This window comes from Balaenoptera physalus (assembly GCF_965194825.1).
Source record: "Balaenoptera physalus genome assembly, chromosome: 6".
In the NCBI taxonomy this organism is placed as follows: domain Eukaryota; kingdom Metazoa; phylum Chordata; class Mammalia; order Artiodactyla; family Balaenopteridae; genus Balaenoptera; species Balaenoptera physalus.
Window position 1 is genome coordinate 11,812,208 of NC_138885.1, and position 72,089 is coordinate 11,884,296.

Below are 72,089 nucleotides of genomic sequence, written 5' to 3' on the forward strand. Positions count from 1 at the left end.
AATTTTGTAAAAATTTTGGCCAGATGGTTTCTTGCTACCTTGTTTGAAAAAAAAAAATTTGGATTATTTTTTGAAGTGCCATTGAAGCTATTTTCCTAGATGAAACAAAACAGTAGCAAAGTCTAAATCAAGGTCAAGGCTGTGGTGTTTGGATAGGAGCTGACTCATACATCTCTTTTTAAAGACTTCAACTTCCCTTTTAATTTTTTCTCTTCCTTTCCATAAAAACTTCCAAAATTGTATGTTTCAATCCCTGGAGTAAAGTTAGAATATTTTGGTTTTCTTTTAAAACTATTCCAACCTTCAGTGGCAATTGCCACTCAGTAAACAGTGTGTGTTTTTTCACTTTAGACAGTTGCCACTTCTTTCATATACAGGATGCTATTGTTCTATTTTCTGATTCATCCATCTCCATGTCATCAATCTTGGCAAAGGAAGGCTATATCTACATGTACAACCCATTTGACTGTTTTGACTGACCTGAGGGGCTATTACCTGCTTGCTGATAACTTGTTAAATAACTAGCTGTCAAAATGATCACGCTGGCTGGGTGTTAAAGCACATCAAGAGTGGCTGAGAGAGACTGTATTTTACTGCTGGATAAGGACTCCGGCAACAATGGAACCATGGGTTCTATGGAGGTTTGTCCTTCCCTGGAGGTCCTGGCTTAAGCACCACTTATTTCGTGGTTCAATTTCCTCATTAATTAAATGAGCATAACAGTGTTTGTGATTGGTCTTGGTTTTGGAAAAAAAAATTTAGGAAATATTTGTGTATGCATGTTCATAGCAGCATTATTCACAATAGCCAAAATGCAGAAGCATTGCAAATGTCAACGGACAGATGAATGGACAAACAAAATGTTGCACATGCATAAGCAATGGAAAAGTCTCGGTTTTGGAAAATTGCTTTGCCCACACACTCACTTATTCGCTCTTTTAATGAACACTTTTCCATCCACTTCCCACGTTGCAGATTCTGTGCCTGCTTCAAGGCACTCACCATTCAGTGGCAAGAGAGACTGGCTCCTTCTTCTCTGCCCCCATCATAGGCTATACATGCTCTGCTCATCCCCCAAATGCCTGGAGGTCTCAGGATGTCTCTTCAGTCCTATCTTGTTAAGTTTCCTTCCTCAGCCATTTCCATATATCAAATTACCACCTCAATACTATGACTCTAAAATTTTTCTCCACCCCTAGGCTCTTTTATGGATCCAGCTGTGTCGAGAACATCACTGCCTGTATATTTCTCAGGCACCTAAAATCTAACAGGTCAGGCCTCTTCTTGTCTTTCCCTTTGAACCTGTGCTTCATCTGTCGGTTCCTGCTTCAGTGAGTAGCTCCTCCACCCAGGCCACTGCCTATGCCTCATCTTATGTCAATAGCCTTAACACTTTTCTCAGCCTCAGAAAGCACTTACAATGAATCCCTATGAAAATTTTTATTATAGTCCCTTTTTATGCCTCAAATCCACTTGCTTGTTTCCTTCTCACTATCGTCTTCTTTGTTTAGAATACATAATTGCTCAATCTCAGGCAACCTAAAATTTATCTTTGAACATAAGCAATTTCAAATATAAAGAGGTTTCTTTTTAAAAAACATGTTTCCATATTCACTTTATCTGTGTTTTCTTTAATATGTATGTATTTATTTCTTTATTTGGTTGTGCTGGGTCTTAGTTGCAGCAGGTGGGCTCCTTAGTTGTGGCATTCATGTGGGATCTAGTTCCCTGACCAGAGATCGAACCTGGGCGCCCTGCATTGGGAGCACAGAGTCTTAACCACTGTGCCACAAGGGAAGTCCCGTAAAGAGGTCCTTACAGCCTGTTTCCCTCCAATCCATTATCTCCTCTGCAGAGAGTAAGATTTCTCATGTGTTTAAAATAATAATACTTATATTATATTTATAAGAATAATATTTGATATTCATGAATACCTTAAGTCTCTCACAAGCAAATCTCAAGTCAAAAGATAAATAAATCCAAATTGCAAAATTTCTAGAAAAAGAATGATAATGAGAACACTACATTTCAGAACCAAAATGAAGTAAAAGAAATGCTCAGATGAAATATTATTTTAAATACTCATATAAATAGACAAGAAATAATGAAAGTGAATGAATTAAGCATCTCATTGAAATTTAGGGAAAAAAGGTGAAAAATAACAGTGAAAGTAAACTGAAGAAAATAAGAAATAATTGAAGATAAAATACAAATTAATCATTTAGGGAAAAGCTGATAAGAAAACTGCTAATAAATAAGTAACTTACTTTTGTAGCAATACAAAATTAATAAAGAATAACTTTCCTGATAAAAAGATAAAACACAAAATAAGACATAATCACTGAGACAGGAAGAGCAGAATAAAAAACATAGGAGACTTTTCTTTTTTGTAAACTCAGAGCAAATAAATAGAAACTGGATAAAATGGATGACATTTTAATAAACTATCATTTATCTAAATGTCTTCATGAGAGAAGAAGCTAAATAGATTGATTGCATCAAAATAAGTAAATCAAATACATACAGCAAGTGGAAAGCTTTGACAACAGTATATTGCTAAAAGAATGTCAAAAACATATGGTTTCAGAGCAGAATTACACCAAACAAACATATCAGTCTAATAATATTTAAACTATTCCAGATTTAGGGGTAAAAGGGTCATCACTAAATTATTTTACTGAAGACAATATAATATTGATTCAAAATATAAAGATGATAACACAAAAAGAAAACCTACAGAATAATTTATTTTATGAAACTCCATTTCAATAATTCAAGGATGGTTCACTATCAAGAAATATGTTAATATAATTGATAACATAGTTTCATTTAATTATAGAACTTATATAAACCTCTCCATAGAAACAGAACTTTGACAGCTTTCGACTATATTCTTGAGAAATAACCCACAACTGTAATATGACAGAAATTGAGGATTACCTATTTAAACATGCTGTGTACACACACACACACAAACACACACACACACACATCTCAAATCCAGCTTAATGAAAGGACAAACCCTGGTTACTTTATCACTTTTTAAAGTCAGGAACAAGACACAGATGCCCACTCTCTCCTAACTCCTAAAATTATTATTTAACTTTTAACTGGAGGCATTATCAGACAAACAAAAGATATTAGAGAATTAAAAGTGGTATGGAGAAGGTTAAAATAGACCCACCCACACCCCCTACACACACTCTCTGTAGAGTATGTGATTGTAAAACAGGAAAACCATGAAGAGTCAACAAGGAAAAAAAACTACTAAACACAGTAAATTAACTCAATGGATAGCAGGTTATAGAGTTAATATTCAGCAGTCAGTAGCCTTCATATATATACATAACTAATAATATATAATAGAAGAAAACACTTCACCTTTACTAGCAGAAAAAAAAAGCCTAAGAATAATTATAACAAGAAATGTGCAAAAAACTGCTACCCACAGAAACTTTAAAAACAACAACAACAAAACTTCTAAGGACACAAAAGTAGACCTGATGAATAGAAATGTATAATATGTTCTTAATAGAGTGACTCAGTCCCATAAAGATGTCAATTCTAGATAATTTATAAATTAACACTGTCAGTGAAAATGCCAAGATTTATTTCCAGAATTATATGTTAATTCTAAATCCTATGTAAAACTTGAACAAGTAAGTATGGCTTTAATAGCACTGGAAGTAAAAAGGCAACAAGGAAATATAGTTTAAGAGATATTAATATACTATAAGGATTCAGCAATTTTAAAATGTAGTACTGGCAAATGAATAGAAAATCAAAGCAAGGAAACAAGATAGAAAGTTCAGAAATAGACCCAAATATTTATGAAAATTTTATATATAACATATGAGGTATCTCAAGCCAAAATAGAATACTAGATGTAAACAAACAATTTTATGTAAGGTCTTGAAAACACATGTAAAGATAAATGAGGAACTGGGAAAACATTGTTATCTTATTCAGAGCAACATTTTTGCAATAGCAAAAATTGGAAATCATGCAAGTGATCAATCCAGACTAGATTCAACTGTATCCACAGAGTAGACTCCTAAGCAGTTGGAAATTAATGAACCTGTACAGGCAGATGTCCAGAATATATTGTTAATTGAACAAAAGAAGGGTAAGAGGTGTGTGCATATTTTGCTACCTTTTGAGTAAGCAAGAAATCCTGGAAGGCTACACTACACTTTTTACTGCTGAGCTTTGCACACGCCAATCCTCTGTCTAGGTGAGTTTTTCCTCCTTTGTCTCCAGATCATTCCTACTCACTCTTCAGGTCTCCCTTACTATGTATCTGTGGAAAATGTTATAGTCTCTGTGGCCCGGTAATTTGTTGGAACTCTTCCCCTGTGCTCATCTCAACTCAAGCTTCGTTTATCTTTATCAAAAAATACTATATTTGTCTATTTGTTTACTCCTTAAATTCATCAAATAAATGACTATAGTTTGGTCTCTCTTTTATTTCTTTCATCCACCAAATTGCATCAACAAAAGACTGAATAAATTCAATAAAAGAATTGCCACACTATTAGTGACACAATATAAATTCAGTGTGATCATAGGAAAAGCTACATCTTAGCTTTCTTGCAGGAGGGCAGCGAAGGTATCCTCAAAGCGTTTAGTTTGTGGTGTCTTCTCCCCTTACCACCTACCCCATCCTTCCCTACAGAATAACTCTCCACATGCTTTTTCTTTTCATCTTCTTTAAAGAGACCTAGTCTTATTAAAGAGATATTAGTTGAGTGTACATTTGGGAAAAGTATTTTAAGTCCATCAAGATTTGTATGTAAGATGAGTCCATGCCTCTTCCTAAGAAATGAAATACAGTATATTTGTTCAAGGTGAGAAAGTGAAGGTCATTGATCAGGCCCACGCCACATTCCAGGGACTTTGCCAGGTCTTTGGCCTAAGTTGTCTCTCCAGATAAGAAGGCAGTGTGCCATAATGAAAAGAGAAAGGGTTTTCTAGTCACAGTGATAAGCTGGTGGACATAAGTCACAGTGATAAGCTGGTGGACATGTGAAGAAAAAATATTTTTCTTTTACTCTTTAAGCTGACACATCACCATTATGGTTTATTTCAGAGCAAATATTTTTTCTTGCTCCTTCACTTGACTAACCTACAACTTGTGAGTGTCTCCAGCTACTGCAAAATCTCAGTAGCCATGAGATGAGAAAAATGGTGTTATTTATTGGGAACAAAAATAATTTAATCGTTGATATTATCTGATTTTCTTCCCCTGGGTGTCCTGGGGGACTAAACTAGTCCCCAAAGCATCATTCAGAAATGTGTAAAAGTGGATCCTCAGGAAAATGATCTTAACAGTGCTTCCAGGTTGGTGGCAGTGACACAAGTAGTCATATTAGTGTGTGATGTCTAATTGCACAAAAACAGATAAATAAAAACCCTCCCTTTTTACACCACATGGTACAACTCTGTATACCCGTGGTTAATGTTCTGACACAAAGTTTGTTCTAGCACTACCTCACCATATTTTCAGGTTTTTAAAATTGTTTTTAAAAAGTCTTTTATCCAGTTTTTTATGGTAATTTTTGGCAGGAGGTTTGCTCTTAGTGACACAGCCCAACATTTGCAGACAAGAAGATGTCTGTGCTAGCATCCTTGGAACACAATGCTACTCTTGCATTATCAGATTCAGTTCTTCCTTAATTCCAGGAAAAAAAGAAGTTATCATTTTTTATCTTTTAATACAGCTTTGTTCCATTTCTTGAAATCTTTAATTCAGGGACAATAATTGTGAATATGGGCAAGCCTTTGTCCTCCGTATCACTTATGGTCTCTTTCAATGTTTTGATCTAATTTTGCTTGCAATAAAAATTGACATCTATCATTGTTGTTATTATTGTTGTTTGTTTGATTGTGTGAACTCGTTCATGTTTATGATGACTAGAGTCCTTTTACAATTCATCTGAGACTTGTTTTTCTTCTCCAACGAGCTAAAACTTGAGAAATCTGAAGACTGTAGCTATTGACTGAAGATGGCAGAAGAAAGAGATAAGGGGCTATATTAGGACCAGCATTCACTTCCACAAAGAGCAGTGAAAAGGATGAACTTGATTTGAGGCATGTGGGAAAGATCCAGCTGGATGCAACTCTAAAGGGACTTTTCCTGACAAGGTCCCCTGGTGGGGGGGTGGTTGAGGAAGTGGGGGACGGGGCTGCCTCAGAATGGGCTGGGCAAAGGTGCGTTGTAGAATTACTGTGTAACCCTCTGAGAAAAGTCATCACCACATCACAAGACTCACAACAGAAATTTTCCAGCATGGGATCACTGAGGAAGTCACAGAAGGACCTGGTGAGAGTGAAGCCACCTCCAGATAACCACATACCCAAGAGTCCCAGCCACCATCCTGGCAGAACACGTCACAAAGACTATGTTCTTCCCTTCAGCCTCTTCTCACATCTCTGAGGACTCAGACAGGAACTACACACAAGGTGACAGTGACAGGATGTAAAAGAATTAGAATTTAAATCCAGGTCATCTCAAATCTCAGCCCATGAAGAACCCCTTAATAATGTCACATAAACCTCTGTACATCCAATCTCTCCTCTGATGTGTGGCCATGGTCTTCATCTATGGCTCCTTCCTAAGAAGATGGGGAAATGATGAAAAACAGGGAGACCTCAAATTTCAAGAAAGTGTGGGAAGCCTTGCCCATTGCATACTGGACTTAGTTGCCCATCTGTCCCCACAATGAGAAGGTAAGCCTCGGAAGGACAGGACCAGGATCCTATTATCTTTGAATTTCAGATCCTACCAGATGGTTTGACATATGAGAGGCACTAACTTCATGTTGAAATAAATTTCTTTAAAGTCAGTTTTCTGCCTAAACTGAGGCAGGACTGTATGATCTGTCTCTCTTTCAGAAGGGCTGAATGGACTCAGCATTTTGAAATAAAGAAAATAGCATATTTGAATGATCTAAAACCCCTATACTTCCACCACTAATTTACCAAAAAGGCAAAAAGGAAGAGATCCATGGCACATGAGTAGCCAGCAATAGTTTCCCTGGCCTGTGTCTAAGACATTTGGTGTCTTTGAAGGAAGCATCAAATTTTATCTTGTGTTAAATCTTGCTCCGAATGGAAGAGAAATTCCAGTTTTAAAAATGAGTTGGGTTGGAGTTCAATCCCCAAAGAGTGAAGGAAAAATAAGATAAAAATTCTTTGAAGCACTCTCCATGAGACAATTTTTCTTCTCAGACTTCTAAACTCATTTCTCATAGCACAACTTCAAAGAGTGAAACAGGGATTTGTCTAGTTTTCCCTTCTCCTTGAATTATCTGGGAATTATCCTCTGCAATCTCTTCTCTGGGCCTTGAACTCATCGGGGTTCCAAAGGTGCTACAAGTCATTCACACTGTTATCTCCTGGCAAGTATAAAACAACTCAGGTGTCCAGGAGCTGTTATCAATTCTGACTGCTGAGGCTGCACCGCTATGGGAAAAGGGAGCCTACTCTTTGCCAGAGATGAATAAATGGTCCAACTCAAAGATACCACTTGCATAGCTTCCAGAGACAACTAGTAATAGGGGAATGATTTGCCAAATCGGAAAGGTAATTCCTGCCCCCAATTCTCTCTACCTCTAGCCTTTCAGGTGGTAGATCAGTACTTAGGGGAAGCACCCAGGCTGGGTGATGAGCAGAGCTGAGTTTGGTTGTTCTCTGCCATTTACTAGCTGTGTAACCTTGGGCAAAGTCCTTAAACCTTGAATGTGTGTTTCTTTAACTGGAAAATAGAAGAAATTTATACCCCTATTTCAAATAGGTTGTTGTGAAAATTAAATCAGTCACTGTTTAGGAGAATCTACCTCAGAGAAGTAATCCATCAGGCTAGAGCATCTCCCTTTGACAATGTACCTAAGCCTTCATGAATGATAATTCGTTTAGGTCAACATCAGTGGAGCTTTTAGACTCTTCATTTACAATTCAAATTCTTCTAGGTGGAAAAACACTTGAGGTCAGGAAGCATCCATATGTTTGAATTATATCTCAAATTTCACAAATCTGTGTGTGGGGAAACCTTGTAGTACCTGGTGAATTAAGAGGGTTTGTATTCTCATTCACAGTATACCATTCAAAAGGGGAATGTGAGTCAAAGACATCTGATTTCATTATAAAAAATATTTTTTTCCTTTATCAATGGGTGAAGGGGGTCAAAACTTCCAGTTATAAAACAAATAATTCATAGGGATGTAGAGTATGGTGACTATAGTTAATAACACTGTATTGTGTATTTGAAAGGTGCTAAGAGAGTAGGTCTTAAAAGTTCACATCAAAAGAAAAAAAAACTCTGTTAACCATGTCTGGTGACAGATGTTAACTGGATTTATTGTGGTGAACATTTCAAAATACATACCAATATCGAAAGATTATGTTGTACACCTGAAACTAATATAATAGTATATGTCAATTATATCTCAAAAAATCCCCTATAGTGCACTTTAATGAAATCCAGGCTCTTACCCTGGACTTTAAGACACTACCTGGCTCCAGGTGATATCAGCCAGCATCCTAGTCTGTCACATTTTACAACATGAGAACTGCTGTGCCCTATTTCTAGAATGCTCTGTCCCCAAATCTTCATATAATTGCCTCATTCTCAGCATTTAATACTCACTTCAAATACCTACTTTTTGATGACAGCTTCTCAAAACATCCAATATAAACTAATCTTGTCACTCTAACAGAGTTTATTTTCATTACAGCACTTTTGACTGCCTGACATTTTCTTGCTATTTTATTTATTTGTTTAGTCTATTGATTTTTTCTACTCTTATAAAAATGGGCACACTACAAGTAACAATATGTAAGTTTTCCAAAAAGTTAGATATTTTATCATTGTCTCCAAATTTGCACAAACTAATAAAAGCTTTAAATCTATAAAAATACATTTGCTAAACTTACATTTTAGGAATGTTGAATTTTTGAAGTATGGCTATACTCAAATGATAATAAAACTAACAGGCTACAGATTTTAAAACATCAAAATCAGCTCTCCCTAATTTTCTTCACAGGTATGATACAAAAACAATAGGGAGAAAGAAAGGCAATAGCAGAACATTACTTTTTCTTGAAACTGGAAGCCACAAGGTATGTAACGTACTGGAGAACAAAACGAAAAGTGCTGTCATGGCTTCCCAGGTGGTACAAAGTCTGGGGATATGCTGAAGAACAACACTTAGAAGCTCATTTTGAAAAATGGGAATGAAAGCTTTCATAGAGCTAGTTTGGCACCAGGAATAAGTGCAGGAGGTCGGAACATAGGAGGCAGTGTAGAACCAAATGATACTTATAAGAGGTAGCCTTTGGGTAAAGGGTGCAGTGGGCAGTGAGAAACTGAATTATGAATTCAGTGAATTCTCTGCAATGAATTATGCAGAGACCTCCAGCTGCTCTGCTCAGCTAACTAACTGCTCACTTACACAGACAACTTAAACCTATTAGCCTGGACCCTGGTATTGGATTTTCACATGTACCTCACCTCTTGCAAATGTGGTTCAGAATATCTCATCTGGTTCAAGATGAATGATAATAATAAAAATAAGTACTGGATTTAGAAAAAGACATTACAATTTACACACATATGTATAGACATTTGCCAGAAAAGGAAAAAAAAAATGCTGCCATGAAGTGGATGAAAACTGTTGCCATGACTATAAAATAAAAGGAAAAAAAAAAAACTTTAATTAAGTACTCTCCTAGAAAAAATAAGGACTCAAAGCTTACAAAAACATTGAAGGAGGAAAATTGTGAAACAAAAGAAGGACATGAGTAACAGAACTAAAAAAACAAAACAAAACAAAGCTAAATTAAACTAAAAAAGTGAAATGAAAAAGTAAAACCAATACACAAAGTTAATTTTGGATGTAGTATATAGGGGGGATGTATTTTACAATATTACAGAAAAATGAAGGCTTCTATATAAAGCACATGATTAAGAAAAATAAGCAAAGGGTTAAAAGAGTTTAAAAGTAACTGAAATTATAATACATTATGGAATTGAAATAATAATAATACCTATAGAAGACAAATTCTTACTATAGATGTTTCTGAAGAAAACTAGTTGTTTCTGAAGAGGACAAAAGAAACAGAAAAAAATGAAGGTATCATTTAATATTTTTCCCAGATATAAAAGAAAACTTTATTTTAAATATTAAAGAATGCATTGAGTTCTGGGAAAAATTGACACAGAATGATTAACCCTGAAACATATCCTACCAAACTGTAAATTAAATAAGGAATGTTTTAAGCTAGCATTTCTAACAATGGTAGAAAACAGTAGAGCCGTTTCTAATTTTTATATGAACAAAAATGTCCCAAGAATTTTATACGAGTTATAAAGGGATTTAAGAATGAAGGCAATTGACACACATCATTTAGAATTCCCAAGAACAGAATAAAGATTTCCAATGGGGCCTTTTAAAGGGAAATACGTTGGAATGAACTTGAGCCAGACAAAAGATGGATGGAGAAATGATATTGAAGGGTTAGTGTTGAGCATTGATTCCATTCACTATAGAACAAAGACTAAAACAAATGTGGAATTATGACTTTAATATAAAATTTGAATGCTAAAAACTCTAGTGTCATTGAAATTATATAACTAACAGAAGTTGATGAGGGAGAGAAGGTATGAAGTTGTGTAAGTATGAAATTTTCTCACGTTTTATACACGGGTCAAAAAACTTACTTGAAGGACAAAAAATAATTGAGAATATTTAAAGGCATAAACCTTAACACACACACACAAACACTGTAATCATCTAAAATTTGGAGATGAAGAAAGTGAGTGGCAGAAACAAAGTGGACACATTTTTTTTATTTATGGAAAGAAAATATAGAAAATGTTTAATGAAAGAGATATAAATACAATGCATATAAGATCATCGTTATTAAGTCAGCAACTAGCTACAAAACATAAAGATATAAAGAAGAAACCACAGTGAGATGGATAGTAGGGTCAGATATACGGTATAGCCAGGGCCCGCACCACTGAGTAGGAGGATAATCACAATTGTACAGGTTCCCCCCAAGGAGGGAGGGGTCTGAGCCAGCCCAGGGATCCTGTCCCAGGATCATTCTTGTTCTAAGAAGACATGGTTTCCACTAGCACCACTGTTATTTCTCCAGATTCTTCAGTTGCAAGTAAATACAATTTCACAAGAAAGAAATAATACATTTGAAAAAAATGAAACAAAACAACAGCAAAATCAGAGTTTTAACCTTATATGTGGAACATCTATGAGATTCAATTGAAAAAACTCACTTAAATGTTCAAATGATCAAAAAAACTCAGAACCATTGTTTGTAAATTTAATATATAGAAATAAATATTTTCTTACTAACTGGTTGGAAGAAATAATGGAAGAAAAAACCACACTTACATCAGGCTTAACAGTAAGAAGAAGTGATGGGGAACTAGACCTAACTTACTAGACACCAGCTCTATGTTGAAGTTAGGTCTATATTGAAAATGATAATGAGTGGCATAAACACAAAAATACAAAGACTTCAACAAATAGGAAGTCTTACCTTATTTAAAGAAAAATAACCATTTAAATGATCTTTGCTAAGATATAAATTTAATGCTAATTTGATAAAATTACCAACATGTTTTTGGTAAAAAGTAAAACTTTGTTTTCAAGATTCTTATAAAATCCTTACAAGAATGGCTTGAAAATTCTGAAAAATAAGAGTAATGAGGGTTGATAGTAAACATAATATACACCTTCAAAGGGGTAAACAGTATGATTCTTCTATGAAGAGATAGATAAATGAGAAATAGTTGGAAAGTTGACAAGAAAGCTAAAATATTGCTATGAGCATCCAGGTAGCAAAGTGCAATTCAGTTATCCCCTCTGCACCTTACTTTCCTTGCTCGGAGGATAAAGAGAATACTAGTAACCCCCAAGTAACCGTGAACAAGCACTGCATACGGGAAAGGTAAATGTGATCCTGAGCGAGTACCTATTACTGTAAAACAAGACACTGCCCTTTCTGTTATAGAAGTGGCCCAGTGTCATCCACCTGCTATCAGATTGCTGACTAATTAGCTGGGGAATAGTGCCATATCAGAGGTATAGTGTTGGTTTCTGCTGCTGGCGGATTGGGCATCCAGTGGTGGCCATAGGTAGGTTGGCCTTGATGAGTGGAACTCTGTATCTGAGCCCTTGTAAAACCTCTATCCCTGCAACCATGATCACTTTACCCATGTGCCCACTGGGTAATGACAAGGGTAGCTGGGGGAATAGAATGACTGGTATCCACAGAATGAGTCAGCCTATTCACTTGATATTAAAATTCCCCTCTGCTAAGGTCACCCTTGGGTAAGCATTCACGTGGGACACAAATATCTTCCCGCTTTTCCTCATTCAGAGAGGGTTATCCATATGCCTCTGACCCAGATCTCGTCACTAATTTTCTAGTCATGTGACTTCCAAGTCCCTGACCATCCAGCCATTGGCCACCACCCAAGAATTGGTGTATAATTGTATGTCTGGCCTTCCAAGATGAATGAACGTCAAGGTGCATCAGGCCCCCTGCCTGAATTTCTGCCCACTAAGAGGATTTCCCTTTATCACTGTCCTTCTAGGATGTCCCAGAGAGATGTTGCAGGGCCGCAGCTGTCCACTTCTGGGTGGTGTCTGCATATTACACGGAGCCATCTGTAAACAATGCCCACATGTTTTCTTCCTCTGTCAACTGATCTTAGGGAACTCCCCATGGGGCCATGAGTGCAGGCTGGGAGAGAGAAGTGAGGACCATAGGCGTTTGAGTCTCTTCTTCATGTAACTTACTTGTACCTTCCTGCTCTGCTTGGGCCCGATTACACACATACCTCTTCATCTGATGACAACGTGCTACTGTGCATGCCCAGCGTTATGGCTTGGTGGGTCAGATAACATCCAGTTCATGGCGAGCAGCTCAGGTCGCATGGGAACTTGGTGGACCATCGTTATCGCTTGATTCAGTAGTCTTCTCATCATTCAGTCTCTACTAAGGTTCAGTAGCAGTCCAAGATCCATTTCAGAAAACAGCTGTCAGTTTGAAAACACTGTTTCAAAACACGGAGAGCTGTTTTTTGTTCTCTCAAAAGAAGTGGAGTTATCCACAGAAGAGGATAAGTCTTTGCTCCAAAATCCTAGGGGCCTTTGCTGTGGATCAGCTTTAAGGAACCGTTAAAGTTTTTCAACAGCATCCCTATCTGCTACTACACTTCAAGCCCCATTGGATCTGCTGTAACATATGGCCACTTGGCAGAGCAGCTTGTACAGTAATTTGGACCAGTGGCAGAACTTCCTCTTGTTCTGGTATCGAATCAAAACTAGCAGCTTTACAGGTACTTGGTAAATGAGCCAGGGTAACACACTCACATGAAGAATATGTTGCCTCAAAAATCCGTAGATGCCCACAGGGTGTGGTGTCACTTTTCATTTGTAGGGGAAGTCAGATTCAACAATGTATCCCTCACCTTAGAAGGGCTATCAACTTTCTCAAGCCCCTGGGCCTTTAGAAATTTCACTGGGTAGAAGGTCCTTGAATTTTTGTCAGGTTTATTTCCCATCTTCTGAGATGCAAATCCATTACCAATAAGTCCAGAACAGTTGCTACTTTTTTCTCACTATGTCCAACCAGCACATCAACAACGTAATGGACCCATGTGATATCTTGTGGAAGGGAAAGGCAATCAAGATCCCTGACAACTAAACTATAACATAAGGCTAAAAAGTTGATGTACCGCTGAAGTCAGACAGTAAAGGTGTATTGCTGGCCTTGCCAGCTGAAAGAAAACCACTTCTGATAGTCTTTTCTAACAGGTGTGGAGAAAAAGACATTTGCCAGATGGATAGCTAGATACCAGGTACCAAGAGACATGTTAATTTGCCCTAGCAATGAAACCACATCTGGCACAGTAACTGCAGTTGGAGTCACCACCTTGTTTAGCTTATGATAATCCACTCTCATTCTCCAAGATCCGTCTATTTTCTGCACAGTCCAAATAGACAAGCTGAATGGGTATATCATAGGAATCACTACCCCTGTATCCTTCAAGTCCTTGATGGTGGCGCTAATCTCATAAATGAGATGTTGCTTTTGGTGTATGATTTCTCCTAGGGAGAGGCAGTTCTAATGCCTTTACTTGGTCTTTCCTAACATATAGCTTTCACTCCACTGGTCAGGGAACCAATGTAGGGATTCTGCCAATTGTTCAGTGTGTCTATTCAAAGTACACATTCCAGAACTGGAGAAATAAGTGCACGATGGGTTCATGGACTCACTGGACCCACTGTAAGATGGACCTGAGCTAAAACTTCATCGATCATCTGACGTCCACATGTCCCTACTCTGACTGCAGTGTGGGCTACAGTGATGTGTTGGATCCCCTGAAATTAGTTGAAGCTTAGAGTCATTATTCAGTAGTCTCTGAAAGGTCTGATTATATCTTTATCCCCAGTACAGAGTCGCCATGATAAAAGACCATGGCTCCCTTTGGGTAAGACTGAGAGAATGATGAAGAGTATAAATTTTTGACAGGGTACAGAGTCCTTCCTCAAGTGGACTCCACCTTCCCTTTATACAAGGGCCTCTGGGTCTGCAAACTGGGTCAAGTTTGGGAATTGACTTGAGGGGCCATGACTCTCTATTTTTATGGTTCAAATTAGAGTTTTGTTCACTTGACCCAGAATTATTTCACTTTATGCAGATAAGGTAAGAATTTGTAGGTTTCTCATCTGTTTCACTTCTAGGAACACCACGATCACCTAGCTAACACCACAGGTCTTTGTGAGCCTGATTACTTTGATCGCTGCTTTGACTCTGCTGTCTGTTGGGATAACTATGTCCATTACGCCTTTGGCAGTGGATGCCACCATGTGGCCCTGCTACCCCGCGATCCAGTGATTTTCATTGCATTAAGTTTTCCATTGCATTTAGTGGCAGCAATTCCCACTGCAATTTTGGGTCTACAGAAAAGAGTGATCCCAGAGCTCTTAAAGGATGCTGGGGCTTCCCTCACAAATTTAGTCCTCACAATATTGGTAACAGATATGTCCTCTGGACCCTCCCAGGTGGGTGAGCAAGTCTTACGTGACAAATTCACTCTGACATTCCAATCTCCCTAAACCTTTGAATTCCTTCCTCTCGCACTATACCAAGGCAGGTCTAGCATTTCAAGTTTATTTAACCTGTGTCACCTTTGATCCATGTTTTAACATCCAACCAAACTGTTAGAGCCCTTTCTAACAACCTGAGCTGCAACATTAAATTGAGAATGTCTGCTTAGGGGGCCCATATTCATAAATTCAGCAGAGACAACTTTATGTTCCTTCTATCATTATCCTCATGGGTCATAATTTCTACCTCATCTTTTGAAGCCTGCTGGGGCTTATTATAGCTCTTGCTGAGTCTAGTTATAGGTCTAGAAGCAAAGAGAGGTGGTGAGGGTGATTCCTGAGGAGAATCAGTGGTGTCTTGAAAGGTACTATTTCAGCGGAGGCCATTGCTGTTTCCTCAGACAAAGCAGGGTCAATCTCCTCAGATGGGGTGGATCAGCTACTTCTACTGGCAAAGAAGACTCATCAGAATCTGGGGGTTCAATGTCCCCAGTTTCATCTGAATCTTCCCATACATTCCCATTCCAACATCCAGGATTTCATTCTTTCTCAATCATTGATCGCACTTTAACAGTAGACATGCAGTGAGGTTGGGAATTCAATTTGTGTTGTAATTCAGCCACTCACAGGATGAGTTTCTGGTTTTGGTTTTTCAGCAATCTCAGCTCTGCAACTATAGTAGATAAGGGTCTCTTTCAGCATAGACAGAAGTTTTCAGATCATTTATACAGCACTTCAACTGGAAATTAGAATTCTTGAGCTCATCCTTTTTTCCCTTACTTTTTCCAGTGATATAGGAGCAACTAGACAATTTCATTATACTCATTATTTTGACAAAAATTTTCAAAGGTATCATGTACAGTACATGGCCACACAGAACCTTGCCTTTTATAAGTGTTTGATTATGAATATTATGGTGATACCTTGCTTACCTCTATGGTCACATCACATCATGGACGATCACTGCCCTCTTTACTACTGGAAATAGAGTCATTAGTGACTTTAAATTTAATCAGATTAGAAAAACAATTCCAGAAAAACTAAAATCAATTTAGAAAACTCATTCTTAAGATTATGTTCCTCTAGAACCACTCTCTGAAACAAAATCTGTAGTAGTCACTGTTTCCCAGAGAAACAGAATAGGATGTGGGTATATAACACACATATATCGATATGTATATAAATATAGACATCATATAGATATAGATAGATATTATATGTACATGTGTATCTATATCTATATCTACCTATGTATCTATCTATCTATACCTATATCTATCTATCCATTAATATCTATCTATCTATACTGAGAGACAGAGAGAGATTTTGTGTAAGGAATTGGCTCACTGATGTGGAGGTTGGCAAATCCAAAATCTGCAGGGTAGACTGGTCAGCTGGAGACCTTGGGAAAGGCTACAGTTTGAGTTCAAAGCCATCTGCTATAAGAATTCCCTCTTCTTCAGGGGAGGTCAGTCTTTTTGTAAGACCTTCACTGATTGAATGAGGTCAACCCACATGATGAAGGGCAATTGGCTTCTCTTAAAGTCTGTGATTTAAATGTTAATCTCTCCAAAAATATATAGTCACAGAAAAATCTAAAATAGTATTTGACCAAATATCTGGGTACCATAACTCGGCCAAGCTGGCTCGTAAAATTAACCATCTTACAGGCATGACAATAAAAAGCTGAGTCATTTTAAGTAAGTGAGTTCTCACTGAACATGAAAAAGTAGTACTTATGTAAGTGTTGCTTTGAGATTTAAATGAGATAATAAATATAAGGTACAGTTCCAGGCTTATAGTTCATATTTAATAAATTGGCAATTAGCCATATGTATACATAATTTTCATGTGTATATTTCAAGCTAATTTTATTCAAATGGTAAATAAAATTTTATGTCCTGCTTTTTTATGTATTTTTATGTTGTAAGATTTTTAAATATATTACTATACATTAGTTATTATATATTATATATAATATTATATATTATACATTATATAGTTAATAGCTACAATTTTATGAATATATTATATTCCATCTAGTGGATTTACCAAAATAAACTGTCATAAATTTTGAATGATCCCTGCCCTGCTTTTTATTTTTATTATTTTTTATACAACATTTACATCCTCCCAAACATATCTTAGTCTAATGTTTTTATTTTGAATGCAGATTTTCACTTTAAATATAAAGCCTGAATTCAAGATACGCCTTGGATTTCAACTCAATTTCATGTCTTTCCAATATAACAGGCAAGACATTTATTTCCTTGGGGAATGGTATGGATTTATGCATGCCTCCTCTACAAGAAAATGGTTAAGTGACCTTTTCCAATAATCGTTGCTTTGAGGAAAAAAGAAAAGGTTTTACAGGTGCCTTGAGAGAATTTCAGAATTACATCTAGCACTTCGTAGGCTTCAAATAAAACCTCTGAGTGCAGAGACTTCTCTTTGGGGATCCGGCACATGTTAGTGGTCAGAGAGGGGTTAGTACATGAATGTGTGATGTATTATACGATGAATACATTGCAGTGTAGTTTGGTAAAGTGAATGGTAACTTGTTAAAAGGGAACTTGGTAGAAGTCTCACCGATTTCATATTTGCCTATTCTCAAACGTCGCTTAACCTACATCTTATGGACTTTGGCGATCATCTCTTCAAAGAGGAAGGTGACAAATTAAAATCCCTTAGGGACTGGTTTTAAAATGGACATGTCAGTTTCCACACCACCACCCTTGATATTCTGTCATAACTTGAGGCTTAGAGAATGGACAGATGTAGGTATAATATACTGGAAAAAAAAAAAAAAAGCATCCCTAGGTGATTTTGATTACTGTGTGCCCAATTCTGCTTCCAAGTGAGATCACAGATCCTGCCAAATCCTGATATTGTGATATTGTACAGTAAGAACAATTAGTTCCTGCTCTATGATTTGAGTTAGAAACAGAGCTGAAAAGGAAATGCAGGTCACCTGACTCCTATTCTGATGCTCTTTTCACTCCACTCTTTTTAAAGAAATTGTATTCAATTCATCCTTTGAAATTGGAAATATACTGTATTAGTCAGTATTAAAATGTTAAGAAGGACTAGTTTTCCATATTTCCAAAGATAGGCTAACACTCTATAAAATTAGAAAGAGGATGAAAGAGAAGGGAAAGATCTGAAGTGAGGGTATTTTTAGATACTCAGACTTACCACACACTATGGGAAAACAATGAGCTTTGGAAATACTTATCTTGGAGATCAAACCCCAACATAACCACTTACCAGTTGTAGGAACTTGAATAAACTACTTTAACTTCCTCTCTCTTTGTTTCCTTACTGGGGTTATTGGGGATAACAACACCTATCTCACAGTGTTGTCAAGAGAGTTAAATAATATAATCTATAGAAAGGATTTCTCATTAAGCAGTGGTGGAAAGTAGTAGTTACAATAGTAGTGTTGTAACCAGTAATTCCTATTTTCCCTCCTTCTTTTCTTTACCATAGTAGTAGAATGGAGGAAACCTAACATTTTTTCAGTGGACGAGCTAATGTCATAAAAAATATTTATCTTAAAGATGACAGAAGGAACTGTCATGCACTTCATATTTCATCCAGAGTATTCCCTATGTTTTTTTCAAATTGTTGGAGAAAATCCTCCTGCAGAGAGAGAGAGAGGGAGAGAGACAGCGCGCTTTCAGAGCTCAAGTTTATCCTGCTTGACTCCAGGACACTGTAGAGTAAACATATCATTATATTGTGTGAACTTGGAAAAGTAATTTATTCTCTTTTCACTTCCCTCCCCAACTGTAAAGTGAGGTGGTGAGACTCAATCACACAAAGGTTCCTTTTTTCTCTACCATTATCTGGGTCCTCAAGATTATGGTGACCCCAAGGAAGTGTTCTTGCCATAAGTACAGTTGGTCTGATTATTTTTACTCTTATGAAGCCTGTCTATTGGCAAGCAATAGCTAATGTGCAGCAAAAACCATAGGAAGAAGGTGGAAAGGGAAGGTGCTCACAGGCAATAGCGATCACACCCTACAGCTTAGGTCGTAAGCACAGCCAGATTACCCTGTGCTCTTCTGCATGTGTGGAGCCTGCAAATTATGCACATCAGCAGGCGCTTGATGAAAGTTCAGGTGTATTTGGACTCACGTTGAATTCTCTATGAAACTGTACATTTTGACCACGGTAGCACTGCTGTAGGAAAGAAAGGATGAAAGGCTAACTCTTCCTCCTCCTCCACCCATCCCCTTCCTTAAAAGTGTATCAATCCATGGAGGCAGGAACAGGCTCTTCCTTGCCTCCTTCAACCCAGGGAGCAACCAAAGAATACTCATCACAGATATTTGTTTAGATCTCTGCTGTACAATAACAGAGGCACCAGCCACATGGAGCTATTGAATATTTACGTTTAAATTGGATATTGATAGTAAATGGGAATGACTTGCGGCAAAGTATGTCCTAAAAGTCTTGGCACCTTATGCTGCTTCCCTTACAGCATACCAGAAGGATGGTCATGTAGAACTTCTGATAGAGCCTGTGTAAGGGGCAAATCAGAGGAGTGGGTGCAAAGAGCTTGATGGGGGACCCAGAACACTACTGAACTGTCCCCAAGAAAAGGGGTATAATTATTTCCCCAAAATTTATTTGACCATGACTCTCTTTGTGCTTTTTTTTTGGTGTGTGTGTGTGTATATATGCACACATACATATATATTATATATATATTTATTGAAGTATATTTGATTTACAATGTGTTAGTTTCAGGTATACAGCAAAGTGATTCACTTTTATATATATATATATATATATATATATATATATATATATATATATATATATATATATATATATATATAAATTATTTTCCATTATAGGTTATTATAAGATATTGAGTATAGTTCCCTGTGCTTTATGTTAGGTCCTTGCTGGTTATCTATTTTGTATATAGTAGTGTGTATATATTGGGGGAGGGATAAATTAGGGGTTTGGGATTACTATAGCTCTCTTTGAAACAGAATTATCTCTCATGACTTACAGAATACATTTTTTTTCTTTTTTTGGGAAAATGTTGCTCTACAAAATGTACAATTTTGTGTCTCTAGATCTCCTTGTCCTCACTGGATTTAAATCTGGATTGCATCTACAATAGATAAAAAAGAGCTATTAAAAAGACCTCTTTCTACAGAGAGAAGAAACTGAGATGGACCTTCTCAACTTCTTGGGGGTCAGAAGGGAAAACAAGGGAGTTCTAGTCAGGGCACAAACCAACCAAGTCATTAAGTTTTGCCCCAGTAAACAACTGTTATATTACTTTTAACGTACAACCTTTTTTTTTTTTTTTTTTCACTCTTTGTAAGCCTGATGAAATTCTACAGATGAAGAAAGAATGTTAGATTCTCCAGAAAATGTTCTTTCTGTCATGTCAGCCCTTCTTTTGCCCCAGGTTGACCTTTCCCTTGTGATTGGTGAGGATTGACACCTGAAAGGAATCACTACTCACCTCAAGGCTGGTCAAGTTAATGTTTGGCTTTAAGCGTCACAGTTTTATGTTCTATTGGATGAACCTTCAAAAAGAGAAAGAGAGGAAAAGGTAGCTATAGTGGCATGCAGCGATGTACCACCTTAACTTAGGACAATTAATAGAACACCAGTATTCACTCCAAGAAACACGGTTTGTTTACTGCTGTCATTTCTCTTTTGAAAGACTTGGGGGCCTGCTCGTACACACCATGGACATTTTTAGCTTGTTTTCCTGAAGCATTTTCTAACACAAAATTCCAGTGTTCCACTACAACAGCTGTGGCTCTACAAAGATTTATTGTACCAAATATTAACTGTTAGTGTGGCATACAATTGTGGCATTAGTTTCTTACGGCTGCTGTAACAAATGACTACAAATTTAGTGGCTTAAAATAACACAGATTCATTCTCTTATGATTCTGAAGTTGGGAATCTTAACATCAAGCTGTTGGCAGGATTGCATTCCATCTGGCAGCTCTAGGGAAAATTGATTTTTCTTATCCTTTTCCAGCTTCTATGGGTGGCCCACCTTTCTTACCTTGTGGACCCTTCTCCATCTTCAAAGCCAGCAGCATGGCATCCTCAAATTTCTCCATCACTCTTTTATCTGTTTCTGTCACCACATCTTTTTTCAGACTCTGACTCCCTCTTATAAGAACCCTTGTGATTACATTGGTCTCACCCAAACAAACCAGGAGTTTAATCTCCATCTCAAGATCATTAACTTCATCCCACCTGCAAAGTCTCTTTTGACATGTAAGGGAATATAATTGCAGGTTCCTAATATTAGGATGTGGACATCTTTGGAGGGACCATTATTTAGCCTATCACAGCCATCTTAACTCTGAATCACAGGTTTGTTTGTTTCTTTGTTCCTATTGGTCTTCCTGAGGGAATTCTTACTAGATTAGTAGCTAATTAACATTTCTTTGATTGGGTCCATAAAGCAATACTCAATTAAGTGTCTTAAACTTGTTTCAGCCACGGAACAAGAAGCTTGTTTTAAAGAATATGTTTTAAAAATGTACTGGGCCTAGAGATTGTCATACTGTATGAAGTAAGTCAGAGGAAGAGAAATATCGTATGATATCGCTTATATGTGGAATCTAAAAAGAAAATGATACAAGTGAATTTATTTACAAAACAGAAACCAACTCACAGACTGAGAGAATGAACTTATGGTTATGGGGGGGACAGTGGGGAAAGGGACAGATTGGGAGTTTGGGAATAACATGTCCACACTGCTATATTTAAAATGGATAACCAACAGGGACCTACTCTATAGGACAGGGAACTCTGCTCAATATTATGTAACAACCATAAATGGGAAAATAATTTGAAAAAGAATAGATACATGTATATGTAGAACTGAATCAGTTTGCTGTGCACCTGAAACTATCACAACATTGTTAATTAAAAAGTTTAAAAAAATTTAAAAAATATGATGAATTGAGAATTAAGACTTAACTGCATAACGTTAAAGGAAGCAATGGCAAATGGCAACACACTTTTAAAGGTCCACAAGTTATTCTCCATTGATTTTAAGACCTGGCTATGCCTCAATTTGAACCATTTGTTAAAAATCTTCTTTGGGATTCTGAACACATAAGAGGTGAAAACAAAGTTGTCCTGCCCTTTGAATTGCAAAACAGAGCATGTTTTCATACATATAATAATTGTTTGAGCTTGTAGGAGGGAAATTCCTCAAGCCCTATTAGAGAATTGGAGTTCTACAGAGTGATGGAGAGGGCAAACAAGAAGAAGTTCCCGGAACAGAGGATGGATTTCACAGCTTCGTCTAAGGCCACCCCTGAAGGATATTTGATGCCAGAGACCAAAGTAATTTAATGGTTAAGAGAAAGATGACCTGGAAATAGGCAAGCTTTCTTCATACTCAGAGAGAAATACTTAGCCACTTCCAGTGTCTGAGGCTTGTTCTACAAAACAATAAATGAAATACACAAACAGAAAAGTCAGCTACACCCCCCCCAGCGCGCCCTCTCACCACTCACGTAAGAGATGGAGGTATGTTTAAACCTCGTTATCTATATCCTAATAGGAACTCTCCAGGCATTGACTCTGTAGGCTTGTAGCTCAGAAACTGGCATGAGACTACAATGAAAAACACAGAAGACCTGGGTACTAAGACAGCTCTGCCACCAAAATACTATACGATGTTGGGTGTCATAGTTCACTCCTTGAAGGACAAATGATGTAGTGGAAATAACATGGGACTCGATATTTTCAGAGTCCATTTAGATTCTAGAAAATGCTACCACTTCTGAGAAACTCACTACGTCTCTCTCAGTGTTTCTTCCTTTAAAGAACAGGGTTGACATGAGAAGTGAATTAAGTGGTGCTTGCAAATCCCTGATAAGAAGGAAGTTGTTGAGCATTAGTTTCGGTCTCAACTGCTTGTGAGAATTTTTAGGAATCTTACAGTCATTTCTTCCCTCCTGCCATCACCTCTTAATGAATAGTGTGTCATTAAAGTGTGTGCCTGTTAATAAGATAATACCTACAGAAAGTGTCAGGTTTAACAGGAACTTAATGGAGAGGAGCTAAATCTTCAGCTAATCTGCTTTAATCATGGGCAACGTGGCTTATTCGTTCCTTGGTCTTTCAGTTGTTGATATAATTCCATAGAGCCTGCACCTACCACAGCTCCATAATTTCCTCTTTTAAGTGAGGCAAGGCACCCAAGGGCACATTGAAGATGAGTGAGTTATGGGGGAGCCCCTTGGTTCACACCCACAGCATCTCCCATCCTGGTGTAGGCCGCCAGTAATTACTTGGTTGTGCACTGATTGACCTCAGTGTTCAAACATGCCTTATATCTCGCTGCCCTAGTGGGAAGCTTATATTGTCTGCTCTCTCTCCTGAATTTTATGTGATTTCTGTGTGTTTCTCCAGTCACACCTGTTGTGGCTTATGACTTATCCATCCAGTGTCCTTTCAAATATAATCATGCATAATGGCTGAGACTAAATATAAAATAAATGTATATTTAGTGGTTCTTTGTATGCGCAGTTAAACTGCCCTCATTAAGTCACATTATTCAGGGTCAGATTCTATTTTATGATAGGGACAAGGGAACAGTTTAAGCAAGGAAATTACCAAGGACTCTTGTCCAAAGACAAGAAAACCATTGGCTGCACCTGTGTTTGGAATAAGAGCCAAACTGCTCCAGTAACTCTTTCTTGCCCAGATACACAGGAACCCACTAAACAATTTCTCAGTAACAGGATTGCCAAAGACATAAATTATGAATAATTTCATTGGCTACACGCTGTCACAGCCTCTTTGTCCATATAGCCCTTTACAAGTTTATTCAAAATTCTATCATTTCTGCTACCATCCCAATAGGTACCACCATCACTTTTCCCATGGATTGTTGAGTAACTTGCATCCTGACCTTTGTGGCTGCAACCATCCACTCTTAGCCTAGTGGTCACGTCACTTATCCAAACCCTCCCATGATTTCCAGTTCAAGTTGCCAACAATACCCCAGTCAGTCCAGCCCCTCACCTTGGGGCAAAAGACCCTCCCTTACCATTTTCTTCCCACTCATTCCTCTCTGAATTCCTTGGTTCCCTCTCAGATCCTCACACACGTAGGGTTTATTCCCCAGTGATCTGCTGACTCACTCTCTCACTTGCTTTACATCTTTCCCAGGTATCACCTGCTCATCAAGACCTTTCCTATCAACCTGATTGGGAATTAAACTCTTACTCACAGCATTTCTTTTCCAATGCTCTGCTCTATTATTTTTATCAGAGAATTTAACATGATTTAAGATATTTTATTCCTATACATAATGTATTTTTAATTTTTGACTTTCTCTATTCAAAGGAAAGTCCATGAAGGCAGAGGTATTTGCTAATGTGTTGCTGTTCTATCCTGAGCACCATGCCTGGGCCACAATAGACATTCACTATATATGTGTTGAAAGAATTAAACTATATGAGTTATCTTTAAATGTTAAAAAGATTTTTGCAAACATTTCTTCAAAGGTATCTTAAATTAAATCTGAAGATATCATTATTGAATCAAACTTGGATCTGCTCACCTGGGCATAATAAAGCCAGTCTACTGACACTGGGTTGTGGTGATGAAAGTGAGGCCTTTACTACAGGTGTCAAGCAAGGAGTATGGGCAGCTAATGCTCAAAAGACCTGAACTCCCTGATGGTTTTCAGTGAAAGGTTTTAAAAGACAGAGTGAAGGATGGGGGTTGTGGGGTATGTGATCAGCTCGTGAACATTCTTCTGATTGGCTGGTGGTGAGGTAATTGGGAGTCAACATCATCAACCTTCTGGTTCCAACCGGTCTGGGGTCTACATGCTTGTGGGCAGCATGCAGTTACCTTCTCCCACTCAGTGGGGGTTTCAGTATCTGCAAAACAGCTCAAAGTATATGGCTCAGAATAGTATCTATATTCCTTGAGGAGGAACTAAAGGTCCTTGACTTTTGTTTTCTGGCTAAGCTATTTTTATTTTGTCTTGCTTGACTGTTTTCCTTTGCTTCTGCATTTTCTCACTTCTTTGATTAAATTTGCTCTTTGGAACTCAGAGAAGGCTAAAGTTTTTCTATAAACAAGATTAGGGGGGAACATTATTCAATATCCTGTGATAAACCATAATGGAAAAGAATATGAAAAAAATGTATATATATGTATAACTGAATCACTTTGCTGTAGAGCAGTAATTAACACAACATTGTAAATCAACTATACTTTGATAAAATAAATTTTAAAAAAAGAAAAAGGAAAAGAAAAAAGTTTCAGAGGATACAGCAGCATCCTACTCAGTTACAATGTAAATAGGTAAAAAGTTCTGGAAAAAGTGTGATCCTGTGATTAAAGTGTGATCATCATAACATTGGCTGATAATACATGGCACTTACTATATGCCAGGCTTTGTTCTAAGAACTTTATATATATTTATACAATTTACCTTTACAACAACCCAGTGATAGAGTTACGATCATTTCTCCCATTATACACGTGTAGAAACTGAGCCACAGAGAGGTTAGGATACTTACCCAATGTCACAGAGCTAATAAAATGGGTAACTGGATTTTGTCTGTTCATCAAAACCCTCCACAGTTCCTGTAAGTCCCAGGCCTCACAGAGTGATAACTGAGAAACTCACAGAATCACTGGAGTTCCCAGGGGCCCCGTTTGGCAACCTTCATCTACAGGCTGGGATAGAGACTGAGTGAGACCCATGAGGGACTGACTGTATGGTCTGGCCAGGTCAGTCTTCTCACGCTTGTATATCCGTGCATTTGGTACATGTCGTTTCTTTTTTATTTTCTTTGTTTTTGGAATGGTCATCTCATCCTCATTTGCCTGGCAAACTGCTGGCATTCTTCATGTGTCTCATTATTACAAGTCTTTGCTATAAAACCCCACAAAGTGCATTTGTCCTTCAGTAAATTGTGCACGCTCATTAATGTGGTTTTCACATTGATTTACTATTATTTGTTTATGAATTCTAACTCTCCTAATAAACCATGAGCCCCTTGAGGATAAAAACTGTGTCTTTGTTTCCTCTGCATCCCCAGAATCAAGCATCATGGCAGAAGACCTCAGAGACTCAGAGCAAATGCTCACTGTTGTGTAGTGAACCTGCCTATCAAAGGTCACCAACCTGGAGAAGAGAAAATATAGAATTATAACCTGCTCTGCTATATTATAGGATAGTCATAATCCCCTAAAATGACTCTGCTTCTCTCTACATCTATCACTTTAGGTACTCAACAAATCATTAAAATCCATTATCTTTCCTCATCCCTGTAATGTCTCTATGGCAACTCCAGAAACAAACCTGACATTCAAAATTCCCCTCAGCTAGAGTATTGAAACCACAACTCAGCCCCTTGGTTACAGGTACCCGTGAGGATGGTTTTTTCTGCAGAGTGCCCAGCTCTTATTGGCTTAAGCCATAAAGAGGTTATTATCTATTATAACAAGAAGTTCAGAGGACATAGAGTTGCAGGGTTTTCTCATGGGTCAAGATGACCAAAGCAATTTCTAGGCCTCCTGCATAGAAACACAGCATCCAGCTAAAAAGGAGACGAGGATTTTCTTGAATACATCTGTTTTTCTTAAGGAGATGAAAAATAAGAAACAATTCTGGACCTAGGTAATGGGAGACTGTATTCAAAAATATAGCACTAAGTGGAGGGGGATATTGCCATAGGGGAAGCACTTACACCATGAGATGTGCAAGCACTATAAATGTCAGCCAGAAAAGGGTTTTCCTTGTATAGGGAGAGGTAAACAAGGTGGAAAGAGATGAAGAATTGGGTGTGGGGAGGTGGGATGAGCTAGGGTGGTGAGAGAGGACTATAGATCAGAGAATGTTTCACCCAAGACTCACCTGTTCTCAAGAAAGGCTGTTAAAGAGGGGTCATGTGTGGGCTCAGCCCCATGTTTCAGGACCTGGTGGCAGGAGAGAAGCTCAAGTAAATTGTGGCCAAGTCAAGGACTTAAGTCCTTTGCCCAGATTGGTCAGTGGATTGAAGCAGTTCAGCTACTCATATAGGAGGCAAAGAATGGGAATTTGGGGAACCTGTGTCTGGCCTGGTCACGGGTAGACAAGGGAGCATCCTGAGTCATCTAAATCATATGGGGAAAGGTGGATCTTTGCAGTGAGCTGTTTCCCAGAATATAAAAGTGGGGGATTTCTTTAACCATCACTGTTTTCCAGGATCACAAGACCAAGTTGAGTTCAACATTGACAGAGAGAACCCTTTTACCCAGAAGCTCAATATGTTGACTACCCCTCAAGATTCCCTGGGTAGCACTGAGTGGCAGGCCAGGCTGTAGTTGCAAGGAATCCTGCCAAAGAACATGGAGTATTTTCAGTGGTTCCAATGGAACAGGGGTCCTGCCGTAGAGGAGGAACAGGGAGAGAGATACACCTTCCACCTCTAGGGACTGAGGGACAACAGCTAAAGTGAGGGTCATTACTACACAGTTGTCTTGCTCACTGCACATCTATAGCACTTAGCATAGATCCACAACATGTACTAATCAATATTTAAGTATGATTACATACAGATAAGGGTACATGCCAGAAAATAACTAAAAACCTGAGATTCATTCATTCATGTGATTCATAAAAGGTAACCAGTTGATTATTTTAATATATCTGTCACCGAATTCTCAATATTTACACTCTCTTCCAGAATCTGGAAGTGTTGCATAATGATTATACACGAAAATCAATCATCTTGCAATTCTGTAACTCAGGCCAGGTTCAAATGACAAGAATGTTTTAAAAATTTTAGTACCCCCTAAAAGCCAACAAGAATTTCTATCAAACTGTGGTTGTCGCTATTGTTGCTGGCGTTTGAGTGAATGAGGGTGAGTAGATCTTGTCTTTCTAAGTATGGGCACAGGAGGTCCTTAAACAACAGCAAATTGAAGAGAAGGAAGCTTGGACCTGAGCTGACTTCGGAAGAAGTAGTGAGAAAAGCTGGGTCTCTCCATAACGATACTGTGATTCCTGATAAATGTGGCCTCTCCATTCACGCTCGTAACACCATTAACTGGGGCAACGCGGAACCAACCTAGGTGTCCGCATCCAGGGAGATGTGCAAAACTAACCACATAAGGCCTGTAACACAATGTCACTTATGTAACTAAACATGCATGTAACGTTACACACTTCCCATGAGAATATACAAGCTTGTTAGAATATTTTCCTATGAGGAGGAAATGGAGGAAAAGGAAATAACCAAGCAGAGGTCTTGCATGGACCAAGTGTGCCATGGGCCAGAAATACAATCACCATCTACTCCTGATCAAAACAATTCCTCTTCACTGGAAGAAGGCAAGTATTAAGTCAATGAAATTTATGAGGAAGAAAGTTAAAGGTCCAGGAGAAAATTTCTACCACATTTTAAAGAGGGCTATCAGCAACAATGCAACTTTCTTTCTGAATAATTTCCATCACGTCCCAGTGTGCCTAGAATAAAGGACAAAAGCACTTATCTGGAATTTAAAGGCTTTCTTTCGGTTGACCCCAGGCTACCTTTCTGGCCATGCCTGTCAATTTCTTTACCTGTTTCTCCTGTGTGTGGGCCAAATAGAACTAAGTGTTACCTCTCATTCATTATTTGAGGACCTATTATGAATTGGGCAAAAGACGGTCATCTCCGCCCACATGGAACTGACATTCTAGGGATGGTAGATAGACAATAAACAACAAACTTTATAAGTAAGTAAAAATATGGTGCTCTAGAAGGTTCTATGTGTGCCAGACAAAAAAGAAAAATCAGGAGCAGACCTGGGGTATCAGGACCGGCAGGGACAGAGGATGGAATTAAATAGGGTCCCCTCACTGAGAAGATGCAATTAGAATAAAAGTTTCAGAGGTAAGAGAATCACCAAACAGGTTTTGAGGGAAGAAATTTCCAGGTTGAGGAAAGATGCAAGAGTAAGGTTGATGCATACATGATGTGTGTGAAGTACAGCAAGGCCAGTGGGGTTGAGCAGGGCGAGGCAAAGAGAGAGGATGGAAGGAAGTAGAGAGATCAGCCAGACCAAGAGGGAGATTGTGGACTTGGCTTCTACTCTGAGTAAACGGAGAGCCAGAGGAGGAGGTGGTGTGTGAAGTACAGGAGATGACTTGTGTTTTTTAAATTTTATTTAATTTGTTTGGCCACACCACACAGCATGCGGGATCTTAGTTCCCAGACCAGGGATGGAACCCAGGCCCCCTGCAGTGGAAGCACAGAGTCTTAATCACTGGACCACCAAGGAAGTCCCATTTGTGTTTTAAAAGCCCAATCCAGCTTCCCTGTGGAGAATAGATTGTAGAAGAGGCAAGGCTAGGATCAGATTTGTTAAAAGGCTACTGCAGCAATCTGAAAGTCAGTGGTGCCTCGGTGGTTTGGAATGGCCAATATCTGAAAGTATTTTGAGGTAAAGCCAACTGGATTTCCTGATAGGCTGGACATGGGCTGTAAGAAAAAGAAAAAGTCAAGGGTGACTCTAACGTTTATAGGCTGAGAGTTAGAACATGCATCTGCTGAGTTAAGAGAGGCTGCAGGAGGAGTAGTTTTGGACACATTCAGTCTTTGATGACCATAGGCAGACATATAAGGGAGTTCTTTGTCCCCAGGGTTCATATTCTATCTACCCAATTCCCTGTCTTCCACCCTTTTTTTTCTTTTTTCCAATCATTTATCTATCAAAGCCCAGCTCCAAAATTGTTTCTTCTAGAAGCCATCTTTTATACCCACCACTTCTATAGGAAAACAAAACAAAACAAAACAAAACACCTGTTCATTTAAACCAGAGTCATTTTCATTAATTCATCCATTTATTCTTATCCAATTCACATCCATTCAACTATGATTGAGCAACAACCACTTTTTTAAAAAGCTGCAGATATAGTGGGAAAGAAGACCAGGAAGATCACTGCCTTTGTGAAACTTTCATTTTCGTTGGAAGAAAGAGAAAAAAAAAATCAAGAAATAATTGGAAAGGGAATTTCAGATAGAGACAAGTGCTATAAAGAGATCATGACATCATGAAACAGAGTGCCCAGGAATGAAGAGACACCTCAATAGTATAGTCAGAAAAAGGCTTTCTGAGGGAACGAGGGTGGAGGTGACCCAGGGAAGATAAGAAGGTGTCAGACATACAAGGATGGGGACATTGAGGTATGTAGAGCAGTCCAAATGCAGTGAAAAGCAAATGCAGAATCAAAGAAGTGTGGAAGGGTTTGCTCTGTGTCCAGAACAGCATGCAGGACAGTGAGTGAAGCAGAAGTTCAGTCCACCAGGACCAGGACACGCTTAGAGAACTGCCCTGGGACCAGATTGCCCAGTGCCTCATTAAGCCCGGGGAGGAGTCTGGATTTATTCCTGAAGGTGAAGGAAAGCCATCTCCTCTTCTCCAGTCGAACCTTCTTGACAAGGCACTTGAATGATTCTGCATAGAGAAGAGTACTTCATTTCTCATGTCAAGGAGATGTTATCATTAATAATAATAAATACCACTCATTATATATTCTGGATCATCACCTTCCATCATCACCTTTCATGTACCCTAGCAATACCGTTCCCAAATTGTCACAAAATCCTAAAGGTCTCTATCATGTTATAGAGTCATGAAAATGAGACTCAGGTAGGTGACTCACTGAGCTTCTGATGAGAGCAGAACTCCAGCTTGGAGCAGCCCCACACTGAAGTGACCCCGTGAAAAATAACAGGGTCATTTCTGAATCCAGGTCGGCTCCCCCCATAGACAAGCACTGCTTCCCTTGTACCTGGCTAATGCCTCTATGTGCAGTTCTCAGTGTAATTAAGCATATAATGAATACTTATGTTGTGCAAGATAATGCTATTTTCTAAAAAGAATAATGAATATATGGAATAAGTTTTTGAACAAAGAGAATCTACTGGGGCATGTGAAATTAAAATGTTGCCGGAAGGTCAAAATTAATTTTGGAAACATTGGTGAAACAGAGAGTTTCACAAAGAGAAAACTGAGAAAGCAAAAACTGCATGAGCTCAATGAATAAAAAGGGTAAAACATCTATCCAGAAGTCTTTTGCCTTTGCTGGAATTCATTAACTTTTATTTTGGCTTCAACTCTTTGAAAAAGTTCTGCCTAAAGGAATTCCATAATTTGGATTTAATGTGACCTGTAGAAGCAAAGTGAGGGTTGGAGGGGCTCAGAGGCTGAGCAGATGCTGGGAAGAGTCCAAGAGCACCCAGCGATGTCCAAGATCAATGGGGTGCTGGGGGCAGAGCAGGGAGGAGGGGCTTTTTGATGTTGGACAGTGTGATAATGACTGCTCCTGAGCCAGAATCTATCTTTCTTATAAAGGCAGATGCCCTCAAAGAACACGGCACCCAGAAACTCTAATATTTATCTTGTCTGTCTCTGTCCTCTGGAGATTGACAAAGTCTGAACACTACGAGTCTGCTCAACTGCAGAATCAGGATTCAGCATTTTCTGGTCTTCAAGGATTGTTTCACCTCTCCTCATCACCCGTTGAAAAGAGTCAACAGTTTTTTCATAGACAAACACATGACCTTTCAATTAATCGAAAAGGAGGAAAGGAAGCAAAGTCCCTATAACCTCCATCACACAAGCACATTTTGTATTTTGTAACACATTGCATTTCTTTTACTGTTTCCTTACATGGGTATCGTTCATTGATCTATTATATACACACTCTTGTTGCTTCTCTATTTTTCTAATTTGTGGGAATTCTCCTTACTTACACGATGGCAGGATTATATAGTATAACATATTCGTTAAAATTATCTTCTTGAAACCAGGTTGCTTAACATTGAAGGGTGGTGCCACTAGCTCCTAGCAATATTACCTGGACAAAAAGAAATCATAATAGTTCCCCGATAGTAAGAGCATAATGAATAACCACTCTCACAATAATAATCATTATTATTTTTTTTTTTATGGCTGTGTTGGGTCTTCGTTGCTGCACGCGGGCTTTCTCTAGTTGCGGCGAGCGGGGGCTACTCTTCCTTGCAGTGTGCGGGCTTCTCTTTGTTGTGGCTTCTCTTGTTCTGGAGCACGGGCTCTAGGTGCATGGGCTTCAGTAGTTGTCGCACGTGGGCTCAGTAGTTGTGGCTTGCGAGCTCTAGAGCGCAGGCTCAGTAGTTGTGGCACACGGGCTTAGTTGCTCCGTGGCATGTGGGATCTTCCCGGACCAGGGCTTGAACCCGTGTCCCCTGCATTGGCAGGCAGATTCTTAACCACTGTGCCACCAGGGAAGCCCAATAATCATTATTGTTGTGATTATTTACAAAATATCATCACATAAATTCTCTTATATTTAAGGGTTCTGATACAAGAAAAGGCATGTTCTTAGTGAAGCTTTACAAAAAGTCATTATCAGAATTTGAACACAATATTTTTTTCCCATATGATGTGGAACATGCTGCCTGTCATAACCTTTTTGTGCATGTCAAGCCCAGAGCTTCCCACTGAAGTTGGGTCTGTCTACAGCTTCTAGAATGTATGTCAGGCACCAAATGTGCCATAAGTGCTGTAGAGTTAATACTCCTGAGAAGAGACCTCCACCAGTGACAGAGCTGGAGGGCAGAGACGGACACCAGCATACTGGTCCCTCGGATGGAACAACTATGAAGAACACTTTGTGTATCTCTAAGAAGTCTCCAGTAGGACTGAGCCCCACTTTCCCATAGTGACAAATTGTTTACCAACCATTATTTTTAGTAGCTTCCTTATCGTCTACCTCAATTCTTGGCACCTCTTACTGTGCTCCCTGTTATCATTTCTCAAACAAACAACTGGGAAAAATCCTTATCTCAGGATCTGTTTCTGGGAACAACCAATCTAAGATACATATTATCAAAGGTTAACTTTTCTTCTATTTTTTTTTCACACACACACACTGTATTTTATTTTTACGAGATAAATAAACTGACACCAGGCATTGTAAATGGATGACCACAACAAAAACAACAATGATTGCAATTACCAAACACGAAACACACTCATACTATGTCATAATATTGACGTTCAGTCCAGTATTTTCTTCTATTTTATTACACTTTTTTGAAATACAAATTATAATGACCATGCAGTATTCAACTGAGGGGAATATCATAATTTCTTTTACTAATATCCCACTGTTGGGCATTACATTGTTTCCCAATTCCAATGTCAAAAACACTGCTAGATTAAATAAATAAATATATAAGTGTAAAAAGGTTTAAAAAGTCAAGTACAGTTTCCAAAGTTATTCTCAATAATAAGGAGTTCCTGGGTCAAAAAATACAAGCTCTTAAATAATTCTTGAGTATATATTTTGAAACTGATTTCCAATAAGGATTCACTATTGTCATTAGCAAGGTAGAATGCTCAAAATCTTCAAAATTTTTTTTCATAGAGTGCTTGTTTTACTTAAACTGTGCTCATTTCAAAGAATAAATTCATTTCCTATTATCAATTTTAATGTCAGAGAGAGAAAAGCATGGTGCTCAAGAACCTCACTTTGGAGCCAATTAGTTACATCGTAGTGTTGCTTCTTAGTTTAGTTCACCACCCACTTAAAATAACATGTGACCCTTCCTGCAAAGGTTTACTGAAAAGTTATCAGCCACATTCTTCCAGAAGTTACCACTCCCTCTTCTGCACAACGTCCATGCTTCTGGGAAGCATTTATAACACACAGCCTAGTAGATAGAATAATAATCATTCCTATTTGCATACTGCAGTTTCCTTGTATACTCAACACCTAAAGCAGAGCAGACCTTGAAAATATATTTAAGAAAATGAGAATATCCAGACCAATCTTGGTCAGGAATAAAGATAATTATAGTGGTGTCCCTAAAAACAAACAAAAAATATGGATCATTTAAAATGTACCAGATATTTTACCTGACAGTTATTCAGTCATGATAACGATCCTACAAGTTAGGCATCGCCAGCTCCATTTATAGATGGTTAAATAGGAGGTTAAATAGTGTCCCACCCAAAATACGTGTCCACTCAGAACCTAAGAATATGACCTTATTTGGAAATAGGGTCTTTGCAGAAGCAATTAGCTAAGTACCTTGAGATGAAACCACTTTAGATTTAGGCTGGCCCTTGAAACAAATGAAGGGTGTCCTTACACACAGTGGAGCAGACACAGAGACACAGGGGAGAAGGTCATGTGAAGAAGGCAGAGAGTAGAGCATCCACGAGCCGAGGAGTGGCAGGAGGAACCAGAAGCTGGAAGGGACCAGAAGGAGTTCTTTTCTGGAGCTTTCTGAGGAAGTATGGCCCTGCCCACATCTCAGTTTTAAACTCCTAGCCTCTAAAACTGAGAATAAATTCCTGTTATTTTAAGGCTTCGAGTTTGTGGCAATTTTTTATGGCAACCCTAGGAATGAATACAATGTGTGAGGAAAATGATGCTCTGAGCATGTCAATTCCCTCCTCTGAGCTTCAGTTTTCATGCTGGTATGTGAAGGAGCTTGGGTTTTCCTGGGTTTCCAGGATAAATACCACATCTTGTGCAAAGTTTCCCAAGTTACTAGAGACGGACAGCAGGAGTTTTACAGCACATGCAGGGAATGGGATAGACATCAGCTAAACGATGAGTTTAAGACACAATCCAAATTAGCCTGATTTTAACGTCTCCTTCATTTCAGAAACAGTTTATGTTAAGTATTCTCATCCCCACCTCCTTTTACAGTTTCACAGTTATGATAAATGATACAGTCATTTGGCCTTGTGACTCTTGTTTTCATGATTTAATAAAAGTACGCCCACATTTATCAGTCAATCAATCATCTCTCTCTGTGTTTGGATCCCACTTTATATCAATAGTACATGCTCTGATGACATTAATACCTCCATCCTCTCTCCATCAGAAATATCAAATAAGCAGGATCTGTTTTCTACAGTTTTAGTCACACTAAAATGGCACTCCTTTTCTCGTCATTGAGGAAGATAATGTTAAACATGTAAAGGATTATTCATTTAAAAGCACTTGAAGTTTCCCTAGAATGATTTCTTTCATTTTAGGCAATAGAATGACTACCTTGTTTTTTGGGACAGTAGAAAGAAATTTGAGGTGGGACCTATCCATTTGCCATCATGAAGGAAAGATTCGATTTGGTACAATGTGAGTTTTCAAGATGTCACTTTCTACAGACTTGTCATGATACATTTTCATTATCCAAATATGGTATTTTTTTAAAATTTTATTTATTATTTATTTTTGGCTGTGTTGGGTCTTCGTTTCTGTGCGAGGGCTTTCTCCAGTTGCGGCAAGCGGGGGCCACTCTTCATCGCGGTGCGCGGGCCTCTCACTATCGCGGCCTCTCTTGTTGCGGGGCACAGGCTCCAGACGTGCAGGCTCAGTAGTTGTGGCTCACGGGCCTAGCTGCCCCGCGGCATGTGGGATCTTCCCAGACCAGGGCTCAAACCCGTGTCCCCTGCATTGGCAGGCAGACTCTCAACCACTGCGCCACCGGGGAAGCCCCTATGGTATTTTTTGTGTGTGTGTGTGATCACAGACTCTGTTTTTCAATTTCCCAGAATTGTCCAGAGGTTACTAAATTACCTTATTCTATTTTTAGCTCTCTTGCTTTTTCCAATAGAATATGAAGTAGTTAGGAAGGAAAGTCAATGAGATGCGTTTCCATACGTAAATCCTCTCACCTGACTCAAGATTAGAGGAGATTTGAGGGTGAAAAGGTAAGCAAATTTGAATACAATGAGAAAAACACTAATACACTGTGTGCTACTCAAGTAACATTATTATTTTAAGGCTAGTTCATCACTTCCTTATTACCCGGAAGCTAGAAAGAACTCATTTAAAATATAGTATCTACTAGTGAATATGAGATTTTAGATAAGTCAATAGACTTTCAGGGCCTCCAACTCCATGAAGTTTTACTTGCAAAATTATATCTAAGAATGTCTAGTACCATAACTAAATAAATATTTTGGGAACTCAATAAAAATAATAACTCACAATCGCATAGGGCCACAACTCCTGAGTTCTACGAAATCCAATAATAATGAAATAATAGAGTTGGGTTTCAGTTTCTACTATCAGAAAATCTCAGGCACCAAAATAGGCCATTTGGGGTGAAGGCTCTGTAGGGTGTCCAGTTGGCTAAGACGGAGCATAATTACTAGGGAGGATTAATTACTAGCTAGACCACCATTGTTTCCCTCCAGGCCCATCAGAATAATCTGCTAGTTGGCCTCTCACTTTTCACATAAGCAGTATTTCAAGACTGTCTCCAACAAAAAAAATGCTATTAATTGCTACACAGCCTTCAGTCATAATCCTTGTGTAAGAAATGAATTTCCAAACTACTGACAGTGGCCTTCTGGATTTTTCAAGTTCTGGTCCTTACACACCCTCCATGCCCAGCTTGGGCACTTCCCCATCTTGTTCACCACAATCCAGGCTTACAGATTTTCTTTCACTTCTGGAAAAGTTCAAACTTTCCTTTACCAGACTTTGACATAACGTTCCTTTGCTCTAACTTGAATACTCTTTTCCTCAACTCTTGACTAAGTCTTATTCATCATTAAACTGTGAAATGAACATCTCCTGCTTTTGGAAAGACCCACACTATCTAGAGTATCTGTCCTATCTCTTTGTGTCTTCCACAAAGACCTAGAACCTAACCCAAGAGCCTCACTTTTCCTCACCATGAGGATCCATGAGCTTTCCTCACAGGCCCTTCAGGTTTACCCAAATGAACCTCAATTATTATCCAAGTAATCACCTGTTTTTTTTTCCTGTTAGCATCTTTTATAATTAGTGTGGTCACTTGTTTTTTTCTTAATCCTTTTTAATGCTAGACAACGTAAGTGTCGTGAAGAAAGAATTGCTCTCTCTCTTACTCACTATTGCATCTCCCAAGCCTAGCATAGATTTGGCCTGTACATTTGTTACTTAAAGGAATGGATGGGATGGTCAAGGAAGAAGCCTATTGGAGTGGGTTCAGTAGGAAGTGGATAGTGCAAAAGTAAATCACTCTTGAGACTCCTTCTGTGAATCTGAGGCAGACAATTATAGAGGTAGCCAAACAGAAATGAAGAAAAGAAAGAATTCTTTATTTTTAATTTTAAATATAGAATGCACCAGCACATGTCCATGTGCTAATGGAAATGATTCAACAGAAATATGGATGCTTATGGTTCAGGAGAATCACAATAACCAAATAGAGCCAGGAGGGATGGAGCACTGGCCCTAGATGTGCAGGAACTGACCTTCGATAGGAGAAGGGACAATTCCTTCTTTGTATTCAGATTAAGAAAGTAAAGCTGAGTAGAGGGAGACTACCAGTTGGTAATAGGGAAATGATGTAGTTTGTCGATTTCTTTTTCTTCCAGTGTCATGTGAGCAACTTCATAGTTGAGATGAGAGGTAGAAGGAATGGTTTGGCAATCTTATGGAGATAGATATCATACAATATTTATTCCCAGGAGTGAAAAATGATCCCTCTAGAAAAACTCAGAGGGTGTCATGATAATATTGAGTGCCCATTTTGATTTTACTACAGCTCTGAAGTGAAGCTACTGAGAATGTCTGTGTGACTTTCCCCAGCAGCACAGCACCCAGATGAAGGTTTTACTCTGCACTTGAACCGCGGCAAGGATTCTATTGTTTGTCATCAGAAATACTGTTAATTCAATGATTGCAGTGAATGAAGCTTCTAAGTGTTTTACTTACTGAGTCTAAGTAAACTGAAGGTCTTCTCAGGTCTTTACTAGACCTGAGACGAGTGGTAAAATACCACAAGAGAGATAAAATACTTTAAATATTTTAATATGAGTTGGTCACTATTATTATGCCCGTTTTACTGATGTGTAAACTAAAGCTGAGAGTGTTAAGTGACCCACCCAAGCTCATACAGTTTCGACGTGGGATAATCAAGATTGCAGAAGCATATATAAAAGTGAGAAACACAAAGGTTAAACTCAGGGGAAAAGAAGGCAGAGGAGCCAACTGAAAGACCAAGGCTCTAAGCCGGAAGGGAGGTGCGTGTCCCCAGAGCACTCCAGTGAAGAGACGCTTCTAGGGCACTTGGTAGGTTCCTTCCTAGCCCATCTTACATCCAATGCTCAGAGCCCAGAGCGTCCCTGACAATGTGACATGTTTTCATTTTTATATTTATACAGATAGAAAATGAACCACTTAGAACTGAGCTTGTTCGCTCTCCTTGGTGGCACCTGCCTCTACTGGTCAGCCTCTCACTGTCAAGCACCATCTCCTCTGACAACGTTCTGTCCTTGACGATCTGCTACCTTCGTGTTCTCTTTATTTAAACTAGGAATAAACCAAAGTCCTTCACTTTTATGTAACTGATAAAAAAAGGAACTAAATGATTCTCGGAAATGGGAGCCAAGTGTACAAGTTGAGAGTGACATATTTACATCACATCAGAAATGAAAAAGGGCTGCTTTCTCCCCTTCAAACACATCTATTCTCATAAACACATTCTAAAGGGTGTATTGTTCATAAAAACTATACCTTTATCTCATTTTTTGTTGTTGTTAATAGGCCCGATGTCAGCAGTGACTGTTAGAAGAAAAACACATGATTTTCCTTGCGTGAAGACAATTCAAATCTCATTTTACCTTGATATGGTGAAAGCTGTGTTAAGTGGACATTTAAAGCTATTAACAATAAGCATCAGTTTTATCTTATTTTAATTAGGAAGAGAATATGGCCTTGAGTCCACAAGTGATCATATGTTGGGAGGTAACTGTTGAGTGTGCACATTGCCAGGGAAGAGGGTGAGCTCTCATACGGGTCTCCAGCAGGACTGATGCCTCAGTGAGGGTCTGCAGACCAGTGCTGAGAAACCTTGGGTACTTGCTAGAGATGAAAATAGTCAGGCATTGTAATTACAATACAACTTATGAAATTATCATTTCAAATAGTATGCAATGAAGTTTGCCATGTTTCTTACACTGGACTAAAGCCATTTAACTGCTTTTCTAATTTAATCTTTACAACAAACCTCTCTAAGCTCTAAGTTTCATGGGTGAGAAGAACAAGGCTCTGAGATGCCAGATGAATCTTGATCACAAAGATGGCAAGTGGCTGACCTATGATTCCAGTCTAGGATTTCTGCCCTCGTGGACTTCTTAACTGTTCTATACAGATTGTCTCAGGGAATTGTGAAGACCCAAACCAGGATGCTAAAGTATTTCATGAAATCTGAGGAGCAAATTTAGGACTAAAATGAGATAAAATTAAGGCTAAGAACCAAGTAAATATGGTAAAGAAAAAGGCTTAGAGCAAAGTTCATGCCTGAAAATCGTTCTAAAAATTCTGTAGTTAAAAATTCTGTAGATAAAATTTGCAATGACAAAATCTGTCTGATGTAACCATTTTGGAACTCTGGAGTTTATAGAAGGCTTGCAACTTCCAGATGAAGGCTTAGACAGTAAATTGTGGTTTATTTCTGACAATTTTAGCTCTTAGTATACTAGCAGCAACCCATCTGACATGCCAGCTGTGTGTCAGGCAGCCATGCATGTATTCCTGAAGCGGAAGCCAGGGTGGGCAAAAAGGACGTTATCCACCAAATATTGGACATCTGTGTTTGTTGGCTGATTGCTGCTTCTGATCACAGAGGTGCAGACAAGAAGTGGGCAGCCATTGTACCTGCGCCAACCCCCAATGTTACAAGACCCTCTTCCTCAGACTGAAGAAACTTCCAAGGAATTTAAAGGGCTGGCACCCTTTTTACTGCCCTTCATTTTTCTCTTTTTTCCCCTTTTTAAGACAAAGACATTAAAAACTAGGACATTTAAAAACAACTGCCTGTGTGGGGAAATGTAGAAAATGGCACTGTGTACCCAGGAGAAGGTCTAGTAAAGACCTGAGAAGACCTTAAGTTTATTCCTCAGGCTGATAATCAGCAAGAGATAGCCTAAAATAATAATAATAATAAATAAGCAAAGACAATAACAAAAAACAGCAAACCCCAGGGAAGGGGAAAGTCTGATTTCCAGAGTTACCACATGATTAAATTCAAATGTCCAACTTTCAACAACAACAGCAAAAATCACAAAGCATACAAAGAAACAGGAAAGTACAGCCCATTTAAAGAAGAAAATAAATTCACAGAAACTGGCCCTGAAAAAGACCTCATGGGACATATACTAGACAAAGATGAAAACAACTTCTTAAAGATGCTCAAGGAACTAAAGAAAGATATGAATAAACTCAAGAAAATCATGTATGAACAAGATGAAAATGTCAATGAAGACATAGATAACCTAAAAAGAAACCAAAAATAAATTCTGGAACTGAAAGGTACAATAACTAAAATGACAAGTTTACTAGAGGAATTCAAAGGCAGATTTGAGCAGACAGGAGAAAGAATTAGTAAACTTGAAAGCTTAATGGAAATTATCGAGTGTGAGGAACAGAAAGCAAAAAGATTGGGAAAATTGAAAAGATCATAAGAGGACATTTGGGACACAATCAAATGGACCCAATATGCACATTGTGGGAGTCCAAAACTAAAGAAAAAAAAGGCAGAGAGAATACTTTTTAAAAACCATAGCTGAACACTTCCCAAATGTGATGAAATACATTACTATAAAACTCCAAAATGCTCAACAAACTCCAAGTAGAATGAACTCAGAGACCGTACCAAGACACATTTTAATCAAACTTTCAGAAGACAAAGACAAAGAGAGGATCTTAAAAGCAACAAAAAAGTGAATCCAAACACAAGGAGTGTCCCAAATAAAACTAGCAGATTTCTCATCAAAGATGTTGGAGGCCAGAAGGCAGTGGACCAAGGTTTTCAAAGTGCTAAAAATCAAAAAAGAAGCTATCAAGAAGAATTCTGTATCTGGCATAACTATCTTTCAAAAGTGAGGGGTAAGTAGGATATTCCCAGGTTAAAAAAAAAAATTGGAATTACAATTGCATCAAAAAGAATAAAATACTTACAAATTAACTTAACCAAGAAGGGAAAAGACTTGCACAATAAAATCTTTTAAAAATTGCTGAAGGAAATGAAAGAAGTCATAAGTAAGGAAGCACATCCCATGTTCATGTATTAGAAGACTTAATATTGTTGAAATGTCCATACACTCCAAAGCAATCTACAGATTCAATGTCACCCCTATCAAAATCTCAGTGATATTGTTTGCAGAAATAGAAAGACCCATCCTAAAATTCATATGGAATCTCAAGGGACCTCAAAGAGACAAAGCAATTTTGAGAAATAACAAACCTGCAGGACTCACTTTCTGATTTCAAGCCTTACTATAAAGCTACAGTAATCAAAACAGTGTGATATAAGCAAAAAAAAAAAAAAAAAAAAAAAACAAGACATATAGGCCAATGAAACAGAATAGAAGGCTCAGAAATAAATCCTCACAAATACGGCCAAATGATTTTTGACAAGACTAACAAGACCAGTCAATGGAGAAAGACCATTCAATGAGAATAAGACAGTCTTTTCAACAAATTATTCTGGGACAACTGATAACCACATGCAAATAATGAAGTTGGACCCTTTACTAACACCATATGCAAAAATTAATTCAAAATGGATGAAAGACCTACATGTAAGACCTAAAACCATAAAACTTTGAGAAGAAAACAAGACAAAAACTTCATGACATTGGATTTGGCAGTGATTTCTTAGATATGACTCCAAAGGCATATGTAACACAATAAAAAATAGACGCATTGGACTTCATGAAAATTAAAAGATGTGTGTATCAACAACACTATGGATAGAATAAAAAGGTAACCCACATAATGGAAGAAAATATTTGAAAATTATATACCTGGAATATATATCCAGAATATATAGAGAATTCCTAAAACTCAACAACAAAAATACAGATAAGCTGATTAAAAGTGGGCAAAGGACTTGAGTTGATATTTCTCCACAGAAGACATCAAATATCCAATAAACACATGAAAAGATGCTCAATATCACTATTCATTAGCAAAATGCAAATGAAAGCTACATGAGATACCAGCTCACACCCATTAGGAAGGCTACTATTCAAAAAAAGAAAAGAAATGTTGGAGAGAACTTGGAGAAATTAGGACCCTTGTGCACTGTTAGTGGAAATGTAAAATGGTACAGCCATTATGGAAAACAGTATGGTAATTCCTCAAAAAAAAAAAAAAAGAATTAGTATATGATCCAGCAATTCTACTTCTGGCATATACCCAAAATAATTGAAAGCAAGATCTTAGAAAGATATTTGTACACCATGTTCATAACAGCATTATTTACAATAACTAAAACGTGGAGGCAACCCAAGTGCCCATGGACAGATGAATGGATAAACAAAATGTGGTGTAAACATACAATGGAATATATTCAGCTTTAAAAAGAAAGGAAATTCTGCAATATGTTTCCACATGCATGAAACTTGAGGATATTATTCTAAGTAAAATAAGCCAATCACAAAAAAACAAACATTGTATGATTCCTTGTATATGTGGTACTTCCAGTAGTCAAAATTATAGAGACAGAAAATAGAATGGTGGTTGTCAAGGTCGGGACGGGGAGAACAGGAAGTTACTGTTTAATGGGTATAGAGTTTCAGTTTTGCAGGGTGAAAAGGTTTGTGAAGATGGATCTTGGTAATGGTTTCACAACATTATGAATGCATTTAATGCCACTGAACTATACTTTAATAATGTTTAAAATTGTAAATTTTATGTTATCTGTGCTTTACTACAACAAAGAAAAACATAAAAAAAAACATTCTGTCGTGCTCAACTCTCATTTTTATTTGCCCTTAGTATTGTGTATGGATGAACAGGCTTGGTAGTGCCCAGGATCAGGGTCAGTTGGACACCTGCTAATAGGCCAGCCATCTGGGCATCTGCTGGATGCATTGATCTATAAGGGGTGCTAAAATATCAGTGAAATAAATAGAAAATATGGTGCCAGTTAACATGGGTTTCTGCACATAATTCAAACAAATAGCAAATTATAAATTGCTTTATCTTGCATCGAGCAGACATAATAAAGTTCTTGCTTTGAATACTGGCATAGAACAGGAAGAAATTATTCCCCATTTGTTATAACCTATTACCTTCTGGAGAGGAAGAACCCTAGCAACCAGATCACCTTTCCTTTAAACGAGGAACACAAAATACAGTAGCTGGGGCAGAGTGAAATGGCTCTGGCAGAGAAAACTAGAAGACCGTGGGAAGAAGTGAAGAGAAAGAGATGTCAGAAAAAGAGGCAAGAGCCAGGAAACCTAAGCACAGGAAAGAAAAAAGAGACTTAGCCACTGATGCAGCAGGGAAGAGATATTGCTACTGCAAAGCTCAGTGCTGGGCCACCTCTACCTCACTTACAGAATCTTCAGTAAATCTTGCATTTCTCCTAATTTCTTAGACAAGTGCAGCTTTGTTTTGGGGAAACCTGAAAATTTTGAAGAGAGAACATCTTCTCTGTGAGTAACAAACATAAGTAATGAGGTATTCAATTTAGATTGAAAATCTAGTTTCTCTCTGTTTTCAATGTAATAGAATGTTGGGTTGAAGCTGAGCAGAGATGATGTCCTTGTCAAGAGCATCCTAATATTTTGTTTGGCCTCAGCCTTAGTTTACTTACCAGAGACCTATTCAAAGACATCACTGTCAGTCCTTTCCAGGGGCTAGCTAAGAGATACCCATAATTGTGTTTAACTAAGTCAGAAAAGCATAGGCCATGATTAAGACAGTACCCCCAGGGCAGTACAGCATGATATTCCACCCTATAAAATTTGAATTTTTCCAGCTTACTGATGATTTTGTTGGTTCTGGGTTTACCTGTAAAATAATTCATTAAACTGGGAATTGGACAGCACACATTGGAAGGTAGAGAGACTTCCCTGGTGGTCCAGGAGTTAAGACTCTGTACTCCCAATGCAGGGGGCCCAGGTTCAATCCCTGGTCATCAGGGAACCAAGATCCTGCATGCCTCACAGTATGGCCAAAAAATAATATGTGTGTATATATATATGAAGGTGGAGTTTAAAGAGAGATGTGACCAGGATTTGCAGAAAAATGGCAAAGTCCTGCTGAAAAGCCTTGGTTAGTCTCCCCCAGAGTAACCCTATAGAAAGCAACCCCTGGGGAACATGCAATATTCTGTTCTTCAAATGTATTTTTTTCTCAGCACAAGGAAGAGGAAAACCAGTAACTCTTTTTGAAACAGGAAACAAGATCTTGAAGATATGGAGCTATTCTTAAAACCATAAAATGATTGTAAAGGAGTGTCTATTGGAAATCTGTGTAGGAGAAATTTACAGTATTTAGGCCCCAATATGCCACCATCCAGAAACTATATATTATACAATAGTCATAAAGGAGAAAAACAGAGGGCTACCTGTTTGGTGTGAACAATGCAGCTACTGTTTCTGCTGATAATAATATTAGCTACTGTAATAGAATTCAGAGTGAAATTTTCCAGTTGCCCTGTAATTGGCATTTAAGGCCTATAATCAAAAGAAGGTGATCAACAAAAGGGGTCAGATATAGACCCCTGAGGCTTACAAAGATGGGATGGAAATATTTCTGAAACAATCAACACTGGATAACTTGTCAACCCAGGATATATAATGGATGACTGAACAGGGGCAGAGGTGCATTGTGAGACAGTTCTTGAGGAGCTTGACATGTGTGCCTTTGGGAATGTAAACAGAGACGTCTGTCTGGTTCTTGCCAGGCAAGATAATATCTCAACATGGGAGGTGTACAAGAGTAGCCCTAAGCAATGGGAACAAATATGCCATTCCCCATCCCAGATCCCTAAGAACCCCAGAAGACACAGAAGGAAAAGGACCTCAGTAACTCCAGTAGCTCTTTTTGAAGAGAGAATGTGGAGGGGTGTATTGTTAATGGTGGCAGCCAATGAAGGGACATATATGCCCCACTAAAACTGGTCTTCAAACTAGAAACCTTCTGCACAGCAAAGGAGATCATCAACAAAGTGATAAAGTAACCTACTGAATGGGAGAAAGTATTCACAAATTATACATCTGATAAGGGGCTAATATACAAAATATATAAAGAACTTATACAACTCAATAGAAAAAAAATCCGATTTTTTAAATGGTCAGAAGATTTGAATAGACATTTTTTTCAAAGAGGACATAGAGATGGCCAACAGGTACATGAGAAGATACTCAACATCACTAATCATCAGGGAAATGCAAATCAAAACCACAATGAAATATCACCCCACACCTGTTAGAATAGCTATCATCAAAAGTACAAGAAATAACAAGTGTTAGGAAGAATGTGAAGAAAAGGAACACTTGTACACTGTTGGTAGGAATGTAAATTGGTGCAGTCACTCTGGAAAATAGTACGGAGGTTCCTCAAAAAAATAAAAATAGAACTACCATGCGACCCAGCACTTCCACTTCTGGGTATTTATCCAAAGAAAACAAGAACACTAACTCAACAAGATATATGCACTCCCAAGTTGATTGCAGCATTACTTACAATAACTAAGATACAGAAAACAACCTAAGTGCCATCAACAGATGAATGAAGAGAATGTGATTTATATCTATATCTGTATCTGTATCTAAATCTTTATCTATATCTATTATTCAGTCATAAAAAATGAAATCTTGCCATTTGCAACAAGGACAGACCTTGAGGCCATTATGCTAAGTGAAATAAATCAAACAGAGAAAGACACATATTGCATGATCTCACTTACGTGGGGAATCTAAAAACAAACAAAGAACAAGCTCATAGATACAGCGAACAGACTGGTGGCTACCAGAAGCAAAGGGTGAGGGATGGGAGAAATGCATGGGGGGAGTCAAAAGGTGCAAACTTCCAGTTATAAAATAAATAAATCATGGGGATGTAATGCACAGCGTGGTGACTATAGTTAACGATACTCTATTGCATATTTGAAAGGTGCTAAGAGAGTAGATCTTAAAAGTTTGCATCACAAGAAAAAAAATTCTGTAACTATGTGTGGTGATAGATGTTCACGAGACTTATTGTGTGATCTTTTTGCAACTTATGTAAATATCAAATAATTACGTTGTACAAGTAAAACTGATATAATGTCGTATGTCAATTATACCTCAAAACAGTGGTCTTCAGTGAGACACAGGCTAGAGGAATCTGGATACGTCTCCAAGAAAATCAGACCCTTCATACACAGACTGCTATGTCTTCATATGCCCCACACATCAGGGGAAGGCCAGGGGCAGTTCTGCATGGTGCCAGCACCCCCTCAGTTGCATATGGCCATAACTATCTCATTACAGCTCTTCACGCAAGGTCCGGAACATCGATGGCTAGAAGTGAAAAAACAAGCCACGCTCAATCTTCACTCCAAGCCTTTTCACCCTCAGTTATAGTTAATGATGGAGACAGAAGCTTTAAATTTGACACAGGATTGGATTTATAAACTGCCCTGGACTAAGTATAATAATCATAAAGGGCCAGACAGTTATGAAATTTTACAATGTCATCCTCTGACCGGAAAATGATCTTCTATTCAGCAAGTTGAAAACAGTGAATGGAGAAGAAAAAAATATATATTTTATGAGAAACTCCGTGGTCTAAATGTTTCACATATCCCGCAAACTCTAAGACATGACATTATTATATCCATTGTGCAAATAAAGAAATTGAGGATGAGAGCAACTTGGCCAAAGTGACACAGAGCATAAATTAGATTCAAACTTGGCATTGACACTGTCAAATGCTGTGCTCTTCTATACATAGCACTGTTTTATCTGGCTTCTTTGACCAAAGTCACATCAATTTCTTTAACATAAAAAACATTAAGGTAAAGTAATGTGTATATGTATATGTATATATATATTCCAGCCAACTGGAAATGGTTTTAGGTTCAATTTGATACATTTGAAAAATATCTCCTCAATACACCTCACTTCCACCAGTCACCCAAATCAAACGCTGACAAGGCAAATTGTGTCAACCCCCTTATTAAACGTTCTGCATGTGATCACATTTACCCCATGCAGTAAGGATCAGTGACAGTTAATTTTCTGTGTCAACTTGGCTAGTCTATGGTACCCAGTTGTTTGGTCAAACACTAGTCTAAATGTGGCTTGTTAAGGTATTAGTGCCCATGATTAACATTTACAATCAGTTGACTTTAAGTAAGTATGAGTGGGTCTCATCCAATCAGCTGGAGGCCTCAAGAGCAAAGACTGAGTTTTCTCAAAGAAGTAATTCTGCCTCAGACTATAATATAGAAATCTGGTCTGAGTTTCCAGCCTGCTGGCCCGCCCTACAAAATTCAGACTCAAATGGCATCAATCCTTATCTGAATATCTAGCCTATGGAATGCAGGCTTATCAGCCTTCACAGTCTTGTAAGCCAATTTTTTTTTTTTTTTTGGTAGAAATGGAAAACACTGCTTTTAATCAGAAAGCCAGCAATCTGGGGAGAAGGCAGACTCAGTGTCCCCAAAAAACCAACTCTGAAGGTTTTGTTGGGCCATGAAAGTTTTTAAAGGGAAAAAGGGAAGCGATCTCAGTTAATCATTGAGATGGGAGCTCAGGGCCGTCGCCATCTCCCTCTGTGTGCAGGTGTGTGTGCAGACTTGTCAACTCCTCATGATCTTTCTTTAGCTAATATCTTGTTCACACAGTTTGTGAGATTACTGAAGGGGCAGCTAGGGAAGAGATCTGGTCATCTGTTAATTACTTATTCTTTATTTCTACTTCTTGATCTACAGAAAGAACCAACAAGTTAGGCAAGGTATTGTGTGAGCAAAAGATTTGAAAGGTGTGCTTGGGCCAGAGACGAGTAGGGCATGGGGGAGCCTGATTTAAAAGTTAGTCACTATGTAGTTTTGCTAAAGTGATAAGAGAAAAGGGATTTCCTGCAGAGGACTGTTTCCTGCAAAGAGCTACTTAACAAATCCCCCTCTTCAGATATCATTCCATTTCGATGGGATTAAGGACGATCTCGTCTCTGTCTTTGTTTCTGTCTGTCTGTCTCTCTCATCTTCTCCCTCTCTAGGGAACCCTGATGAATATAGTATCCATATTTTTAATTTAGAGATAAAGTTTAGAAAATTTAAGTTATTTTCCCAAAGAGCCAAATGATGGGTCCAATAGTTGAAGGTGGATTTTTCTCTTTGATATTTCTTTCTTGGATGCCATCTGATGCCTAAAATTATATCTACCTCAGTATAAAGCACTTGTTTTCTTACTTGTTCATATCTTCCCCCAAATAGTCAACTATACATTCTTTCTTGGAAGCCAAACAATATTCTGCCTTGTGTCAAAGGAAGGAACTCATGGACACATATACCTTCTCACCTACACCCTTTTGAAGTGCCAAGGCTGGGCATCTGTGGAAAAAGTACCAATGATGGAAAAGGAGGTCCATGGATGACAACTCCAGAGAGGTCAGTTCAGCTACTTCTGCCCACCTTCACTACTTAAACACAATGGGCCTTTCAAAACCCCATGCTCAACAATGCTCATTTCAGCCAGAGCCTTAGACTCTCTCTGTTTAATCTCTTTATTTTCTTACTATGGACTTATTTTTTTGCTTCTCATCTGTTTTAAAAAATTTTTTTTAATTGACCTATAGTCAGTTTACAATGTTGTGTTAGTTTCAGGTGTACAGCCCAGTGATTCAGATATATATATATATATATATATATATATATATATATATATATATATATATATATATATATATATATACACTTTTTGAGATTCTTTTCCCCTATAGGTTATTATAAAATATTGTGCTACACAGTAGGTCTTGTTGCTTATCTATTTTATATATAGTGATGTGTATATGTTAATTCCAAACTCCTAATTTATCCTTCACCCCCCACCCCTTCCCCTTTGGTAACCATAATTTTGTTTTCTGTGTCTTTGGGTCTATTTCAGTTCTGTAAATAAGTTCATTTGTATCATTTTTTTTTTAGATTCCACATATAAGTGATATCATATGGTATTTGTCTTTCTCTGTCTGACTTACTTCACTTAGTACAATTATATCTAGGTCCATCCATGTTGCTGCCAAAGGCATTATTTCATTCGTTTTTATCAGGAACTCTCCTGCACTGTTGGTGGGAATATAAATTGCTGCAGCCACTGTGGAAAACAGTATGGAGGTTCCTTTAAAAATTAAAAATAGAGTTATATGATCCTGCAATCCCACTCCTGGGTATCTATCTGAACAAAACTCTAATTCAAAAATATACATGCACCCCAATGTTCATAGCAGCACTATTCACAATAGCCAAGACATGGAAGCAACCTAAGTGTCCATCGACAGATGAATGGATAAAGAAGACGTGGTACATGCATACAATGGAATACTACTCAGCTTCTCATCGATTTTTCACCATAGACCAGCCTGTTTTCTACTTTGTAGTTCCCAGATGGTCCCTCTGTTCAGTGGTTGGAACCCTGGACCTTCACCTTGGATTGTACAACCTGAGGTGATTCAGCAAATGCCTTGGGTGGGAGCATGTTCTGTAGGAGAGTCTGATTCTGTACTTCATTTACATCTTTTTGTGGCAGCAGATGTCTACCAATTGTACAAGGTGGCCCTCATAACAACGCTGTGCTTTGGGAAGATCAGTGTCATCTGAATTTGACAAATAAGGACAGTGAGATCTAAAAAGTGTAATATGTTTTCCTACGGATGCAAGTAGACAGAATCCAAATTGGGGCCCAGGTGTCTTTTGGCCTCACCAGATGAACTTACTTCCACTAATAGGCTCCATTTCTTTGTCTTGATGGGACATATGTCATCCAATTCGGAATTTTGGTTGCAACTTCTGAAAAAGAGGCTGAAACTGACTTTTGATTTGGGATAATTAGCTATACAGGGTCACATGTTGTAAATGAGTAATTTTCTAATCCTTTATTCTGTGTTTGGAAAAATAAAATAACAAAAATTTATATTGTAGTGGGTACCTACAATATAGCTAAAACCATTACTAGTTATTTTAGAAAACACTATTGATGTGCAGTCTGCACACAAAATGTGCAGTTGTCAAAACTCACGTACTTCCTAGATAATATAGTCCTCTCATGTTCAAAAGGGTCATGAGTAGGAACAAGAAGAATATGCTGAAACACTAGTGATTTTTTCAGATTTTTTTTTTAAAAAAATGTAATTGCCATAAAAATCAAAGTAGGTACTTTTACTTGTAAGCTTACTTACTGAACAGAAAATCCAAATTGATTTCACTATTATTGTTACTTTTTTAATGAACAATACCATAGGCCAGGCATTATTCTAGAAGTGGTATATGCATAATATAAATTAAGAAAACCTTTTTATGCATTTTACAGAGGAGAAAACAGAAGCTCAGAGAGGTCAGATAAAGTGCCACAGTGACTCATTTGCAGAGCTGTGGCTTCATTCGAAGCTGAAAGTCTTCAAAACCTATACCATTTACATTCCACCTGCCTGTAAATGATAGATTTTCTCATAAATTGGCATTACTTTTATGCTTTTGCATGTATCTTCATTCCTTCATTTTCCTTTATTGGTCCATGAAAATGGGAGTATCGGAAAAGAGGGATATTTAGATTTTACTCTTAAGGTATGTGTCTCAGGTATGGCATTCCAGGCTTTATAGAAAAAGTAGATCATTCTCTGTGCCATTATTCACAGAGGGAATGACCCAAAGCATTCAATGATGGCAGAGATGCTAACGTAGATGGTAGCAATAGCGTTGCTGGTGCAAATGACTGGTACAATGGTGCCCTTTCTTGGGTAAAATTACTAGAGGAATCTCATACAACATTTGAGGGAGAGTCTTGATGCTTTTGTGTCTCATTTTATACAGGCTGCCAGCATTCATCAACAGCTCTGCTGGCAGAAGAACTGCCAGGAGCTCAACTCCTTACATGGTAAAAACAAAAGGTGTTCCTTTTTCTTTACCTTTTCACGAGGTGAAAACCTGAAAGGTACATATAAATTACAAGGGCAGGAAAGGGATTTGTGGGAAGATTCTGGAGCAAGTAAGGATTTGAAGTTTGAGATGTAATTGGATATAAACTGATGCTGAAATCTAGGAAGTATAACTGCAGAATGTGAAATAAAAAGTAGCTAAGAAATATAGGGAAGAAGGGTCAACAACAGCATACCTTCGTGTTCTTATCAGAGCAGGAAAAAAGCTTACATCAAATAGACCGTCTTTATTTTCCAAGAAAATGAGGCATCTTCTCTACAAACTTGCTTTGTTTGGGGCATACCGAAAAGAGGATGTGAAAATACTTTAAATAATGCCTGATACAACTGAAAATCTAATGAAGACTCATCCATGAAATTGCACATGGTTATGTATTTATAGTATGTTGTGCTGTATTGTAGTGCACACAGTCTTTAATTCCACCGATTGGAAGGATCGGCAGACGATTCACTGTTGGGTCTCTTTCTACCCTGACACAGGCAACGCCATTCCCAGCTCCTAGCCACAACCATAAGCTCATAAATTCAGTGAAAATCAAGGACCAATCCATATTTCTTGTAGTTTCAGCTCCAGCCCTTCCTCTAGATATGTCTCTGACTCTATTTCTTGATAGATTTTCTTTTTTTAAGTTTTTTTAAATTGACGTATAGTTGATTTACAGTGTTAATTTCTACTGTACAGCAAAGTGATTCAGTTATACATATATACATTATTTTTTAATATTCTTTTCCACGATGGTTTATCACAGGATATTGAATACAGTTCCCTGTGCTCTACAGTAGGGCCTTGTTGTTTATCCAGTCTGTATGTAATAGTTTGCATCTGCTAATCCCAACAACCCACTCCATCCCTCCCCCACCCCACTCCCTCTTGGCAACCACAAATCTGTTCTCTATGTCTGTGAGTATGTTTCTGTTCCATAGATAGGTTCATTTGTGCCATATTTTAGATTCCACCTATAAGTGATATCATATGATATTTGTCTTTCTCTTTCCAACTTACTTCACTTAGTGTGATAATCTCTAGGTCTATCCATGTTGCTGCAAATGGAATTATTGCATTCTTTTTATGGCTAAGTAATATTCCATTGTATATATGTACCACATCTTCTTTACTTGGTGGCTTTTCTATCTCCTTGTCTCCGAACCCTGGAACTTGAAATTTGATACCATTCTGGTGCTCTGAGAATAGCTCACTTTCCTTCCTCCACTGTGGCTCTCCCAACTTGGATTATACTAATTGGGGCCAAAGAGCATCTCGCCCCAGATTTCACAATCCAAATACACTAGAATTCATTTTGTCTTGTATTCTATTTGTTCTAGATATTGGCAAAACTTTAGCTAGCTGGCTGGCTATAAAAGACATGTTCAAAAACTAAAATCACAGGCTTCATTTATATTTTCCAGCTCATGTTTAAAGGAGTGTGGTATCATGGAAAGAAAAGAGGCTTTGGGGAACAGAAATATCTAGGTTCAAATTCAACTTCTGTCAGTCTAGGAAAACTTTCACTTCTAAATGACAAAAATGATAATTTGAAAATCATTTCTAAAGCTACATTGCAAAAGGAGAATCACAAAGGTAAAAGTGAACAGATTTGAGTATGTAAAAATCTGAAGAGAAAAAAGTTCTATAGGTACAGTCAAAACTAAAGTAAAGAGCAAATGGAAAACTGGGAACAAACGTTAGCAGCAAGTACTGACATTTGAAATGTCATTGTTTTTAATACATGAGGAACCTTTGAATATAAGTAAGAAAGCCACTAATACTCTAAACCATCAGTTGATAAATGACAAGATAGGACAATCACAAGGCAAGCAATTCACATGATCAGTAAGTATTTGAAAAATAAAGTTTTCCAAAATAATAAAAGGATAATTTTTAAAAATAATAGTGGGATCCAATTTCCATGTAAATATCAGAATTTTTTAATGAGTACTGTTTGGTAACACTATGACTAGCCACGCAATTATTTCCTTGCATGACTAGCTCCCAGGTTTCATTTAGATCTTTCAAAGTCACCTTCTCTAAGAGTTCTCAACCTTCTCACCAATGTTTGCACGCTCTCCCCCACCACTGCTTTGTTTCCTTCACAGAGCTTATCACTATCTGGCATCTTATTTTTTGCTACTAGTTATTATTGTCTTCCCACTGGAATATAAGAATCCTTAGAATAAGACCCTATCTGACTTTTTTCCCCCAACATCTAGAAAGAGTTCCCATTACATTGTGTAACTCAGTAAACCTACACTGATTGAAAGGCTGGAAGGAATGCATATTTTACACTTATGAATCACAGTTCTGCAATATACATCAAAAGCTATCAAAATAGTCTTCCTTTTAACTCAAGAATCCCACTTCTACAGATTTATTCCCAGCAAATAATCAGAAATACACATTAAGATTTATGTGCAATGATAGTCATCTCAGTATTATTTATAATAGCAGAAAATGAGAAAATGATATCAATATCCAAAAATACAGAAATGGGTAAAATAAATTATAGTGCATATCAAGTATGTAAAATTATGCAATCATCAAAAGTCATGCTTTTGAAAATTATTTTATGACCTAATTTTTTAAAACTGAAATAAAACCATACATAAGATTTTATACAGAATAATCTCAATTTTGCTAATGCATGTATATAAAGAAAGATATCCTGTATATACCGTAATTCACTGGCCTTTGAGGTCGTTATTTCCTTTATGCCAAATTACAGTTGTCTAAGTAACTGTTCCTGAAGTAACCCTTGTATTTTACCATGTTAATTTCCCTAGTCATTCCTAAGTTGCCTGGTAAATGGTTCTAAGTCTCATAAATCCATCCTAGTTATCACTTGCTATCTACAGCATTGACCTCATTCTTTCTGAAGCACCAGTCTTGCCAGGCTCAAGCATCTTTCTTTATACACGTGTAAGGTAAACATGGGATGAGCCCTTGCCTTTGGATAGTGGACCAGTCAGCTTCCTATAAGAAAAAGTATAACAGGAATATGAGAATGGAAGTACAATACAGGAAAGAACTTATAAAACCCTGCCTTTGATTGAGTTATCTGTAAACAGACTTTGAGACAGAGAACTAGGTGCAGAACATTTATTGAGGAATGTTCTGAGATAAATTTGTAGGAAAGTGAGGAAGAGAAAATTGGATGGAGGGAGACTCTGTCCCACTAATACACTTACAATGTTCCACTGACCCTACAGGGAGCTCTAGAGCTGGGATGATCCTCCAGAATTATTCCAAATTGAAGTAAGAGGCTGAGGCCTTTGATCCCCATATCAGCTACCTAGGCTGTGAGCCACAACCTGGGAGAAAACACATTCTTGCACAAGGTGATTCCCTTTGGTGGAAGGTAACATCCAGTGAGAGTAGGTGAGTCTTCAGTCCCTGTGGGATGGGTGTGTTGGAGCTGAAAAGGGAACCTGGGTTGAACCCCTCTTCTCAGGCTGATACCACAGACTGTGTGGCTAAAACTCTAGGGATATATCTTCTCACAGTTCCAGAGACTGGAAGTCCAAGCTCAAGGTTCTAGCCATTCCATTTCTGATGAGTGTTCCCATCCTAACTGCAGATGGACTCTTTCTTGCTGTGTGTTCACATGGTCTTTCCTCAGTTCTTGAGCAGGAAGGGACAAAAAGCAAGCTCTCTGGTTTCTCCTCTTTTTTTAATTTAATTTTATTTATTTATTTTTATTGGGGTATAGTTGTTTTACAATGTTGTGTTAGTTTCTACTGTACAGTGCAGTGGAGTTGCCTGTGCTATACAGCAGGTTCTTATTAGTTTTCTATTTTATATGATTTCTCCTCTTAAAAGGATGCTAATTCAGTGGGATCAGCACCCCACCATTATGACCTCGCTTAACCTTAATTACTTCTTTAGAAGCCCCATCTCAAGACATTGCCATCTCAAAACATTGCATGTTAGGAATTTTAACATACAAATTTGTGGGGGAGGCATTCAATCCATTCACTACACAACTGTTACCCACACACTGACAATAGCAAATTTTGGTGAGAATGTGGAGCAACAGAAACTCTCATAAATTGCTGGTGAGACACAAAATGGTAAATCCTTTTTGGAAAGTACTTAAGTGGTTTCTTACAAAACTAAACATACTCTTACCATATAATGCATCAATCATGCTCCTTGCTTTTTACCCAAAGCATTTGAAAATGTATGCCTACACAAAAACTTGCACACAGATGTTCATAGCAGCTTTCTTCCTAATTGTTAAAACTTAGAAACAACCAAGATGTCCTTCAGTAAGTGAATGGATAAATAAACTGTGGTACATCTAGAGAATGAAATACTCTTCAGGGTTAAAAAGAAATGTGCTCTCAAGCCGTAAAAAGACATGGTGGAAACTGAAATGCACATTACTAAGTGAAAGAAGCTAATCTGAAAGGCTACATATTGGATAATTCCAAATATATGACATTCTGGAAAAGAAAAAACTATGGAGACAATAAAAATATCAATGATTGAGAAGAGTGGGGGGACAGAAAAAATACGCAAGGCACAGAGAATTTTTAGATCAGTGAAAATACTCTATGATATTATAGTGATAGATACATGTCATTATACATTTGTCTAATCCCATAGAATGCATAACACCAAGAGTGAACCCTAAGGTAAACAATGGAATTAGGGTGATTATGATGTGTCAATATAGGTGTATCCTTGGTAAAAAAAAAAAAATATCAATCTGGTGAGTGACACTGATAATAGGGGAGGCTAAGAATGTGTTGTGGCTGGTGATATATGAGAAATTTTGTCTCTTTCTCCCAATTCTGTTGTAAACCTAAAACTGCTCTAAAAATTAACTTTAAAAAAATTAAAGCAAATCGTTGCAAAAAAATGATAAAGACAAAATGGTACAAAACATAATGTTATCACTCTAATAAATGTCAGGAAAGGAGAAAAAGACAGCAAAGAGAAAAATAAATGACATGAATATGAAAGCCCATTGCATAAATAGCATATGATAAGGTGTCTAGAATAAATTCAAACATTCCATAATCACAATAAAAGTGACTAAGTTAAAATCCTGTCCTCCACTCCTTAATACAGAAACTGTCAGATTTTATAATAGAAAACAAAATTGGGACTATGTTGTTTACAAGACACACCCAAAACAAAATGGCTCAACAAGATTGAAATAGTTTTATAAATAACACACATGATAGAATTTGTCATTTTAAATATCACTTACAGTTAGGAAATATGAGTGGGAAAAAAAATATGACCTAAGCATTTGCTCGAGAACCTAGAAAAATGACAATAAACAAAATAAAGTAGAACAAAGAAAATAATAGGTAATGGTTGAAATAATAAAAATGTGAAATGGTAGATAAAATCCAAAAGTTAATCCTTTTAAAGGACTAACAAGTGGAGCTAGAGGAAAGACGGTGGAATAGAATCCATCACACGGAAACACGAAGAAGCAAAAAGAAGAGCTTAGCTTTATTTGAAGCAAATACGAGGCAGATCATTCCAATGACACACTTCCACCTTACACATGTTTTTGAGAGTATTCTCTGCCCTTATCATTTTCTAGCACATTAGGGGAAGAGCATTTTGGCTGATAATATCTGTTTCTTTCCCAGCATCAAACCATTTTTTTTTTTTTTTGCAATTGCTGGAAATTAATAACTGTTAAGTTCCTGGCTTTCAGAAAACATCAAAACTTAGAAAAGTGAAAGATAATTAGTAACTCATTACTGAAATACAGCACCATGATGAGGATCCTTTAGGGCGCTCTGTGAAAGGAAGAAGACATGTAACTCATGTCCTCTCCTCACAAAAAGTTACAGTAAGTCCCCTACATATGAACCTTCAGGTTGTGAACTTTCAAAGCTGCTAACCTGCCCGTGGATGCCAGCTGTTGTACTGTATTACTGTACTTTTCAAGGTACTGTACTGTAAGATTTAAAATGTTTTCTTTATTTTTTTGTGTTTGTTTTTTATGTATTATTTGTGTGAGGAGTATTATAAACCTATTACAGTACAGTACTACATAGCCGATTGTGTTAGTTGGGTACCTAGGCTAACTTTGTCGGACTTATGAACAAATTGGACTTATGAACGCACTCTCAGAACGGAACTCATTTGTATGTAGGGGACTTACTGTACAATCTCATTAATGACAGAGTACACATAAGAAATGGCCCAGCCAATGGATGCGACATTCCCGACCCGCACTACAGTGCTGACAGGAGCACAAGGGAAGCTCGTTGCAGTTACATGAATTCGTCTGGAATTTCTCCATCTCTTACTTTCCCTTCCTCCAAAATAGCTCATCATTCCTGTCTTCAAATCTCAACTATCCCCTCCAGATATCCAGCCATTCTAATTTTTACATGTATAAGACTGTAGTACTATATTTATTTTTAAAGTCTCCCTCTTGAATTAGTATACTATAAATGCCTTGAAACTAAAAATTATTGTTTTTATTCTTGCAACTTTTGAACCCTGGACAGTGTGTATTAAAAAATAAAAGTTTAATAAAAACAGACTGGGGGAGGGCCTTGAGGAGTGGGTAAAATTAGGTAAGCAAGAGAGAGGGCATCTCGGGGATGAGAAGATAGTTTGATTAATGCAAAAAGGTGGGAGTGAGTGTGGAAACCAAGATACCTTCCACGGAAGGTGTGTGTTGAATAGCATCTGGATAAATTGAATGGAATCAAATCTAGGAGGGCCTCCCAAGTTTTGGCAAATAAAGTTTATTCAGTGTGGATTTTAGCAAAGCCTAATAGGATATGTGATTGAGGTTCCTCTTTCCTCCCTTTTTTATTTTTTCACAAAGCCAAGGCACCATATGTCTAGACCATGACTTTTGGCTGGTTTGTTTGATATGTGCTGAACCAAAAGAGAAAATGGCATCATATGACTTAAATCATTACATGTACATTAAATGGACAATTTTGGAATTTATTAAGAGAATTTCCATTAACTGCCCACTCCCTCAATATACAATTAAGGACAATGAAGTATTCATTGGAGCAGAATTTCAATTCTTTGGCAATATTTGATAGCATCAGATAGAGACGCTTCCCTAGGAATTAGATATTGGTACTAAGAGGAAGTTATTATGCCTGATGATGGAAATAGTAACACATAAGCTCAAGAATTATTAGAGGCCAAGCTCTACTTCACAAACAAAAGAATCAGAAGAAAGCAGATTGAGACATGAGAAGAATGGAGAACATTTGTGGACCAAAGCAAAGATGAGTGAAGTCAAAAGAATCTGTTTGGTAGCCAGTCCTCGCTTCAAGCTCATTTCTGAGACTGGTGCATCTCAGCCTTTGTCACTCTGATATGATTCTCTATCCCCTTGTAAGATTTCTCTTTTTATTTTTCCAGCCCAGGTTGTATTGTAAGTTTTGCAACTAGTCATGTAAGTTTTGCAACTAGTAAGTTTTGCACAAATTACAGACATGACGGGGTGTGGCTTCCATCTCAAACACAAATATCAAGAAACATGGGATGAGACCGACGGTTTTCATATACATGCAATTTTGATGAAACAATGTTTGAAACAACTAGTTAGACTAGGAATTGAGATATGCCATAACACAAGAGTGAGGAGGAGATACACCATCACTTTTATATTTGCTTATACTTGTAGAAGTGCTTGTAATGGAAAATGGACCATTAATGTTACACAGCTTTTTTCCTCCAGATATCCTTTGCTTCTTTTCAGTTGATGAGACTGTATGAGTAACTATTCTTACTTAAAAATATACCCATGGACACGTGCTTATAAGGATGTGGAGGTTAGGTTAGGGTCAACCCATTGGGGAAGTAATAGTGCCCACATGATTTAATAATAAGCAGCTCTGATGCACAAAGTCTCAAATTGCTTCTGATAATAGTGAAATACAAGGGTAAACTTTATAACTAATATTCAACTATACAGTGCAATCATTAGCATTGGCTGAGTAAAGACAGATGAAAAAAATGGGAACTCACATTGAAACAAATTTAGGGGAAAAAATAAGAAGCAATAATGTTTGAAAGTCTAAATGACCATTAGTCATGTGTGTGTGTTACAGATATACATAAACTATATATCAATTGTAGTGCTTTTAGAATTTGCTGATAGATTGTATGATGTGTGCCTAGTACACATCTAAATGGATCTGTTGAGTTTAGAATTAAGTGGAAAGATCCACGCTGGAGATATAAATTAGAGTCTTCAGAATATAGGTCATATTTATAGCCCAGAGACTTGATAAGACCTTCAAAGGTGTGAATATAGGAGAAGAGTCCAAATAATAAGACCTGGTGAAAGTATATGTATGTATAACTGAATGAGTTTGCTGTACAGCAGAAATTAACACAACGTTGTAAATCAACTATACTTCAATAAAATAAACTTTAAAATAATTAAATAAATTCATCTTCAATTGTGACTTCTGAGTTTAACTAAAACAGCCCAGACTTTTGCGTTCTAGTATGCCATTTGCTAGCTGAGCTCTAAATAATGTTTTTTGTTTGCTTTAACATTGCCTTCCTCAACTCAAAAATGGAACAGGTCTATACACTGCATGATGTTCTTGAAAGGATTATGTGCTTTAAGCCAACCCTCGTTACCAAGGAAGTACACACCCAAAAAATCTACCACCCTTTTGGTGACTGTGATTAGGCAGAAGTTGGGTGAAGAATGAAAAAACAAAAATAGAGGAAAAGGATGAGGTTTAGTAATGTTAACATATACTGCAACTCGGAACTCCCACTTCTAGGTATAAACCCTAAAGGACAACTTTGATACATGAGCGTAAAGAGATAAAGATATGATGTTTATTGCAACATTTTGTATTATAAAAAGTTGGGAATAAGTTTAAATGTCCATTAATAGAGAAATGTGTAAATAAATCATGGTAGGTTCATAAGGTACAGCATTTAAGTAAGATGACTTAGATCTAAATGTTTAATACTCAGTAAAATGGCATCTTCTACAAAGGGAAGAAATGAGAAAACTCACACAAAGAAGAGCAGTACAAAAGAGACTTCAACTACAGCTCTTTTATTTCTTCAGAAATATGGAACCAATATTGCAAAATATTAAAATGTCTTATGTCTGAACAGCCTATTTATTGATCTTGGTATTTTTATATTAAATGTTAAAATTATTGTATATGGATATCATCTATATTGATTTTGTATTTAAAATCTGCTGGTGCCTGTGTATGTATGTGTGTATGTATATGTGTGTGTGAGAGAGAGAGAAAGAGAGAAAGAGTCCTCAATTTGAGAAAGACTTTCCGATTGAATTTTGATAAGAATTTTCTCACACGTTTGCTGTTTCCAGAGCCTTTCATTAGCTTGGCAAATAAGGTGATTAAGTCAAGAAACCTGCTATTTCTTATTGGTCATTAAGTGAATTCAAATTTCTTCCTCTTTATTTGCCTAAATCCTAATATGTTTCCCCAAAATTACTGGAAAAACAAGTTTTATTTTCTCTAAATTATTTTGTAAGTGTACAGTCAGCTTTATAGATATATTATCTTTTTCATTACTTCATTTCAAATATTGTCTTAGGTGTCTGTTTCTGTGCATTAGTTATAAGCTTGGTTTTAATACTTAAGAATAATAATTATTATCTTTCTTCCCTGTTCTTAGAATTATGATTGTTTGCATTGGTTCCTTTAGTCTCTCGCCTTACCTGTAATTTTCAAGATTGCCATCACTTAAAATACTAGCTTTGGCCTCTTTAAAGTTATTAGTAGGTCTGGGATAGTTCCCATACATCTGAACTTTTTAAAGTTCCCAAGAATTATTTTTTTATGGACAGGCCTGAGAAACATTGACTCAAGGTAGTTTCCTGTTACTTTTTCTTTATTTCCATAGCACCATTTTTAAATAATCATGTTAAATTTTGCCTCTTCCTCCTTAGTCTGTTATAGCCCTCCCCCTAGTTATTTACCCACATAATGCACTTGTCCTTCAAGTTTCAGTATAATTTCCCGAGGAAGCCTTCCCTGAACCTCACACTTGAATTAGATTCCCCCAATTTTTGCCCTCTTATTGCCTTCACATTCAGTTGAGATCCTCATTTAAGGCTGGTTTTCCTGAGGATAAAAAAAAAAAAAATCCATATGTATATATCTACATCTATGTTGTATGGATGATAGATAGATAGTTGATAGATACATAGATACATAGATACATAGTTTAGATATAAGTAGATGATAGATAAGTTGATATAGGTAGTTGGATGGATGGATGGATGGATAGATAGATGGATAGATAGATAGATAGGTAGACTGATAGATAGGTAAATCTTTAATCTGCCAGTGCTGAATACAGGGCTTGATACAGTATATTCAATGAATATCTGTTATAAGAAAATAATGTCTCAATAAAAAGACATTTCACCAGCTTTTATCAAAGTGCAGGTGCCTTCCTGGGCAGTCAGTATTAGTAGGACAAGCTTGCTCTTATTTTCTATGAAAACTACATTTAAAATTCTCAGGCTGATGCTTCAGAATATTTGGCTAACCCTTGTCAATGGGTCACTTTGCAGGATTATAGACCATAATGTACGTGGAAACAAAACCATCATCTAAAGTCAAAGCAGCGTAGAAGGAAACCAACTCTCATCGTTTAATTTTCAAGAAACACTTTTTGCAATCCAACACAATAACTGACGCCATGAAACAGTGCCTGTTTTTCTGGAGGTAAAATTTCTGACACCCTCAAAGATCTAGATAAAATTAGGTGGGGCTGAGAGGAGCAGCCTTCACAAAGCCCGTGCCCTGCATCATGAAGACAGATTTCCCCTCAGTTCCCACTCAATGTATGGACTTTAAAATTGCACCACATTTATTCTATATTTGTATGCATTGTTATTCTGGTGCTAGAGACACTTTGTTTTAATCACCATAATAATTATATTGAGATTTTATATCAAATATAATTAAAAAACAAAAGGAAACTGATCAACTGAAAAATATTTGCAGCATGAATGGCACACAAAGTCTAATGAAGGCTAAGAAGGCTAAGAAATTTATAAAAGAACTTCAAATATTCAATAAACAGGTGAAAAGATATTTTGTTTATAATAAAAATTAAATAACCAGATATCACATTTCCTATAATTTTGTCAAATAGATATTCAATGTGATCAGTAGAAAGATGCCCTTGTCTATTATTGGACCACATGCATTGTTACAAACTTTCTAAAGGACAATTTGGAAATGTCTCTCAAAGTCTTAAAATGTACATTCTCTGCTTTTCTTGTGCATAGAGATACACAGGGATGCTTATGTAAGCAATTTTAAAACAGTAAACCTATGAAAATGTATTTTAGTAACTAAGAAAATAATTATTGAATAAATGATGGGAGGTTACTGTCACTGAATGGATCATTTTATAGCAAATAAAATCATTTATTGACATATTTATTATGTGCAGAGAAAATATATATGGCACATGTTTTTAAAAAGGAGTGGCTTTTTTTATAGATAACATGCTCAGATGGTAACACCCACCTCTCATAAAATAATAATAATAATAATAATTCTGTGTAATGATTTTGTAATTAGTGTTTAGCTCAGTACCAGAGCATGACATCTGGATTTGTGACATGGTACAAAGCACCAAAGTGATCTCCATCTATATAGCCGGGTTCAGTGATGTGACTAATTGAACAACCCACACTTTTCATCGTCATTATTTAAAGGAAAAATAGTTATAATGTGACCTGCCAATGACTTAAAAATGGTGAGAAAAGTTTATTCTTTCCAGAATTTTCAGAAAAATTCAAGATTAGATTGAAGCAAAGGAAAGGCATGTTTATAAAACTGTATATAATCTTATTCTGACATTTGTTGAGCTAATCCTATTTATATTAAAACACTCTTATAATAACTGGTGAAAAGGTAATACTTATTGTCCTTGATAAAATAATAATAATAAAAATAAAGTGAAAGTGAAAGAAAAATTGAACTAAAATTCAGTTAATAAAACTATCTACCTTTTACAAATTAATATAAGGAATAAGATATATTTCATTCTCTTCCTGAATTATAACTTTGAGAGGTAAAATAAAATAGCTAAATAACATTCCAATCAAGAAATCTGACCTTCATCTTCTTCCCCCTCACAAGATACAGTCGATAATACACTCGTTTTTTGAAAATTCAGACAGAAATTGATGACCTGGAACTCTTAACAAGCTCTCATGCTGACTCTTCCTGTATTTTCATGAGAGGTGATGTAACTCACCGTTACCACTGATGTGTTCAGAGCTCTTGGCCAGCATCTTTGCTATTCATTTATTCAATCTAGAGTAATCTGTGTTTAATAGAGTGCTGGAACATCCCAGGAACAACAATTAAATATGATTGTTGTCAGTGACAACTGGCAGTTATTGCTAAAAATGTCTCAGGCAGAAATTTGAGCACTGAGGTGTTTATTTTACATAAAAGAGAAGTTTAAATGAAGTAGCTGTTCCAGATAATGACAATTAAATGCTCATATTCAAATCATGCATTTCTCCTCCAGACTACCAGAAATATTAGCAGAGTTGATTTTTTTTTCTTTCCTTACTTGCTAGTATGGGGGACTCATTCATTACCTGGTAAGCCTCTTGACTGAGGGTGTTGATCTGTAATTATTTGGCTTGTCTGCTGGGCAAGATGGAGTGCTGGGTGCGAGTGGGGTGGGGAAGGTGATCATTTCTCAACAGGGCAAGAAGAGGACAGGCCCTTGAAACAGACTATAGAGGACAAAAGACCTCTAGGTAAGCACAGAGAGAAAAATATTGTTTGAAAAGTGAAAAAATAAAATGAGATTTAAATACTTTTTTATTTTTGGCTGCATAGCTTGTGGGATCTTAATTCCCTGACCAGGGATTGAACCTGGGCCCCCAGCATGAAAGCACTGAGTCCTAACCATTGGACTACCAGGGAATTCCCAAAAAATATTTTCCGTGGATGTCCTTCTTTTGCTCCAATTATATATCTAAAATTCATGTGATATTTATCAGTTCTCACATGAAATACTTACTGTGTGTGCATGAGTGTGTGTGTGTGTGTGTGTGTGTGTGCATGCCCAGGCCTGCATACATGGCAGGAGGAGCAAAGGAGAGGGTGAGTGGGGCTGATGTAAGTAAATGCATCTCCTTGGGTGAAATCATTTAAGCTGCTGAAGAGTATAGTTGTACTTTTTATAACCCCTATAGTAGGGCTGCTAATAAAATTTTCCAATATGGAGATAAAAATGTTTCAACATAGAAATTTCTCATGGTTGACAATAACACTGGACTCTTGAGAGTAATATCCAAGGATGGGTATAAGCATCGCACTCTGTCAAGAAGGGAAAAAAGAAGTGACCACATGGAGGGGCTAGCGAGCTACTGAAACTGTGTAGATGGTGACCTCAAAGGACAGGCCACACCTGGGCTGGCCACAGATGCACTTTGGGAATCAAAAAGTGAAATGAGAGAGCAATGTAGAGGAAATAACTGGGGGGAGAAAGTCTCTCCTAGTCCCCACTCTCACAAATCCTTGACAAGATGGGATAAATGGCAGATCTCTCATTGGGTATCTGATGTCACCCTCTAGGAAAATTTAAGCGGTGTCTTGTATTTATTTTATCTGGCAACCCTACTCTCAGAGCAAGCCCAGCTCTTTCATTTTTTTAATTAATTTTATTGGAACATAGTTGATTTACAATGTTGTGTTAGTTTCAGGTGTACAACATAGTGATTTAGTTATACATATACATATATTCATTCTTTTTCAGATTCTTTTCCCATCTAGGTTATTACAGAATATTGAGTAGAGTTCCCTGTGCTATACAGTAGGTTCTTGTTGGTTATCTATTTTATATATAGTAGTGTGTATATGTCAATCCCAATCTCCCAATTTTTCCCTCCCCCCGTTTCCCCTTCGGTAACCATAAGTTTGTTTTCAAAATCTGTGAATCTGTTTCTGTTTTGTAAATAAATTCATTTATATCATTGTTTAAAATTAGATTCCACATATGAGTGATATCATATGATATTTGTCTTTCTCTGTCTGACTTACTTCACTTAGTACGATAATCTCTAGGTCCATCCACGTTGCTGCAAATGGCATTATTCCATTCTTCCTCATGGCTGAGTAATATTCCATTGTATATATATGTACCACATCTTCTTTAGCCATTCCTCTATCGATGGACATTTAGGTTGCTTCCATGTCCTGGCTATTGTAAATAGTGCTACAATGAACACTGGGGTGCATGTATCTTTTTGAATTAGGGTTTTCTCTGGATATATGCCCAGTAGTGGGATTGCTGGATCATATGGTAGTTCTATTTTTAGTTTTTTAAGGAACCACCATTCTGTTCTCCATAGTGGCTGCACCAATTTACATTCTTACCAACAGTGTAGGAGAGTTCCCTTTTCTCCATAACCTCTTCAGCATTTATTGTTTATAGACTTTTATTGCTGGCCATTCTGACTAGTGTGAGGTGAAACCTCATTTTAGTTTGGCCAAAAAGTACATGAAAAGATGCTCAACATCACTAATTATCAGAGAAATGCAAATCAAAGCCCAGCTGTTTTCTTTTGCTTATTTCTGTGTCTCTGTCTTTCCCATGATAAAAGATACTTCAACCATGGCAGGGTTTGGCAGTGGGCTCTTACAAGGTCATGAGATTGGACACACAGGTGGGAGAAAGCCCAGTAGGTCTTTGGGCTTCTCACATGTTTTAGCTCAGTTTACCTGAGATCAGCAGTGTGGTTTCTGTGTGTGTCTTCGGGAGATACCTCATCTGGAAAAGAGGTGGCTATGGTTTGGGACAGGATTCTGACCATTCTGGTTTCCCTGCTATGATACCATCTAATAGTAGCCCACATTCTACCCTTCTTCTAACATTTGTCATTTCTCTTCAGAAGTTTCTTTCAGCCTTTTCTGACCAACACAAAGAGGCATGAAGACTCTTGGTTGACGCTTTCCTGGATCTATTTCTCATGAGCTGGATTCCCAGAGGCCCACTCTATTAAAGGTACATAAAGGTGAAGGAAAAGCCTTGATGTATTCCATTCTAGGGATGTTATATGGAAGTGTCTGAACAACATTTTATTTTCTTAACATTTTACACTGGACCCTTTCTAGGTAATTCTTCAACCTACTTGTATTTCAGTCTGCCTGAATGTACCACCTGTTGAATAACCAACCACCTATTAGTAACTGTTTAGCAACTGATAGATAAACTAGAATTTTATTTTATCAGTTACACACTATTGCTTTTAGACTTTAAGCCTCACCCTCACCATCAAACCCAGGGAGTAAATCCTGGAAATTTATTAACAGGTCTGTTTCCCTACTTTCTGTGGTGTCTCAAGTTGCATCTTTCTATACTGAAGGGAGGGATGAAGGTGCTTTTAACCTATCTTCACAGAGCAAAGTACTAGCATATGCTACCACACACACACACACACACACACTCCATTATTCAATTAACCAGTATTTACTTCATCTCCTTTGAGGATTGAATCAATAACTAGAAGTATACACAGTCACCCAGTTATCTAGGCCTCATGGTTCCTGTCATTGATATTTGTTATTGATTTGTTGCTGAGACTAGAGCCCCCAGTCTCCAACCCCAGATAAGAGGCTCCATTGCACTGCTCTGTACTGCTTGAAATGCTTATTTGCCACTATCTTTGTATTTCATTTAGAAATACCTGATATTCTTCCGAAATCAATTTTGTTTTATTTTTTTAAGGTAGAGAATATATTTTTTTGATATCACTCCAAAATTGTTTTGTATACTAGAGGAGGTGTAGAAAATATTTGTTGACTAAGTAATTGATAGACTGCAAAGCATATAAGTATAGGCAATTATCAATTACCCCAAGACTCCATAGTTAGGATTTTATCGACACTTTTTGCATGCTTTTAGTTGAAACCTTATTTTTATTATTGTTTTGAGCTTAGTGTAGTAATTTATAAATAAAAAAACCTCCCAGGAAATAGTATCGATTGATTGTTTACTATCAGTAAGCTGAAAGTCAAACTATTGTTTATTTTTCTTTAAAATTTTCTTCTCTCTCATGCATTGTATGGAACACAGCTTGCATGATAAGGGAAAGTCTTAAAAGTAAAATAGTAAATTAAATCTTTAATCTAATGAACCAGAAACAATTAAAAATAAATAAGATAAAATATATCAAGTGGTAGAAATAAAATTGAGAAAGAACATGTAAGAGAGAAAGCTATATTCTTGCATGATCTTTCTGTTAATCTTGGAGAATTTTCAGAATAGAAAAGAATTTTCTGGCCACTTTCAGAATAGAGTAGAATACAGGTGTCCTCTGTACAACATAAGTTTGAACTGCACTAGTCCACTTATACATAGAATTTTTTTCGTGAAATACGTATTGTAGTACTACATGATCTGAGGTTGGTTGAATCCCAGGATGCAGGACTGTGGATCTGGAGGACAGACTGTAAAGTTATAGGCAGATTTTCAACTGTGCAGAATCAGCACCCTAAACCCTGCACTGTTCAAGAGTCAACGTGATTTAACAAAGTTAAGTTGAAGGAGCATACAATAAAGAAATTAAACGTATACTTAAATACATTTTCTGAGTTCTGGGGGCATATCACATGCATACCAGTTTAGAAATGCCAAATATATTCCAAGAACAAAAATAAAGAATTATCTCCTGTTCTGAATACCAGAACTCCCCTCTCACAGTTGGAAACAAAACGGTATCTGCCTTGTTGGTTGTCTTTCTTCAAACATTGCCCTGCCTGGAAAGGTTCCATAGGGGATATGATGAATGAGATCAAGACCCTTGAACAAGACACAGAAACTACAGCAAACAGAGGGCAATAAGATACCCACATGATAACAAGCTCTTGCTAAAAGAAGAACATCTCTGCTTATGTAGACATCAAGTGCATACCTGTCTTTTAGTGGCAGAGTTTGCTTATCTCTTATCCAGCTACAGGATACACGCTATAATGGTAGGCAGGAGCAGAAAGTGAATTACACTTTTTAAAAATTATATACACAGAGTCTTCACGACATGTCAGGACTCCAGCATTAAACATGGCACCTTGAGTTGGGATTTGTCAAAGATACTTCTTAATGAGGTGGCTGTTTACCAAGGTGTGAGCAGAGCTAGGGAACCCACAAGTCCCTATCTAAAGACTAGCAGTAGTGGAAAAATTTTTCCACCCCTAGACGTGATGGAACAGAGGGAGGAAGTGGTGTTATTGGAGCATGATTAGGAGCTGCCCTCATTGTTATATTCCTATGGCTGCAGACGTTGCCAGGCCTGAACTAAAGCAGGGACCATGTGGGAGGGCTAAGGGCTCTGATCTTTCTGTTTCCCACTCTCTCATTTCTTTCCCATGATTTCCATCAGCCTCGTAGAACAGAAGAGCAAGGCACCCAGTTGATCCATCCTTGATCAGCCTCCAGAACACACACAGCAGGAGAGAGTGAGTTGAAGAATGGAAATGGAGAGTAAATGCTGAGAAAACACCACCACAGGGATGACGCCTTTATCTAATTAAATATTATGAAGAAATCATAAGTTATCCTTAGAGCAGCATGTTCCTGCTGAAAGGCAAGTTGAGACCTGAATTCAAGTTCCAAGTCTGCCTTTGGCTTGCTGACAGCCTTTGAAACAGTCCCTTAAATCCTCTGCGCCTCAATCCCTAGCACTATTTTTACTGACCTTTTCTTAAATAAAAGGGTTTGTTCAGAAATATGTGACAAGAGTTTCAATAAACCACTCTTCTTCGGGACAGGACACGGTGTGAAGGACCTCCTAATTGCCCTTGGCATATGAGTGATCAGAAAGTAGAATGTAAACTTTGCTGTGTTGGGGGCCTGCGAACTTTATGAACTGAAACTTGGACATACTCCAGGAAACTTAGGAAAAAGACTCCGCTAAGGTTAAGCTGTTGTATAGTGGTGCTCTGGGTCTGGAGCTGGGTTCAGCTCCAGAAGGAAGTTGGGTTCTATTTTCAACACACCCATTAATGTGCCTTTTGAAATTTTTTTAGATTTCCAAAGAGTGTTTCAAAAGGTAATTGGGGTTGAAGTTACAAGTAGGCAAACACAGCAGAGTGTTCCTTTTCTCATAGTTTTCTATTCATCTACAAATACCTTTGGTCTGCAATTTACTTTTGGAAAATGCATGCAATTTTCTTTGATAAACGGAAAATTCCAGCTTCATGCTGCTCTTTTGGGGGAAATCACGAGGCTCCTACAAGAATAGGTAAACAAAGCTACAACTTGTCAAAAGTACTAACATTTGAAAAATTAGAATTGCAGTAATTGGATACATCTATTTTTAAGGGCTCCTGGGAAAATAATCACCTAACACTATTTAACTCAAAGGATTTTAATATCCCAGCTCTGGTGCTCTGGGGCTACCATCAGGGCCAAATATATATCCAAGACAGAGAGATAGAGGTCTCCTGGAGAAAAGTTGAAAGAAGAAACAGCAGCCTACACTGGGGGGGTGGGGGGGGTGGGTGATTTCGTGGTAATCGAGGTTTCATGGAGTCTAAATAGGACCTTAGCATCTCCCAAAATAGTGCAGAAACAAGACATGAGACACATGTGAACATTTTCCTTCCCATGTCTAACTTTGTCCTATGTTTCTTTCATTTGGAACCCTCCTCTTAACAACTTACAGGTCTTAAATATATTAAATTATTAAATACTAAAAATAGTTTCACCTTGGCAATGACATATTTTTTCAGGTTATTATCTGTTTATATAATGTTGAGATGATCATATGGTTTTTATTCTTCAATTTGTTAATATGGTGTCTCACATTGATTGATTTGCGTATATTGAAGAATCCTTGCATCCCTGGGATAAATCCCACTTGATCATGCTGTAAGATCTTTTTAATCTGTTGTTGGATTCTGTTTGCTAGTACTTTTTTGAGGATTTTTGCATCTATATTCATCAATGATATTGGTCTGTAATTTTCTTTTTTTATAGTATCTTTGTCTGGTTTTGGTATCAGGGTGATGGTGGCCTCGTAGAATAAGTTTGGGAGTGTTCCTTCCTCTGCAATTTTTTGGAAGAGTTTGAGAAGGATGGGTGTTAGCTCTTCTCTAAATATTTGATAGAATTCACCTATGAAGCCATCTGGTCCTGGACTTTTGTTTGTTGGAAGATTTTTTATCACAGTCTCAATTTCAGTGCTTGTGATTCATCTGTTTATATTTTCTATTACCTCCTGGTTCAGTCTCGGCAGTTTGTGCTTTTCTAAGAATTTGTGCATTTCTTCCAGGTTGTCCATTTTATTGGCATAGGGTTGCTTGTAGTAGTCTCTTATGATGCTTTGTATTTCTGCAGTGTCCCTTGCACTTCTCCTTTTCCATTTCTAATTTTATTGATTTGAGCCCCCTCCCTCTTTTTCTTGATGAGTCTGGCTAAAGGTTTATCAATTTTGTTTATCTTTCAAAGAACCAGCTTTTAATTTTATTGATCTTTGCTTTTGCTTTCTTTGTTTCTATTTCATTTATTTCTGCTCTGATCTTTAAGATTTTTTTCCTTCTACTAACTTTGTTTTTTGTTTGTTCTTTTTTCTCTAGTACCTTTAGGTGTACGGTTAGATTTTTATTTGAGATTTTTCTTGTTTCTTGAGGTAGGATTGTATTGCTATAAACTTCCTTCTTTGAACTGCTTTTGCTGCATCCCATCGGTTTTGGATCATCGCGTTTTCATTGTCATTTGTCCCTAGGTACTTTTTGATTTCCTCTGATTTCATCAGTGATCTCTTGGTTATTTAGTAAGGTATTGTTTGGTCTCCATATGTTTGTGGGTTTTACGTTTTTTTCCCTGTAATTGATTTTCAATCTCATAGCGTTGTGGTCAGAAGAGATGCTTGATATGATTTCAATTTTCTTAAATTTACTGAGGCTTGATTTGTGACCCAAGATGTGATCTATCCTGGAGAATGTTCTGTGTGCACTTGAGAAAAAAGTGTAATCTGCTGTTTTTGGATGGAATGTCCTATAAATATCAATTAAGTCTATCTGGTCTGTTTTGTCTTTTAAAGCTTGTGATTCCTTATTAATTTTCCATCTGGATGATTTGTCCATTGTTGTAAGTGAGGTGTTAAAGTCCCCCACTATTTCTGTGTCACTATCGATTTCCTCTTTTATAGCTGTTAGCAGTTGCCTTATGTATTGTGGTGCTCCTATGTTGGGTGCATAAATATTTATAATTGTTATATTTTCTTCTTGGATTGATCCTTTGATCATTATGTAGTGTCCCTCCTTGTCTCTTGCAACATTCTTTATTTTAAAGTCTATTTTATCTGATATGAGTATTGCTACTCCAACTTTCTTTTGATTTCCATTTGCATGGAATACCCTTTTCCATCCTCTCACTTTCAGTCTGTATGTGTCCCTAGGTCTGAAGTGGGTCTGTGATAGACAGCATATATATGGGTCTTGTTTTTATATTCATTCAGTGAGCCTGTCTTTTGGTTGGAGCATTTAATCCATTCACATTCGAGGTAATTATCAATATGTTTGTTCCTATTACCATTTTCTCAATTGTTTTGGGTTTGTTTTTGTAGGTCCTTTTCTTCTCTTGTATTTCCCATTTAGAGAAGTTCCTTTAGCATTTGTTGTAGAGCTGGTTTAGTGGTGCTGAATTCTTTTTGCTTTTGCTGGTCCGTAAAGCTTTTGATTTCTCCATCAAATCTGAATGAGATCCTTGCCGGGAAGAGTAATCTTGGTTGTAGGTTCTTCCTTTCATCACTTGAAATATACCATGCCACTCCCTCTGGCTTGCAGAGTTTCTGCTGAGAAATCAGCTGTTAACCTTATGGGAGTTCCCTTGTATGTTATTTGTCGTTTTTCCCTTGTTGCTTTTAATAATTTTTCTTTGTCTTATTTTTTGCCCATTTGACTACCATGTGTCTCCTTGGGTTTATCCTGCCTGGAACTCTTTGCATTTCCTGGACTTTGGTGGCTATTTCCTTTCCCATGTTAGGGAAGTTTTCGACTATAATCTCTTC

At 37.5% G+C, this 72,089-nt stretch overlaps 1 long non-coding RNA gene across 1 annotated transcript; it reads left to right on the forward strand.

Moving 5' to 3' along the window:
• The first annotated feature begins 22,535 nt into the window (after positions 1 to 22,535).
• Positions 22,536 to 55,019, forward strand: LOC309662815. The gene is made up of 3 exons (XR_014264998.1): positions 22,536 to 27,075; positions 28,757 to 41,212; positions 42,380 to 55,019. It is a non-coding gene; the product is annotated as an uncharacterized lncRNA (long non-coding RNA).
• Positions 55,020 to 72,089: the final 17,070 nt, after the last annotated feature.